General features: G+C 49.6%; 3 protein-coding genes across 4 annotated transcripts; 2 read left to right on the top strand and 1 right to left on the bottom strand.

Moving 5' to 3' along the window:
* Window positions 1-10,451: 10,451 nt before the first annotated feature.
* On the bottom strand, window positions 10,452-18,839 carry LOC144724689 (ATP synthase F(0) complex subunit C3, mitochondrial-like). Of its 2 annotated transcripts, none has more exons than XM_078604011.1 (4): window positions 18,807-18,839; window positions 12,626-12,685; window positions 11,827-12,089; window positions 10,452-10,838 (listed from the first exon to the last, which is right to left on the bottom strand). In XM_078604011.1, the coding sequence occupies exons 1-4, from the start codon at window positions 18,822-18,824 to the stop codon at window positions 10,724-10,726; spliced, it is 456 nt and encodes a 151-aa protein (XP_078460137.1). In that variant the 5' UTR covers window positions 18,825-18,839; the 3' UTR covers window positions 10,452-10,723. The 2 variants fall into 2 exon arrangements, with proteins under 2 accessions (XP_078460137.1, XP_078460138.1); XM_078604012.1 differs by lacking the exon at window positions 18,807-18,839 and adding an exon at window positions 13,684-13,825 and having other exon boundaries at window positions 10,453-10,838.
* Window positions 18,840-24,772: 5,933 nt separating this feature from the next.
* On the top strand, window positions 24,773-33,013 carry LOC144724771 (uncharacterized). The gene is given in 4 exon segments (XM_078604158.1): window positions 24,773-24,958; window positions 24,961-25,702; window positions 30,255-30,466; window positions 32,556-33,013. Coding segments are annotated over 4 exon segments (1,251 nt in total). The 3' UTR covers window positions 32,667-33,013.
* Window positions 33,014-40,755: 7,742 nt separating this feature from the next.
* On the top strand, window positions 40,756-52,075 carry LOC144724770 (homeobox protein Hox-A9-like). The gene is made up of 2 exons (XM_078604157.1): window positions 40,756-41,356; window positions 51,837-52,075. The coding sequence occupies exons 1-2, from the start codon at window positions 40,756-40,758 to the stop codon at window positions 52,073-52,075; spliced, it is 840 nt and encodes a 279-aa protein (XP_078460283.1).
* Window positions 52,076-66,023: the final 13,948 nt, after the last annotated feature.

The following is a 66,023-nucleotide window of genomic DNA, read 5'->3' as shown; positions in this document are numbered from 1 at the left end:
GTTGTGGGACCCGGGGGTTAAGTGAACATTAATAACACTTTTGATTGAAAGCTTTCGTGACTGCAGGGATTCATCTTCTTGGTTCTTTCGGTAAAGTCACGTAGAAGGGAAATAATAAAATTATATAACTATAAAACAATTAAAAATTATCACGACGTTTCGACTGCAACACAAGCAATCAAATTTTTCTGTGAAATCCACAGCAAGAATATTTTCTTGCTGTGGATTTCACACCTGATGATGATTGCTTGTGTTGCAGTCGAAACGTGAGAATTTGTATTGTTTTATATTTATATAATTGTATTATTTCCCTTCTACGTGACTTTACCGAAAGAACCGAGAATATTAATAACACTGCCTTAAAAAGTGTATCAAACGCGACGTGTATGGTAATGCACATTGCCCCTTCATATTGAATATATATTGTCCAGAACGTTTTTTCTTTTAAGGCCACATAATTGTTGACGCCTGTGTTGGCAGTTGTACTTCACGTTTGTCGCTGGCGAGTGAAGGCAAGGGAGTCAACAGCAGCAGAGCACACACCGGCCTCGTTCTGCTGAACTGCGCAACCCCCCCCCCCCCGAAGCAGCCCCATTCCACCTCTATGGTGATGGTTTTGGTAGTACATGTTGTTTATGCCATTTATTGTGAAAATTCCATCACAGTTCCTATGATTGCTTTTTCATTGTTTTCATGGCTTTATTTTGGTGATTTCGAAAAGTGTATTGGTTTAGCCATGTTTGTTGTAGTACAGAGTTAGACTGATGGCCTTAATCTAAGTTGTCTTGTGGTTGTTGCTGTTGTTGTTTGACTTGCATCCCACTGGGATTGTTGCACACAGTGTTGGTGTACGGTGTTTTTTTCTGCAATATTTTGCTGTCTTTTCTTGGATTTTCTGTTTGCACTTAGTCACATTCACTTTAAGATGTTTTTTGTTCATGTCTTTGTTTTCTGTTTGTTGCGGTTGCACCCGATTCAAGAGCCGAATGGCTCACAGGGCTACACCTAATACATGAACTTGAACTTGATCGCGCGTCATCGGAGCGCGATCCCAAACTCGAAAGACCCCGCTTCGATTCTCGCGTCGAACGGCATCGGGCGCATTCTGGGTGCTTTTGTCAGGTACGGTTGCCAACTCTGACTGAAGCACTTGTTTCTGGGAGATGTGTTTTCCGAACATGACTTAATGTCATTAATTGTACTGTTCAAACGGTACACACGGTGCGAAATAAGTTCACACATCAAGCCAGCATATTGTGTGCAGATGTAAGAAGTGGCATTGTTTAAAATTAACTTATTGCACTAATTGTGTATTAGATTAACTTTTTTATTTAAATATCATTTTAAAATCTGTGGGTTTCCATTCAAAAAGTCACGGGGAGATCGATGTAAATTCCGGGAGAGAAGTTCGCCTGCCCAATCCGGGAGGTTTGGCAACCCTGGTCGTAGGCGAAGTGGCCTTCATGGGGGTTAAATACAGGGACACACAATTTTAATCTTTTTACCTACGTGACTTTACCGAAAAAACCTAAGAATAGGGACACACAAACCAAAGATCTCTTGCAGATACACGGCTAAGGCTGTGGCTGTCACGGAGAAGTATACCACGAATTTCAAATTAACTTACAAATATTGGGGTTTAAAAGGATATCTTTTGAAAGCAGACTCGAATAAAAAACATCAGTGGAAACAGATTGGAGTGCTTTTAGGAAAACTTAGCTTCGCAATGAAAAGCAACATCCTAAATAAAGTGTTCATTGATGTCAAAAGTATGGTATATTCACCGAGACGACGCGGTTCACAAACTTGGAGGAAGAAAATGGAACAAACGCTGAATGAAAGGTGCGCCCAGACACATGGAATGATGCGCGCGTGGAGCGATACTGCCGGCAAAGAGGAGGCCTGCATCCATCGGGCGGATTAATTTTATTTGTTGTCGCGGATAAGAAACATTCAGCCTCAAGCCGTTAAACAAGAATTTACCCGCGAAGGAAGCTTGGTGAAATATACATCGAGAAAGTTACAGCCAAAAAAATAATAATTAACATTGCAGAGTCTGAGTTGCCAAAGAAAGGCATTGGATGGAAAACACCATTCGGGTCGTGCACGGATCGAGTGACACTGATGCACCGTGTCGCACCACGTGTCCGCTCACCACGTGTTCAGGGTTGCAGCGCGGTTATCAAACGACGTCCACTCCCGCGTTATTCGTTAACCACGTGTGCAATGGGGAATTGTTCCACAGTTGTCAACCCGCGCGGCTTACCCCGTATTCTTTATGCAGGGGGGTTGCGTTTTGAGGTCCATACGGCATACGACCGTTTCAATAAGGGCAAAAAAAACACAATTTGTGACGTTGTGTTTCTCTCTTGTGATGGGACTTTATAGGATGAACGTTGAGATTTATAAGGGGCACGGGATGAGCAATACGGTCTAAATTGGTCTTTAATAAGGTAGGCACAGGTATGCTATTGCCACCGTACACAAGTATGCAGGTATTGTAGGCAACACTTTTTCGGGGCAGCGATCGAAACGGTGGCGCTGGAACGAGGTTGGAAACGACCGAAACAATAACATCAGAGTCCAACGTACATGCGCGCGCCTGCACAGCCACACGCAAGGAGATTAATCAAGTCGTGACGATCCCCCTTGCCGTGGGGTATTCAATCCGCTGCTGGATGAAAGCCTCGTTGAGCTGTCGCCGTCCCTTGATCCTGCGATGTAGCAATCTGACAATCACCTGGACTCGAGACGATGCCACCGTGCCCTGCATTAGTCTCGACCGCGGGTCGTGATGGCTTCTGGCCACGTGGCCTGCTCAAGACCGCTTTCTATCGACAGTGCGACGCCTGTGTCATTCAAAACGTTCATCCTCTGCACGCTTCTTTTGCACGCTTTTTATATTGTTCGCGTTCTTCACTTTGAATGACAAACCCTGCTCCTTTGGGCCTTCGTGGCTTCCCCTCTCGACGGCACGGATCTCAGAGGTATCTTGAGATCTCGTGACCTCTGGTGACCTCTGGCCCACATCGTAGGGTTCAGCACTTTCCAACCCGCCCTGCTAAAGCGAGTGATGGTCGTCGCATGCCAGCAACACAGATGTTTCATTCTCAGAGCTGGAATTTAGCCAGTAATTGGTGACCGGGCAGAGAGCATAAAGTCACTACACTTGAAAACCAAGTTTCACCTCAACGCGATCTGGGTCTCTGTGTGAGTCAGTGGCTCTCTATCTAAGTGTGAAATTCAATGGGTTCCTATTTGCTGTCACTGGAGAACCGTATGAAACCATCAACTCTCTGCACACGGGAAGCGTCGTGGATCCAAAACCCAGGATCCCAGCGGTGCAAAGCTCAGTGCTCTGACCTCGGAGTCACTCGGCCACCTTCCCGAACAAAAAAAAATTCACCACCTCTGATGGCGTGCCCTCTCCCCGTTGTCCGTGGCAGAGACATGCCACGTTGTCGCCTAAATATTACGAATGGAAAGGACAATTCTCCTGCAACAACAACAACACGTGGAGTGGCTTCCGTTGTTCACAATCGCATGTCGAGACCCCCCCCCCCCTCCCCAGCCAGGGTCGGTTTGATGTTAATTAGTAACCGATAATGAGGGGCTAAAGGGACTCGTTGATGAGAAATAACACACCTGGGCACCTCACAGGTGCAAGTGACGTGCGTGCAAACACAACAGAGGCCCTGAGATGGCAATGACCTCCAAGTGGAGGGGTGTGTTGATGGTGCTTGGGTTGTTCAACAGTTGTTCACAAGGCCCTTTGCACACGTGTGTTGGCGACGTTCCACGCACTCTCCTGCCTATCCCCTCTCATCTCACTCCACTCCCCTCCACGCAATCTTCTACCACTCCCCTCTGATCTCACCCTACTCCCCTCCACGCAATCTCCTACTTCTCTCCTCTCATCTCACTCCACTCCCCTCCACGCACTCTCCTACCTCTCTCTCTACTCCCCTCCACCCACTCTCCTACCTCTCCCCTCTTATCTCACTCCACTCCCTCAATTTCCTATCTCTCCCCTCTCAATCTCATTCCACTCCCTCCACGCACTCCCCGCTCCAACAAGCATTCTGTCGAAGCCCCTACTCAACCTTCGCTCAGCGAGAGGTCTCTCATTCCTCGTTGCTTCTTCCCCCGTAATCTGGATAGGAGCTTTCCCTGCCCCCGTTCAAATCCAGGCTCAAGCACTTTCTCTTTTATCTATGTGAATAGCTGATTGTCCCTGGAACAATCATAATCTCATCATCTCTGCACAGCATCTGTATGTATGTTGAACTTCTTTCGCACTGCACGTAGCCACCAACCGTGCGTGCAAACCGGAAGTGTGGTCACCTTTCAAGGAGAGATGACGTGTTTTTTTAATATTCACACTGCCGTGAAAATCGCCACCTCCAGTGTCAACAGGGATCGTCAAAGTGAACGCATGACATACGGTGAACTGTACACGAATCTAGAAATACCGCACCAGGTACTCATTTGAGGCTGAGTCGACCTAGGGGAAGCCCGGGATCAGTTCAGATAACCGTCACTGGTGTTGGTCCTGAGCGGCAATCGAAATCTGGTGGCCGGCTTCGTAGCGCAGTGTGCTAACCACTACACTACCGCTCCCCATAATGCACACGCACACACGATACACAATATGGAAGATAATTGTAGATTTTTGCCACTTTAATCCGCACCGTTTAAACCTGAATTATAAAACAATTTAAATAACCACCGTGCAACGCTTCGCTTGTGTGTTCATGACACACTCAAGCAAATTTAATCCGCCGACGTTTCAGCTATTTCCATGCGACCTATCGTATACACGCAGGGCAGGGATGCAAATTGGACCCCATAGCTCTGTGGGAATTACCCAAAGCCTTCAGATAGAACCAGAGGCGAATACCTTGGACCCCCTAAGACACAGAGCCCGCTTACAGGGCTCACAGACACGGTGGGGTTACGTGTCCTGTACCACTTTGGCAGAACATGAATCACCAGTTTGGATGTCTCCGTATCCCCTTGCCTAGTACAGGTACACGTGTACCCCGATGGCCAGGTGTCCTGTACCCACACGGCTAATATAGGTGTCATGTACCCCCTTGAAGAGTGCACCTGGAGCCGTACCCCCTTGGCTAGTAGAGGTGTCCTGTACCCCCTTGACCAGCATGGGGGGTCCCATACCCATATCACCAGGTTTCTCATACCTCCCTTGGTTCACACAAGTATGCAGTGTCCCTATAACCAGAGGTATCTCGTACCCCCTTGAATCAACACAGGTATCTCGGTATCCCCCTCGACCAACACAAACCACCGTCACCATGTGCCCTGTATCTCCTTGCCCGACGTCGGTTGTCTTGTAACCCTTCGGTAATAAGAGTACATACATTGCGAACCGCTTCCACGATCATTGGGGGGGGGGGGTCCTGTACCCCCTTGATTCAACACGGGTGCCCTGTATCCCCTTGATGAGCAGGGGTAGGAGGGTCGCGCGCATGTGCGAGAGGCGTAAGCATTCGCGGCCATGCAAGAAGCCAGCGAGACGCGGGGAGAGCGCAGCAGAGATCCACGGAAGGTCCGCCGAATTGAAGGAATCCCCAATTCCGGCGGCGAGTCGTGGTGGCGTTATACCACGTGATGTGTTTGGCAGAAAAGATCACGAGATAGCGCGTCTCTGGCCAGTGTGGTGAAGTATGGTGAGATGTCTTCTTGGTTCTTTCAGTAAAGTCACGTAGAAGGGAAGTAATAAAATTATTTGAAAAAACATATTTTTTATTTTATTACTTCCCTTCTACGTGACTTTACCGATAGAATCAAGAAGATGAATCCCTGCAGTCACGAAAGCTTTAAATCGAAATATGGTGAGATGCTAACTTGCACTACAATAGACCTTCAAATGTTCACATTGACGGGTCAGGGTCCGGTTGTCATGTTTACTGGGGTGTGTGCAAATTACTTGAGTTGGTTAGGATTGGCGCAATAGTGGGCTTACAATTGTGGGAGAACCGACTGCACTATTTAATTTTTATTCCATGATTATGTTTTTCTTCTCTCATTAACTGCATCATAAACACGAATTGACATACTGATCGATATCTAAGGAGGATTGCAGTCTCAACGCCCGCTTAGCTTGCGAGGTGGCCAGATGGCAGCGCAGAAACAATGGATTCCTAAATCCGTCTGTGCAGCACGGTCCTGGGTTTTCTCTCGGCTCTCCGGTTTCCTCCCAAACATGCAGCCAGTGGATTTGGCCGAACCTCCCAATGTAGCATGACCCTCCTGCAAACAAGTCTTGAGATTCCGTGACGATTTTCCTGGATAAACAAAGGACCAACATCATTATTGTCGTCTGCAATTCGTGGATTAAAGCGCACGGTCGAGACCAGCTACGGAGTGGCAGCCAAAGGAGGGGAGGCGCGCGTGCGCACACACACACGCTGAGAGAACAATCATCCGCGGAGACGGAGCGATGAAAATCGGACTCGCGTGCACGGTGGTGCCAGGAGGGGGGTGGATCGCCGCCGTGTCGGCTTGGGGGAGGGAGGCCTTCATCCAGCAGCGGATAGATGACGACCGCCGCCGTTGGCGATGAAGATGATTGTGATGTAAGAAGCCATGCTCGGGGCAGCCAGGGTCAAGTTCTGTCATGCACTGACTGCAAGCAACGAGAAGAGTCCGGAGCGAATGACAGAACCTCGCCCTGAGCGCCAGTGTCCAGGGGGGGGGGCACAGCTCACCTGATGTACCGCATTCTCCCCGATTGTAAAGACGCTTCGGCAAAAAAATAAGACGTGCGCCAAGCGTACGGACCCGGTCGTTAATGCAGTTATATCTTTCTGGATTCTCACACGCGCGCACACAACGCACCTCCGATTAGCACGGTCGGCTACGTACGGTGCGAAAGAAGTTCAACATATATACAAACCTACCGGATTATAAGAAGCGCACACAACTCTTGCTTTTAAACACTAGGGTGAAAAAGTGCGTCCTATAATCCGAGAAATGGGGTGGCTCGCGCCTGATATAACTCAGTTGGGTGATGTAGTTCGCCTGGACGTGACACGGCTTACCTGGACACCCACACTTACCTGGGTTGGCCACCCTCTCACCTGAGTGCGGGCACGGCTCCTCCACGCACCTTATAACCGGCGCGCCGAGCAGCTGCGAGCCCATGGGTTTACACCCCCTTCCAGGAGCAGGTAAGGACCATGCCCCCCCCACCACCAGCCCCTTCCCACTGGACAGGTGAGAGGCATGCCCCGCCCCTGCACAGGTGCACGGAGCCACGGGGACGCGGCACACGTGCTAAATAAAAATCCAGGTGCGAGAAACGGACGGGGTCGTGTCGGGTAAGATCGCCCGGTCGAACAGCTCTGGGTCGGCACAGTTTCGGTCCGGTGTTAAGTTTGGTCAGGGTACGGTCACGTTCCGTTCGGGTATGGTCCAAAGAGGGATCTGTCAGCAAAGGGCAACCCACCAGTTCTCGTCTGGGTCGGGTCAAGCGAGGCTGGGTCCTGGTCAGCTTTGATCCTGGCTCGTGTCACGCACGGGCCCTGTACTGGTTGACAAACTGGGTTCGGTTCGAGTTGAGTCCCTGGCTCCTCGGATCGAGTCCGGCACATGACTCGTCTGGACCGTTTCCGATTCTGAGCCGATCCTGAGTCGGACACTGGTCCGGGTCGTTTTTTTTTTTATCCAGTCGGATAATTTCTCCTGCCCAGGTCCAGCCAGTCCTGATGAGGTCGATGCTAGTTCAGACCAGCTCTGGTCAAGGTCCGAGTCGAGGTCTGGTCCAGGTCAGGTCAAAACCCGTAGCGGATCAGTTCTTATCCTGTCCGGGGGCAGCTCAGGTGGGATCATATCCAGCACCAGATGTGGATCGGGTTCCTCGTCCTGCTCCGTCCAGTGACAGGTCAGGTCGAGTCGTATACCCGAGGGTCGGTCCACATCTTGAAGCTTGTCAGGGTCGAGTTCTGGTCCTGTCCAGGTCAGGTTTAAGTTAGGTCAAATCCGGAGTGGGTCAGTTGATGCCTTGTCCGGCAGTCAGTCGGGTCGGGTCATACCCTGGTTCCTAGTCCGCATCCTGATGCCGACCCTGGTCCAGGTTCGACTCCCGGCCCGGGCCACGTTTGAGTCTCCGCGCTGCTCCGGTGTCGACGTGGATTGAGGCTGAGAGGGGAGGGGGGAGGGGCTGTGGGGGATGCGGGGGGTGCGGGGGGTGGGTGGGGGGGAATCCGCCCCCTTGCTCCCATTGGTCCGCGCCCTCGAAAGCCGCGTGGACTTCCCGCCCCCTTCTGTTTGTCGAGCGCGGCCTCCACGTGGCGCTCCACGCAGCCCTGGCTGGGACACGCACACAACAGCACCTCGCGGTGTGCTTGGCCTTGAAGGGCCGTCCATAAATGACGTCACGCACCTAGGGAGGGGGGTGGTGAGAAATGTGACGTCACATCAAAATGCGCAACTTTAAATATAGAATTGTTATAGCAACACTAATTGTTATAACAACACTCCTACAACATCAGAGTGCAGCGCCACATTAAATACGCACTACAATGACAATAGTTTAAAGCGATTTGAAGCATGTTTTATTTTCAAAATGGAGATATGTTTTTGGGGGGGGGGGGGGGGGCAGAGCTTTGTGACGTCATATTTAAGGGGGGGTCTGACTTTTTGTGACGCCGTGTGACGAGGGGTGGGGGGTCAAAAATCGTCCAAAATCGCGCGACGTCATTTATGGACGGTCCCTAACATTCATAGATATATATACATTACTACATATATTGGTATGTATAATAGGCGACGTTTCGGCCAGTGGCCCTTCTTAAGGTCACGTCTGGGTCAGATCAATGACAATTTTTTTGTTTCGTTTCGAGCGCCACCGCAATGTACGTTACATTGTTGTTGCCTCCCCGACAGCAGCGAAGGATTGGGAGAGCCATTACCAAAAATGTAGACGTGATTATTGTGTCCGTCCGTCGTGCAGGGAGGGGCTGGATGGGCAGGGGCTGGGTGGGGAGGGTGGGGCTGGGTGGTGGGTGGGGCTGGGTGGGGAGGGGCTGGTAACCCCGTGGTGCCCTTATAAAACTCAACGTTTAACCTACTCACGCCGGCTTGTGCCCGCCCTCACAGTCGGGCATATTTGCGGAATACACCACGCCGCCGTTGACCCTGGCCATTGACCGAGCAACCCAACGTTCCTACCAGCTCGATCATATGGGGGTTGACCATACTTCACCACACTGGTGTTGCTACAAAATAACCACAATACACTTTTCCCATATTTGCGATCGCTCTCTTTACCACAAACCAGTGGGGCAGCCCGCCATATAGAAGAGGCGTCACTCCGCTCACCTGACAGCCCGGACCAGTCTATGTATATTGGACTTCTTTCGCACCGTACGTAGCCAACCGTGCTAAACCTTTCGAGATTCAACGCTCCTGCCACCACTCCCCCCAAACATGGCACACGCCTATCCGATGGTACGATCTTGCGAACGGGAGAGAGGATATGCCGGATCATTGGGTCAAAGGGTTTCCAAACACATTCGCCGTACATCACAAGCTGTCGTCCTTCCCCCACACCTTCGATTATCACGGTTGGCTACGTACGGTGCAAAGGAAGTTCAATATACAGCAGATAAACCTAATTGAACCGAGCTGTCAATTAGTCACGGATTAAATAGACGCGCGCGATATTTTAGAAGCCGATGGAAATTATCTTTGGAATGCGTGCACACATTTAGAACGCACATTACACTCATCATCAGCAGCCGTGATCCACTGCTGGATGAAGAATCCGCAAGCCGTCGGCACCTCTCCATCCCAGGATGACCCACGTGGCTCCTGCCACGCGGGTCGATCTCACCCCTCGTCTCCGATGTCCTCACGGGCCTGCGTTCCCCTTTGGCTGCCGCTCCACCATCAGTCTCACGATGTGCTTTAACCAACCCTATTAGCAGCAATGTCGTCATGTACCCACGAAAGCCTGGCCGATAATCCACTTTGTTGAGCTGTCATTTGTGGTCAGATCGCTTCTGATAAAGCTTACAGATTAATGGACCTTACCTGGTAAGATAAAACGTTTTATTTGTATATATTTGTATTTACCTTTCCTATACTTTGCACTCCTATTATGTTTCTGTATCGTGGTAACGTTGAGCTGCACCTACTGGACATGTGAAAAAGTGCTTTATAGCTCAAAGGATTTCTTCTCCTGCAGTATATTCTGATTCTGAGTCTCAAGGCTTGTTTACAGGAGGATCCTGCTACATTCTGCTCTTTGCCCAAATCTATTAATGAGCATTTGTCTTCGATGCAGAAATCCACATTTCCTGCATACGAGCCGATCTCGTCGCTCCATCTCCTTCGCAAATGCAACACGCGCCGCACATAGTCGACAATCGCGATTAAACCCACGACACGCAACATGCCTCCATTTTACTTCAAGGACACACTCAGTATCAAATGCACATTTTTTGAATTGTATTTTATTAGTGGGACCTTTACGGAGGCGCATATCTTACAAACTGCTGGACACACCCCCACGACGGCGACGGACATCACTACACAAGCGGGGGGGCTGTGGGCGGTGAAACCAAAACCCCAAACATCGGAGTCGCGAGGACCCCTGGAACTGTCGAAAGGTCACGACCCCCCCGCAGCAGCCGTGAGGGGAGCACCAATGACGAACGTCGCACGGGGACCGGGGGGTTGTGGGGCCCCAGGGTCTTCACATGGCGAAGAGGATGAGGAAGGCCACCATGAGGCAGAAGAGCCCCATGGCCTCGGACAGCGCGAAGCCCAGGATGGCGTAGGAGAAGAGCTGCTGCTTGAGAGACGGGTTCCTGGCACAGAGACGCGACCGGTATCGCTCCATCACATGATCGATATCGCTCCATCACATGATCGATATCGCTCCATCACATGGTCGATATTGCTCCATCACATAATCGATATCGCTCCATCACATGATCGATTGCCAAACTTTGGTGCAAAGGTACTAGATAAATGCGATAAGAGTTCTACGATTTGGATTACCTAGTGTCTGGGGGGTAGGGGGGAGGTTATACAAACAAGTTGTAAAAGCTAAACGTGTAGATAAACAATGAGCAGCATGATGATGGTGCAGGTAAAATGTGCAGCCCTGCAATTGCGTGTGCATGCAAAGTCTTGTGGAAGGGCCGCCACTAGAGGGAGTTTGTGTGCGACATGCGGACTTGAGAGCCCCTCTCGAGGATATTTGTCCTACCCTTTTACGCTGTTACGATGACATTCAAATTGCAGTCATTGTTGGATCATCTGTTAAACTACTGGCGGACATCTGCGAACGAGCCTTATAGCTCATCGGATTTCTCCGGCACAAATAAATATTCTGATTATGACGAGACTGAGATTAACAACTTACTACACTTGAGAATTCTGTTAAGAATCAAGGGCAGAAGCAATATTCATTTACACTGGAGATGAACAATGTCACCCTAATAATACAGGTTTTTTGGGATAGCATAAATAAATATGTCGTTAAACCCGCCACCACCTGACACATCCAACTAGTAAGGTTTGTCACGTAACAGAACATGCCAATTCGTTACTAGTCCAGTCAAGCCACAACATTTAAAATCTGAGCATGACGTTTCGCCAGTAATTCCAACTAGCTTCATCAGGCAACAGCCAGATTTGTGGAGAAGTCCACCTGTTTCGTTCCTTAAAGAGGCATAGTAGATGTGATGACAATACTTGTGTGCTCTTCTTGCGCGAAGTTGGGGGGGTTAATGAATCAACGCACATTATGCATGCGCATTATGCGAGCCCACACTACACCCTCCTCCTTGCCTGGCATAGCCGATGATGAGGCTTCCGAACACCGTGCCGATACCCGCGCCCGACCCAGCCACGCCGACCGTGGCGGCGCCGGCGCCGATGAACTTGGCGGCCGTGTCGATGTCACGAGAGACGGCGCTAGTCTGGAAGTCGCGGCGCGCCGTCTCCACCTTCCCCGTGGCGGACGGTGCAGTCACGAGGGCACGGCTCTCGGGGCGGCCCAGGGCGTACGCGGAGAGCGGCCGCGCCAGCGAGAGGCGAACGCCGCTCCGGACCTGCGAGGGGAGGAAGAAACGACACGGCGGAGATGGAGCGACGGAATTTTGCAACGCGAGACCGTCAAGTGATGGTGACTGCTTGGGGAGATCTCTCCATCGTTGATGACCAATCCACCGCTTAAGTGCCCTTGCATCACGTCCCCAAGTACCGTAAGTAAATACCAAGAATTGAGGACCATGCATGAACATGAAGCAAAGGGGACCCGAGTCTTGAAACTCAGCGAGGTTTTTCCACAGTAAATCAACTCCACTAATGACATTGGGCAAACAGAAACAAGAACAAGTAACGTGCACAATTATCGAGTTGCATGCATGAGTATTAGTTCCTACGGATCCTAATAACAAGTACTACCCACAATTACCCAACACCACTAAACCATGCGCTATACAATCCACGGAAAGTACAAAATCGTAACCATGAGTATGAGCATTGAGAACCACACACACACACGTATTAAGCGGCACAAACGCGGAGTGCAAAATACTGTTCCACACACACAAACACCAATTCCCTCCACTCCACCACCACTCACCAGCGCAGACGCAGTCATGATATTGGCGCAGGGGAACATGGCGAACAGAGATCTTGAGACCTGCGGGGGGAACACGGAAAGGGGGTAGAGGTCAATTGGTCACGGGGGTCCCGAGCCCCAGTCCCCATCCAGGGGACTCAAGCGGCAGCAGTAGCAGTGGGTCGTGGTCTTGGTCCACCGCGTTTCGCTAGTTCATCAGCCTGGCTGCTGAGCGGTGCTCGATGGGGCCCCTCTAGACTGTGGTTCATGTTGGACGAGTCCTCTAGATCCCTGGAGCGCATCGGCTCGGTTCTCTTTGGCACCTGGGACACCTCGATCCCGAGTTCCCCTGTTTGGTCTTCGCGCCTATTCTCGTTCGAGCGCCGGGTCCCCTTGGCGCTCCTGGTCTACCTTGGTCCCCATAGTTGCTCTGTCCACCGAGTACGGGGACCCGGGTCTGCGCAACAGACCTGGGGTCAATCGCTTGATCATCTCCCCCCCCCCCCCAGACACTGATCCCCTTGCTCCCTGGACCCTCGAGGTCCCCTTAGGCAGCTCCGTCTCCTAAGTCTGGATCCCCTTGGTTGCCGACTCCACTTCGTAGTTCCTATAACCCGTAAGACTCTCTTAGACCCTATGTCTCATAGGTTAGTTCCCCTTGGTACCCAAATCCGATTTATCCGCTTGGTTCCCGCGTCCCCTTTAACCCCTGAGTCCCCTTGATCCCTGAATCCCCTTGATCCCCTGGGTCCCCTTGGTACCCAAGTCCGATTAATCCCCTTCATCCCTAGCTCCCCTTGATCCCTGTGAATCCCCTTGGTTCCCCTTGAGCCCCAGGTCCCATTGATCTCTAGGTCCCCTTGATCTCTGAATCCCCTTGGTTCCCCTTGATCCCTAGGTCCCCTTGGCTCCCGTGTCCCCTTGATCCCTGAATCCCCTTGGTTCCCCTTGATCTCTAGCTCCCCTTGAGCCCCAGGTCCTCTTGGTTCCCCTTGATCCCTGAATCCCCTTGGTTCCCTGAATCCCCTTGATCTCTAGGTCCCCTTGGCTCCCGTGTCACCCGTGGGCGCGGCCATTACCGGCGGCGAGCAGAAGACGGTAACGCGGGGACTTCCAAACGTTGCTCTCGTTGGTCGAAACGCGCGCCCACGTGCACACGCCCTTCCCCCAATCAGCGACGAACGCCAACGCGGCAGTATCTCTCGCGCTCATTGGCTACAAATGTCGAACACGTGACGCGTCTCTCCCTGTTACGCCCCGCCCCCCTCCCGTGCGGTGCGTTTCTTGAGTTTCGTGGCAGTACCACCCACGTGGTGGCCACGTGGAGGCGCTGTCCGAGTGAAAGCGTCACCGGACTTTGGCCAATCCACTGCTGGATGATGATCGTATTAATATACAAAATGAAGCTAATAGAGACCGTGACGGTTGATCGATTAATGTGATTTATATCCTTAATCTCACGATACGTGCGTCAATGTCGCGTTGTGTAATAATCTCACCCAGGTGAGAACTCAAGAGACCAGGAGAGGTTTAATTTGCAAGAGTGATCTGGGTCACTGAAATGTCAAAAGCAAAGAACGAATACAATGAAGTACAGCAATTCAGCAAATAGAAATCAGCGCAAAAACAACCACAACGTTGCATGAGAAATCGAAAATATCGCACGATCATAAATCAATGTGAAATAAAACATTGCGTCACATAAGTCGGTTCGGGCAGACATGTTCAGACTGAGAGTACAATTAACTTGGTGCTTGTTTACATAAAACACATCGAACCGCCGTCTCCAGCCACTCAAGAGGCAGCTACATTATCCACCGTAAAGTCTTGAACCGTATCGGCGAACTCAAAACACAAATTTAAAAAATGAAATAACGAAGCTTTCAATATGTCAATTCCCGTGCGCGTACAAAGTGAATATGAATTACTGTACAATTAATTTCTCAGCATTTTCTGAGAATGTATTCGTTGGAGAGACGGACGAACAAACCGAATAATTATGCCTCCGTTTAAAAAAATAATTACGCTTAAAAAAACATTAAACGGAAAATAGGAGCCCTAATGTTTCCCGGTTTACCATAAACCTCAGCCGAGATCTGCCCTTGGGGTTTGGGGGTGGTTCGCCCGGTGCGTGGTTCGCCTCGGGCGCCAGTTGCTGGCAGCAGCGAGCCTGGGGCCGCCCCAGTACACCACTCAATTAATGCTCCTTATTTACCCAGAAAAGGAGCACTGCTGTGTGTCAAGACTTTTTTTGGATGAGTTGCTTCAGCTCTTCGTCCGGGAGAAAACCAGACACGGGAGCTCACCTGGGCTATGAGGTCCAAACGCTCAAAGATCCGCAAAGATGGGTTCACGAACCCACCTGCTGTACTGCATCTCCTGGCCACATCGCAACACCTCGGCGTGTTTGGGAGTTTCACACAGATCTCTGCGTGATCCACCAACCCTTGCATCCAGGGCGTTGAATCACCAGGCACTGACGCCAAGATATTCTGGTGCCATTGAAATCAGATGTCTTCGTCACAACCCCACAAGTCTCATTCACTGCATCTGGTTTCATTAAAAAACACACATGGGGATTTAATCTGCTTTAATATATTTTATATATACAAAGACAAAGATTTCACGTATATCCGTAATATACGTTTAGGGCAAGTGCTGTTAGCGAGGACCTATGGAGGCCAGCACGGCACAAAGACATACAAACATTACGTTACATTTGTCATGATCTTTAATTACATGTTATCAAATCATTATAATTTTAAATCCATCTAATCGATTGTCGAACCCAATTTTAAGCGGACAGGTAATACTTATATTTCATACAATACTTATGTTAATGTTTTTCTTATTTAGTATTTGTAACATTTATTTACGAAACTATTTTGGAAACCCTCGTCGTCTCTCGGACCGCAATGCCAATTAAGTAGTGTTAGTAATTAGCGCGGTGCCGACGGTTCAAGCCAATAATTTGGGAATTCATCACCCCCCACCACATGTACTCACACACTCACACATCGTACCCCACAGGTGCGCTCACTCACACTCACGTAAACCCACTCATCACATCCGCGCAAGTGCAATCACACGTTCAGTATCATCAGAATATCAGAATCAGAATATGTATTTGTCCTGGAGGAATCCGGTGTGCCATCAAGATCTTTTTCACAGGCGTCCAGTAGGGGCGGATAAGAACGTTACAACAATAAACAATAAAAAAACATGATAGAAAGGTAAAACAATCACCCAAACACATACAAATAAAACTAAAAATCAACGGGGACAAGCCCATAACGTCATCACCACCAGGTGCACTCACTCGCCCTTCACAGTCAGCCTGCTGGTGATTAGAGGGTGCGTGTGTCTGGTTTAGTGGCGATGGGAGTGAATACAAGCCACGCGCTTCCGAATATATCTTCCCACGAGTTAATAAAGGAACGACTGGGACTGCGAAGTGTGGGTAGCGTACGGATCAACGTGGCTCTCGCATCTCACCCCCCGACTGCCCGCGGATGAACGCTACGTTCAGGCGCCTCGGGCCGCGCAGGTCCGGGTGGAGATACGAGGCGAGACTTGTGAGATTTCTCAGCGCCGTGGCACAGCCGTGACCGCGGGCGGCGTGGGGAGCGGACCTCGAGGGGTCGGCTTTCTCCATCTCCCCTCCCCCTCGTAGGGACGAGGCAGGGCAGTGCCCGGGCGTCGGGCAGGAATTCTCGTTTCCCTACTCCACTACGACAAAACCTGCACCGCCTGCGTTAGCCGCAGCCCTTCATTTCTAACTCGCTGCTATAGACTGGTTTTGGACTGCGAGGATGATCGCATGCAGGAAGGTCGTGGGTTCGATCCCGGCCCCTGACGATGCCTGTTGTATATTTTGAGTCCACGTATTCTCTCTCCACGTAGTCGCGAGAATTTTTCTCCGGATGCTCCGGACCGCCCTCCCCCCGCCCCACATTGAGTCTCGTGCGCTTATTTGGCTGCTACTAAATTCCCATGATGATATCGGCAAACTGCGATGAGCTATTGTGTATGGACATGTCCCCTGGGAAAAGAGCTCTTATGACTCATGGGCTTTACCTGGTAAAGTAAAAGGTGTAGTATTCAGTCTCCTTGCTTGGCTACCGCGATCGGGACGAGATGGGGCGCGTTCGAGGCGGTTGGCTGGCTGGGAGATGCCGCCGATTCGTGGTGGCCAAACCAGATTTGTCACGAACTGCTTGGTAAGAAGGCTCGTAAAGTTCATCGGGCAAATCGTCTGACATTCTTCCGCTAGTTGTAGTCATGGCCAGGGATTAATGTATCGAACAAATGTTTCTCCCGGTTCTCATCAACCACTGCCCCCCTCGGGGTGATATTATTTGTATGTTTTCCGAAGCTCTGTCCCGATTTGGATAAAGAGGTCGATGTAACGACTCGCAATGAATGTTCACCACGGTGGCTCGCCTTTCGGAAATGGTAATTGAGTCGGGGGTGTAATCTGCGTGTGCTTTGTGTGTACAGGATATTAGGTTAGAGCTGGCAGTGATGGTAAACCTTGAATCCATTACAGCTATGACAATGGTGCAACAGCACAAACACTCAACGTCTTCGTCAATAACGCGTTCTTCTTTATGGTAAATTATATTAGGAGAGTTTGTTTTAGCAAAGGCGCTTCATAGAGCGTAAATCGTTTTCTGTAAAGGGCCATTGTCCGAAACGTCGCCGACTTTTATACACATTTAAATGCCCGTGTTTTTGACTTTATGAATCTCTATTGGCGGAGGGTGTGAACAGTTTGCACAGCAATTCGCGTTCTGCGCTCCGAGTCCAGCTGCCCGAGTTCGATCCCCGGCCACGGCCAACGAGAGTGACGCGCGTGATGTCGGAGCCGGAACCGATCTCCCACCCCACCAACCCGCATTGGTGAAGTATGGTCAAACGACCTCCGTGACCGATACGGGAAGGCCGTCATTAGCAGTGGATAAACAGGCTTGCAAATTAATATTACGCCTGCTATATAATTAGCAAATTGCGTACTTGTTTGGGGAGCTTGAAATTAATGTTTATATCCAAACTGCATGACCAGTGTCTAGGATGTGTCGTGTTCCTGTGCCTGAACGATGCCATCACCGAAACACCCATCGTCCGTGGTACATCCACTGCTGGATGATGGCGTTTCTAAGCCGCGGCCACCTCGCACGCTCTCCGGAAATCGAACCTCCCGGTCGCAGAGTTCCCAGTGCAGAGTAGTGCGCCCACCACTGCGCCACCGCTCGCCGCCCCCGATATTTGTTTAAAATAAAAGGAAACGGGGAGGCGAGAGGAGAGCGAGAGCCCTCGGAGCGGTGGGAAGAGCCGGCCCGATGAGACAATGAGGCTCGTAAAGATGAAGCGATTGGAGGAAAAGCGACGCGGGGGGGCGGGTGGGGGGGAATTGCGTTTGGAAACAAAAACAAAAGGGACAGATCTGTGGACGGGAACATCGGGTCTCTCGTAAATCAACTCCGCGGTCCCCCCCGACAACTCTCACACCCACCCACCCACCCTCTCATCCCTCCCTCGGTGTCTCTCGCTCCAGTCTCGGCTCGCCTGCTCGCTTCTCTCTCACCTTCAGCCTCCCCATCGTGTCATCTTTGTAACATCTCTCTCTCTCTGCTTGGTTCTTTCGGTAAAGTCGCGTAGAAGGGAAACAATAAAATATTGTTTTATATTTTTTATTCTTTTATTGTTTCCCTTCTACGTGACTTTACCGAAAGAACCAATAATATATCTCTGTTTATATTCACTCCCGACAGCTCCTCGCTCGTATCTCTTTACATATCTCCCTTTCTCGTTTTTTCCATCCTCCTATCATGTCCTTCACCCCCTCGCCACCTTTCCTTCGTAATCTTCTTCAACTCGCCTCTCTCCCTAAATAATCACTTAACGTTTACCATCATGATTATAACCATCACGAATCCTCATAACCCTCGTTTAACGTTGAACATCACCATCATCAGAAGCATCGCGCATCGCTTTGTGACCGGTGCAGATGAGAAAACCCATTTTCGAATCTTGGTTTCAGGCGCTCCGCGATGTTAAACCGGGTTTAACCCGAATTAAATCGGGTTGAACGAGCCGATGTCCTTCGCCCGGACACCCGCCAGTGCTACACATTGACTCATAAACCGCAGAGAGAGCCATCGACTTGCGTAGACTTCTAGACGTGCGCAGTGGCGCCTACCTCCGTGGGCGGCTGCATCGCCCGGAGAGGACACGGGGGAGCCGCGGAGGACTCGAGATGATGATGAGGAGGGAGGGAGGAGCGGGGGGGGGTGACGAAGAGTGGGAGAGGCAGCTTGGGGAGTTCCCCCATTGAATCATCTCCCAGAGGCGTGAGACGATGTCGACGAAATCCGCGAAAGGACCGCACTGCCAGGCGCGCCTCGCCTGTGCCGCGAGGGGAGCGAGGGGGGAGGAGGTTTCCGAGGATTTTTGTCTGTGGACTCTTTCCAATATTCGCTTCCCCCCCACCACCGCGCGCGTCAGACCTCTGGCGTGAGAGCCGTGAGAGTCGCACACCCACGACCTCGACCCAATTACCTCTGGGAATGACACGTGACCATTACACCTGGCATTTGACGAGGCAATTAACGGCGCGTGACCAGGCGATGGCTGCTCGGCGCCACGGATCTATAGAAGTCCCCCCCCCCTCCGCGTTTGATGTCGCCGCTAATCTATTCATCCGTTCATTGATTCGCTCTCTCGTGTCCATGGACTCAATCGCTCAATCTGTGACGCACCAAGTCCCTCGCCTGCTCACGGACTTGAATACTCTCCGACTCGTTCTTCTCAGCCAATCACTGTCATTCAATCGATTACATTTTTTTAAATTTCACTCACCGACTCGCTCACTCGGTGTATTAACTCGTTCACTCGCACAGGACTTCGTTTCCCTCGTGTAGCCTTGATGGATTATTTGGGGGCAAGTGCTGCTAGCGAGCACGGCACACGAGGTGGTGGCTATCCAGCACCACGCCCGGTCGCCTTTGTCTCCCCAGTGGCGATGTTGCGCCCGAAGGGAGGTCCAGGACCGGTCAGATAACACTGGTCAACAAAAAAACATTTTTTTCTGGCCTGGACTTTAGACTAATTTCAGGGTGCTGATTCCAAATCTGATCTCAGATTTTCTCTATCACATCTCATTTTTATGCTATCTGCATACCCCATTTTCATTGATTTTACCCAAAATTAACTGTCACTTATGATTGCAAGTTGTTGCGAGTCAGTGACTGCTTTAGTGTTAAAATATGGTGCTGTATTTTTAGGATGGTGTGTTTATAATAGCATTTTATGTAGATATCCACATTTATTTAATATTTTTCTTCTGCAGTTTTTTATTGAAAATTCAATATTTTATATCTCAAAAACCTGATGTGATAGAAAAAAACTGATGCCAGATTTGGAATCGGCACCCCAAAATTACATTAAACCCGTTGGAATACCTTATGCCAGAAAAAGTGTGACCAGTGTAATTGATCAATGGTGTGGCCGTGAGCGGGAATTTAACTCGAGTCGCCGGGTGTGTAGCGCGGCGCGCTAACCGATGCGCCACCGCTCGCCACAACCACTCATTTCGCTCGCCCACTCACCCACTTACTCGCTCAATCACTCAACTACTCACTCACCCGTAGGGAGACTGCCCACGCTGAGGAACTTCCTCGTCGGAACCTCCGCGTCCGGTCTCTCGGCCCCGCCGGCGCCGCCTCCTCGCTCCCTTCACAGCCCGGCCCACCCAGGTTCAACCCCGGGCCCCATGGCCCTCGAGGGGGCTGCCCACGGGGTTCGCCCCCACCAGCCCCCACCCGCCCCCACCCGCCCCCACCCGCCCCCACCAGCCCCCACCCGCCCCCACTCGCCCCCACCAGCCCCCACCCGCCCCCACCCGCCCCCACCCGCCCCCACCAGCCCCCACCCGCCCCCACCAGCCCCCAACAGCCCCCACCCGACCCCACCCGCCCCCACCAGCCCCCACCCGCCCCCACCAGCCCCCACCAGCCCCCACCCGCCCCCACCCGCCCCCACCCGCCCCCCGTTGTGCCGGCGGTCATTGACGGGATACGCGAATGAACGCATAACATTAGAAATTATTGTTTTAATAATATATCGATTAATGAATACATTAAATGCCAGACTGTTTATTGCTCATTTAGTGACCGAGTGAATGATCCAATAACCGAATTGATACATTACTGACCAAATTAATTACATAATTAAGAAACCACTCGTATTGTTTGACATGTTTTTAAATGAATTAATGAGCCGTCGAATGGATTATTGAACACAGGATGATAATATGCTATTGGGTTATGCAATACCAATTTAATTAACGCTTTAATGGGTCCATGAATGAGTCTAGCCATGAATGAGTGACCCATTGGCGGCTGATCATAGCCTCTCGGTTTACAAGAGAGAAGGAAGACGGCTCTTGAGTGCTTTCTGCTATAAAAATGTCAATCGTCTTTCTGATCAAACGAGTTTGGGTGGGGCGGCGGTCATTACCTTCGGCGGTGGAAATTCCACATTCCTATGGCAAGGGCGGGGGAGTGGGATGGGGGGGGGTAATATATCAATATGAAAATTACAACTGTTCACGTTTCAAGTTGATTTTGTGTAACCAGGTAGGAACTCGAGGGACCGGGGCGAGTCGCATTTGTGGCGTTCGTCTGCTAGGAGGGGGGTGAAGATCGCCACGCTTAGTCCCCATTAAATATTTCGCGTTGGGCAAATGTGTACCCTACCTTCGGCACGCAACGATGTCACGGGGTCTTTAACGTCACACTCGGTGAACCGGGCACCTGCCGACGAGCACGATTGGCCGTTGTACGGCGCGAAAGAAGTTCAACATACGCACGGTGTGTGTAGCACCCGCAGTGCCAATGGGGCTGTCGACTGGCACGATGTGACACTCAAAGACGATCAACCCGCTGCTGGATGAAGCCCTGCTGGGGAGAGCTCGCGAGAGAGAGAGAGAGTGGCAGATGACGGGGAGCTCTGCATGCTGATATGAGCTACCCGTCGGAGGCCGTCGGACTGCGAGAAGGGCTGCGTGCAGAACGAGAGAGTGAGCGAGAGAGTGAGCGAGAGAGTGAGCGAGAGAGTGAGCGAGAGAGTGAGCGAGAGAGTGAGCGAGAGAGTGAGCGAGAGAGTGAGCGAGAGAGTGAGCGAGAGAGTGAGCGAGAGAGTGAGCGAGAGAGTGAACGAGAGAGTGAACGAGAGGTGGGGGTTACATAAAGCAAAGTAAAAAAAAAATACGAAATGATGAACGAAGCAAAGTGCCGACTACACCGAGCATCTTCTTGTTTCCACTGATCGTAAAAAAAGAAAGAGAGAGAGACACGCGGTGAGGTCGCGTTGGGGTCGAGGCAGCGGCTCGGCAAGCAGGTGGGGGCGGTGTCGGCTGAGCGCTACTCACCTGTGGCAGGTGAGGAATCTCGCCGCCCGCTGATTTACGCCCCCCCCTCCCCCCCTGTCTGGCTCTGTGCCCGAATAGCGGCCTCCAGCGGCTGCGAATCGACGCACGGCGACGACTTCCCACTCCGGGGCGTCAGACGTGAGCAGACATCGCCACGCGCTGACGTCACGGTCACGAACAAAAGACAAAGGTGCCCCCCCCCCGTGTGTAGCCTTTAACAGACTGTTGGGGCAAGTGCTGTTACGGGTGGGTAACCCAGAACCGCGCCCGCCCGCCTTTGTCTCCCCAATGGCGATGCTTATACACCGCACTGGGTTTCCATGCTACTCAGTTGAAGCGGAGTCGACCTAGGGGAGGCCCCAGGACCGGTTCAGATATTCGCCACTGTTATTGAGCGGGAATCGAACTCGGGTGGCCGGGTTCGTAGCGCAGTGCGCTAACCGCTGCGCCACCGCTCCCCACGTCGACGCCGTCACACGCACCGCGCTGCGGTCTGGTCTGATTAAAGGAATGGATGCTCGTGTGTGTCTCTGTACACACACATCCTTGAAAGATCTGGACAAAGTCCCATCGGTGAGCTCCTCCGGCGGGCAAGGCTGCGTTGCCTGGGTCATGTAGCCCGCATGCCCAGCCACCGCATGCCTAAACAGCTTTTGTTCGGCCGGATCGAGGAGGCTAAACGGGCGCGGCACGGGCTAGAGAAGAGATGGAGTGATGTGGTACAGGAGGACGTGGAGCTGAGTGGACTTGCCGATGACTGGTACCAGCGGTGTCAAGATCGGCCTCGGTGGAGGAGGCTCGTGAAGGACGCTACTGGGCAGTTGGAGGCAGTCGCCCTCCAGCAACAACGGAGGGTGGAGGAGCGACGCTCACAACAACGATCGGGGCGCCGGGTGGCTAAAGCACAGCAAGTTGGCACAGTAGGGGGCACAGGTGGTGCATCAGCCAGTCCTCTCGGTCATCTCAGTCAGTCGACCCGTGGCACCTGCTGGGTCTGCCCCGTGACCTCTTGCCAGCGGGCGTTCGACACTTCACGTGGCCTCAAGGTGCACATGGCCTGGCACAAGCGTCGTGGTGATGTCACCGCCACTTAGTGGTGAATGGCGGTTGTTGTTGTTGTGTACACACAGATGTAAAGTGTAAGCAAACACGTGTGCAAACACGTGCACGTGTACACATACGTTGTGTGTAAACATAGACTGTGTGTGTACATATAGACACGCGCGTGTGAGTAAACAGGTACACAAGTGTCTGTTTACGCGTAGGTACAGGTGTGTGTGTGTCTGCGGAGCGGTAGTTGTGGTATAGTTGCCTTTATGTGTCTTCGTGTACACACACAGTACGTGTGTTACACAGACACATTTATGTACACAAACAAACACACATTTGTGTGTACACATAGGCACATTGTCATACATATAAGCGTATTTGTGCGTGTCTGTACGTCTCCGTATATATTATGTCGCTGTATATTTGTGTGTGGCTGTATTTATGTTCCACTGATCATTTTCCATTATTTAATATTTTTAATCAGACTCACGGACTCGCAAACTTGTGTAGACCATCCTGGAAGGCAATTCCGATTAAAGGCGCAGCCCTGCAATTGCTCGCTCGCGCCACTGTCGGCCGATAGGCGCCTCGGCAAGACAGAGCTCGAGATAACACCCCATCTATGGTGCGTTTGGCCTACTCTTCCACCCCTGGCCAGTGCGTCTCAGAGGAGGTCTGGGGATCGAGTAGCCACCGTGTGGGGCGCCCGCTTCTCTGCGTATTTGTGTGTGAACCGCTGGGCGAGACGAGAGGCGACGGAGAGAAGTGAGAAGCTGGGTGGAGAGTGCGGTGCGCTTGCCCCGTTACACCACCACGGTCACTTGCGCAAATCTACCAGGCAGTTAAAGACCCGTGTTGTTGTTGTTACGTTGTATAACACGGCGAAATATTACATACATAGGCTTTCGCGACCAATATTATTCACGATAAAGGTGCTTTGGTTAGATCGCGTAAGTATAAATGTGTCGTAACCCTCCACCACCCGACACAGCCAATTAGTAAGGGATTTGTCACGTAAACAAACGCTAATTAGTTACGACCTCAGCCCGCCGGTGTGTTGCAGAGTAAATCCACAACATTTACAATTTGACTGCGACGTTTCGCCGGTCGCCCGATGATGCTGGATGTAATTACCGGCGAAACGACACATTTATACTTGCGCGATCTAACCCAATAACCTTTATTATGAATTACATCCTCTTCCTGATTCTTTCGGGAAAGTCACGTAGATGGGAAATAATAAAATAATGAAAATAAAACATAATAAAATAAAAAATTATGCTTTTTTATTATTATTGTATTATACGTGACTTTACCGAAAGAACCAAGAAGATGAATCCCTGCAGTCACGAAAGATTTAAATCTAAATTGAATTACATCCTGTAGTGTGTGCACCACTTAAAGGTTTGCTTGCTGGAGGGACTGACGGACGCGTCCAAGGAGATGTGAGTGCTGCGAGATTTCGCTTTAAAAGATGAACCACTGTCCGAGATCCAACCCCTTAAACTCCAACTCCGCGGCTTCTCCAAATCCACGAATTTCATCATCGAAGTGGGCGGTTGGGGTGGGGGCTGAGTTTGAGGAGGGGGGGGTATCCCCCACAACACCCCCCGCGCCCCCCCCCGCATCGTCACGTGGCGGCGCGGAGCCAATGGGGACGCGGTGCGTCGGCGGCTCGCGCCGATATGAAGCGGCGCTGCGATAGGCACGCACGCGCTCGCACGCACGCGCGCCCGGCACCACGTGACCACCGGCACGACGCGCGCGCACAGGTGTACACGCGCGTGTCCGTGTGGCTTCTGTGTCCACGTGTGTACATCGGGTCGCCCAGGGTTCACGTTGGCCACTTGCCACCTTCCATTCCCCCCCTCCCCCTCCCGCACTTATACCTGTGGGATCCAGGTGTACGCGGGCGTGCGTACGCGAATGTGCACAGGTGCACCCACGTGTACCTCGGTGTATACCGGGGGCTGCTGTGTCCACACGCTCCCCTCCCTCCCAGGTTCTGCGTAAACGCTGTCCACGATTTCCACGCGTGTATATAAGTTGCAAACGCGCATTAGCACGCGGGTCTACACGGGGGGAGTTGCTCCTCCGTCCGCTGGAGACGATGTTCCTGCACGGCTCTGGCGGTGGCGGCTGTGGTGTTGGTGGCGTCCTCTGGGACGAGTCGCGGAGGCTCGGCGAGCACGATCAGGGAGTTCCTGACCCCAGTCGCAACCCCTGGACGTCCCCGTTCGCCGAGGCCCCTACCCCGAGCTCGCCAGGAAGGCGCTGCATTGCGGGTCACATGTGCAGCTGCTATATAGCTCATCAAAGTCATCAGAATCATCAGCATCAACAGCAGGACGGAGCACTGAGCAGATGTGCGGATGTCCAGGCGGTTCAACCACGCGGATACATGGGGTTTGATGTGGATGTTGTGTCCGAACAACAACAACATCCTCATCAGGTGCAACAGCAGCCGCAGCAGCATCCGCAGATCGGCACCACTCCTGCCCGACAGCTACCGCCCTGGGCTATGTACGCGCCGGGTACCTGGTCGGCCCAGGTGTGTGGTGGGTACAGGGAGCGCGCTCAGCCGTCTCACCTGTGGAAGGCCGCCTTCACCACAGGTACACACACACACACAACCTGTACGTGCGCCCATCGGCAACCCACAATGTGTGCTCCGTTTCTGTTCACAACTCCATGCACGGCCAGTCGTGGAAATTCCACATTCCTATGGCAGGGAGCGAGTATCTCGGTTTGACGACCGCTGCTGATTTCTCACCCACAATGCATTCACGTATTTTATCGACCTTGGCGGGGTGGCGTATTTGATTGTGAGCCGCTCGCCCTACCGCTCACCTCGTGTCCCGGCAACCACGACACAAGTTCCTTGCGCAGCGCGCGTGCCGGCTTAAACACGTGCCGCTGCATGGATAATACTGCACTACCGTGTCGATATTGTATCGGTGGCGAGATGTTAACTCCCTCGCCCGGTATACAAAATCTGAATATTTATAGTGGAGTAATCCCATGAGCTGTCAAGCTCCGTTTCACAGATGTCCAGTTGCGGCGGGTAAGAACGTTACGACAACAAACAAATTACAGAAAGGTAAACATCAACCAAAGACATACACATAAAGTCACGTAGATAGGTTCAAAGAAAATAACAACTACGACGTCCCCCCCCTATCCTGATGACGACCACTTGTGTTGCGGTCGAAACGTCGTAGTTTTTTGTTATTTTCTTTGAACCTATCTACGTGACTTTACCGAAAGACCCAAGTAATATTAATTCCTGCAGTCACGAAAACTTGAAGTCAAGATTCATACACATAAAACGAAACCATCCCCATCCTACCAGGAGGTCGTTGGCTAGATCCAGGCCCTGACGCCTGTGTAAGTGGAGTTTGCGTGTCTCTCTCCACGTGGTCGCTTAGAGTATTTGGCTGCTATAAATTTCGACACGGCAAGCCACTTCTTTGAGCTGTCATTTGTGATAGCAAGGTCGCTTCTGAAGAATAGATCTGGCGCTAAGTGGGTCTTTCTTACCTGGTAAAATAGAAAATAGTTTCTAGTTTAGTATTACAGTTCTTACCACCGCAGTATTAATCAGGGCGGCCGTTGGAAATAGAACCGCGAACTTCTGTCACGTCACTACACAGTTATCGCTTTACAGTAGATAACACATTCAATACTTTAAGTAAAGTTCTGTACTGTACAATTGTTATACTGCAGTACAGTATTGCGTGTGTGTGTATATATCGTATATTTTTGGCGAAAGTCTACGTGTTCAACCTATGAATGTATCGTATATATGAGGAGTGTTTACGAAGTGCGTTACCAGTCCACTCCCAAATATATAATTTCCACAAAAAATTACAATCATTATTAAAAGCGCAGTAAACTCAAAAAAATTACAAACGTAAACTTAAAAAAACGTAATCATTCGTTATTGGTTTTATTTTGGGTTAGGTTGCGGTAGTAAAAAAATAAATGTCGTGTAATAAACCCTCCACCACCCGACACAGCTAATTAATAAAATCTCACTCGCGATCTGAGCTCCTGTTCGCAGCCTGACGATGCTGGCTGTAATCTCCAGCGAAACTTCGTTACCCTTTTAAACGTTGCGAGATGCCTCCAAGAGCGCCATCGATTGTGCTGAAACCGATATTTAAATTGGCCACGGTTTTATGCGCGTGGCCAATCTTTTACGAATTGGCTGCGTCGGGTCGAGGAGGCTTTTTAACGATGCGCCTTTATTTTACACGACCTCCGATTAGCCCCGTACCGCCGATTTTAAACGGTTGGCTACGTACGATGCAAAATAAGTTCTACACACGTACGAAACAAACCAATTGCGAATCGTAATATTGGTAGTGAAATCCTACGCGTAAAATAAAATGTTAAAACACTTTACATGCGAGCAGACTGTTTACTTGATGGTCCAGCATAGTCTTCTTGGTTATTTCGGTAAAGTCACGTAGAAGGGAAGTAATAAAATAATAAAAATAAAACATAACTCCCTAGTGGTAATGATTACATACCACACAAGGTACTCAATTAAGGCTGAGTCGACCTAGGGGAAGGCCCAGGAACCATTAAGATAATCGTCACTGTTGGTGGTCGTGAGTGGGAATCGAACTCGGGTTGCCGGATTTGTAGCGCAGCGTGCTAACCACTACACACACACACACATATATGTATACACACAGAGATACAGATACTGTGTATAACACACACGTCAACTTGTAACAGTGAATCAAATACAGTATCTTTATGAAATATATTCAGGAAAAACAACCTTTTCTGCTTATATTATGGCTTTGCTGCATCTGATCTATTTTTAATGTAGATCCTTATATTGATAGTTACACATCCTTTGGATCTGCGTCACCGTTACGGTGTGGTTACTATTCATATTTTTATTCAAAAATATTCTCATTCTCCCTCTTGCTGTCTCCCGTGTTGCAATCCCCACCACGTGCATCTCTCTCCCTCTCTCTGTGCGTGTTTCTTTGCGCACTCGTTCAGCTCTCGATCCGGCCTCTCTCGTCCAGTGCTCGCGCGCCTTCTGACCCGTGTCAAAGCGAAAAGCGAAAAGCGACAACGCGATTCGTAATTTACTATCGAGGGTCGGATCGCCGTCCAGGTAGAAATGTGTGTCGTGCACCCCTCCTTCACCCGACACAGCCCATTGTCACGTAAAGGTTTCGGCTTGATAAAATACAAATATTAACTTTTATCAGCATTGTCCACTCCACTCGGTCCCCTGACATGCCAAATTAATGAACTAAAACTAAACTTTGAATTTTACCAGCTAAGGCCCACTGAGCTATGGAGAGCTCCTTTTCAGAAGCGATCTGGCTATCACAAATGATAGCTCAACAAAGTGGCTTATCGCGTGGAAATGTCTCGCAGCCAAATAATCTAAACGCGTGTTTCTAAGTAGACTGGGCTCTGCCATGGGAAGGTGGAATGGCTCTGCGCAAACGAGCGTGGAATGGCGCTCAACCCCGTTGACATCTCTGAGTCGGTTGTGGGCATTCCACGTTCCCACGGCAGGGCCCAGTATATTAATTAGACGAATAAAGTGACCGAGTGGAGCGGAAAATGATGATGACACTTTTTTTAAAGCTCTAGAGTCATATATATACATGTGTGTGTGTTGAACTTCTTTCGCGCCGTACGTAGCCAACCGTGCTAATTGGAGTGCGCAGAGAAGGGCAGATAGATGCCCGCTTGGACTTGGTTTGAGAGGCCCAACTGGGAACATAGAAACACCGTACAATAAATGGAATAATAATATCGTATCCTCCAGATTATAAGACGCACCTCAAACGTGTGCCCCGTGTCAATAAAGTTATGCAAATCTGATCACGCCCACCCACGCATTTACAGCTACCGGATTAAAAGATGCTTTAAACACACATGGTGAAAACAATGGGTTTTAATAATAATTGAGAATATGATAACGGTATTTCAGTTTCTAATAATAATAATATTAATCCCAAATAGTAATCTCCCGAGGAATAATATCAGTTGTAAGATTCGTCTTGGTGTTTATGATCCAAATTGTATTCCGAATGCGCCATCGGCGTCCATTTGGAACTCCCATGGCCATAAAAGGGCCGCGGAAGATGAGATCACAGAACTGCCTTTGAAGTTCCATCTCAATGGACCTCTTTATCGGCCATTATGGGGACACTCCCTTAAATGTCCTTCGCAGAAGAGTGCTCATTGCCTGTCAATCAACCCCTAATGTTTCCCCATCAGAGCTGGAATAACCAGAAACTTTTACCCAAATTTACTTAGACCATCAACTCGCTACACTTGAGAATTTGGTTTCATGTCAACTCGGTGTGTTTAAGTCTATGGATCTCTATCTAAGTCTGGGTTTCTACGTAAATCTGTGGGTCTCTAATGCAAGTCATGTGTGACTGCGCTCAGACCAACTCGCTACGCTTGATAACTCTATCCAATCATACTCTTTGGTTCTTTCGGTAAAGTCACGGAGGTAGAAAAATAATAGATCACGACGTTTCGAACCCAGGTCCTCGGCCATGCCGGCTCAGCGTCTCTGACATGGCCATCATGAACACGACTCCTGAGAGAGAGAGGAACCCAGAACTAGGGCTTGGACCTAGGTTCTCAGCCGTTTCGGATCTGCGTCTCTTACCCGTTCGTTAAGGACCTTGAAACACGTCCATTGTGAACCTGACACTGCCATTGTTAACCTCCCCAGAGAGACCCAGCTGAGGGATTTGAACCCAGGTTTCAATCGCGGCGGCTTCGCGTCTTGGACACGCCCATTATGACCCCCCCCCCTCTTGAACCCACGTGGAGTCGTGCATGGTGATGATCAGCAGAGTGCAGTGAAAACCAACTCCACTGTTGTACTGCACTCCTGTGCCCCCCTTCGCCAGCACGCACGGACCAGCGCGTTTGTAATGTGGAGGATCCAACCCCGTTGGGTGGAGCGGTGGCGCAGTGGTTAGCGCACTGCGCTATTATGTTTTATTTTTATTATTTTATTATTTCCATTCTACGTGACTTTACCGAAAGAACCAAGAAGATGAATCCCTGCAGTCACGAAAGAAGCTTTAATCGAAATTTAACAAGTTTGTAGTTCCCCTCCTAACGACTCCCCCCCCGCCCCTTCCCGTACGTTATTCTCAGGGGACGAAGGGTTCCCTCTGTTCGCGGGGGTCCAGCAGGAAGAGGGTCTCCCGTACCCCGCGGACCCCGTGCCGCGGCGTTCCCGCAAGAGGCGGGTCCCCTACAGCAAGGCGCAGCTGCGGGAGCTCGAGGCGGAGTTCGGGGCGAGCCGCTTCGTGAGCCGCGAGAGGCGGCGCGGAGTGGCGGCCAGCACCCAGCTCGAGGAGAGGCAGGTGCGGAGTGGCTCCACGGTCTGTAGGGGCGACTGACAGCCGGTCGTGGCGATGGTTTATCACTGGTCAACAACAACAACAACATTTCTGGCCTGGACTTTTGCAGCTGTTTTTTATTTTTCATTTTGATGAATGTGTTGAGTTTTCTTATCCGAGTCCCTATTACATTGGTCAACAAAAAAAAAGCATTTTTTTCTGGCCTGGACTTTTGCAGCTGTTTTAGACTAATTTCAGGGTGCCGATTCCAAGTGTGATCTCAGATTTGCTCTATCACATCTCATTTTTATGCTATCGGCATACCCCATTTTCATTGATTTTACCCGAAATTAACTCTGTCACTTATGATTGCAAGTTGTTGCGAGTCAGTGACTGCTTTATTGTTAAAATATGGTGCTGTATTTTTAGGATAGTGTGTTTTTAATATCATTTTACGTAGATATCCACATTTATTTAATATTTTTCTTCTGCAGTTTTTATTGAAAATGCAATATTTGATATCTCAAAAACCTGATGTGATAGACAAAAACTGATGCCAGATTTGAAATCAGCACCCTAATGCCAGAAAAAGTGTGTTGACCAGTGTTATAGTTCATATAGTCCGTAGGGGCCAGGGTCTATAGCAGGAGTAGCTAAACTCCGTTTCCATATTACCAAAAATATTCACATGGTCGAGAGTCGGGATGAGTTAAGGATTTTATAACATCGAATTTTTAAGGGATATTTTTGGACCGCATCTCGTTGTGCGGTAACTCAACGCGTTTCCGTGCTCGCAAAACGTGACGCCGAGAACAGTCGAGCGCGTGACGTCATAAGAGTGGTCTTCAGGCAATGACACATTTTATTGGTTCAATCAGAAACAAACGCAAAAGAAACGTCATCATCCCCAACCCGAACTGCTCGAGGCACGCGTGGGGTGGTCACGCGGCCGGTGGGTTCGCGCTGCAGCCAGCTGGGCAGTGACACATTCAGAAATCTGCGGCAGCGCCCCCGAGGCTACTCGTGTGCGGCTACGCTGCCAGGAGCAAGTGTCAGAGGTCGCAAACGGGTTTTGATTCCTTACCCGTACCCGGCCGCACCAGGGTCGCAAACGGGTACCCGTACCCGGCTGTACCCGGCCGTACCCATACCCTACCCGTACCCGGCCGGGTACGGGTAGGGTACGGGTATCGGGCACCTGATTGCGACCTCTGGGATGAAGCCATGTTGCAGGCGTGGGTGGGTTGATTCTAGGAACTTGAATTGTGAGAAGAGACAAGACGTTGGGAAATGAGTGACAAACGGTTACTCACCAGTGACTCACGGCCTACCCGTACCCGTACCCGGCCGCACCAGGGTCGCAAACGGGTACCCGTACCCGGCCGGGTACGGGTAGCCGGGTATCGGGTAGGGTACGGGTATCGGGTACCCGGTTGAGACCTCTGGCGAGTGTCCCCGTTGGTGCTTCAGGGTCCGCAGATTATTCCCGCGTCAGATAGCGTTATGTTGAAGTTTGCTGCGACAGTGTTTGCTTTTTTTGAGGGTATCGTTGCAGATGCAATTAGGAGGTGGAGGAGGTTGTGATGGATGGAACGTGTTATTTCTAGATTTGAAGCTTTCGTGACTGCAAGGATTCATATTCTTAGGTTTTTTCGGTAAAGTCACGTAGGTAAAAAAATAAAATCAATAAAAGCAAAATAAAATAAAAATCACGACGTTTCGGAGGCAACACAAGCTTCCGTCTTCAGGTGGAACCGTCACAGCCACGACAGCTGTATCAAGTAAATGTGTCAAGTAATTATTTTGCTTTTATTGATTTAAATTTTTTACCTACGTGACTTTACCGAAAAAAACCTAAGAATAGGAACGTGTTATGCTGGATGGGAGAGAGGCCGGTTTACAGAGGCAGGCATTGGAGTGGTCTCCACGAGTCTGGCCACCACGGGGAAAGAACGAGGTCGCTGGGTGTGGGGTCATCTGGCCAAGGGTCGGCAGTGTAGGCGAGAAGTAGTAGCATCAACGGATTTGACCACGATGACACCTTGATTGACGTGTGGTGATCATAATGCGATAAGAATTAACGCTCACATTTTAATCGATGATATTCCGACAGGTCACCATCTGGTTCCAGAACCGGCGCGTCAAGGAGAAGAAGGTTGCGGCGCGGCGTGCGGGGTCCACTTCCGGGGTCAAATCGAGGTCCCAGGGAATCGGGTCCCCGTGAAACGGGGGTCAAGCAGTCAAGCCCACCATTCAACTACCTTGACGTTGTGTGCCACGTGGTCTCTCACCTGTGTGCCACGTGGTCTCTCACCTGTGTGCCACGTGGTCTCTCACCTGTGTGCCACGTGGTCTCTCACCTGTGTGCCACGTGATCTCACCTGGCATGTCGTCACACCTGTGCGTGACGTGTTCACACGTGTGCCACGCGACCTGTCTCACCGATGTGTCACGTGGTCTCTCACCTGTGTGCCACGTGACTCGTCTCGCCTGTGTAACACGGCAATCTCACCTGGGCGATGGTCACGTGACGCTGCAAGGGAAGGCCGTTGTTGCCAATGGTTGTCTGGATGGGAGCTGTTTTGCATATATCATTCATATTTATTTCAGGTATATCACAAACATTAGTCCGCTTAACAACATCTGCATAGGCTTTTTATGTTTTCTTTTTAAACGTACAATGTTTAAAAAAATGACACCGCACATTACTGAATTGGGATCACACAGCAGCAGCAACAACATCATCGCCTTCTACTGCAAAAACTCGGCAGGACCCTCCTGAAAACCAGACTTGAGACTCAGCGAGGGCTTTCCTGGGGTAAACGGGCATCACAGTAATTTTGATAATTTTATATTTGTATGTAACTATGTACGTATATATTTTATTTACCATATATTCTTCCTATATGCGGCGGTTATGCCGGTTCATTGATTAATCGATTCTTCCTCTGATGTTACGCGCGTGGTACTGCGTGTGCGAGTACCTATTGTTATCGATTATCATCCTTCAGGATAATAACAAAAATCTAACAAGTAACACTGCGTTTTAAAAGTTAGACAAATACACAATAGGCGATTTTACGGGCAATGACCCTGGTGTGAAGGGCCATCGATGGCACTTATGGAGAAGAACTATTGCCCGAAACGACGCCGCTTTGTTTAATTCCATTCGCTGCAGGCTAATGATCAGAACGAAGGAAAACAACAGCAAAGAGACGGCCGAAACAAGCGAGTCGCTAGATATCGAATCGTGACGACCACGTCGCCTGCGCGGTGAATGAGAGACTGGGCCGTCCTCCCGGGGCGCATTGCCGATCGTTTGACTGCCACTCTGCGCTTAGCCTCGACCACGGGGCCATCCCTCAACTTCCACAAGCCGCGGGTGTCTTGCGTGTCGTGGTGGCGAGGTGAAGTCGGTGAAACGTCGCCAGTCCAAGGGATGATGACCGGCGGTGGTCTCGGGCGGCGGTTCTCGGTAGCGCGTGCCCGCCACCACCAGGGGCTCCGCGACGCTCCTCCTTCTCCACGTGGCCCGCGGTGGCTGTGATGCAAACAAAGTTCAAAGTTCATTTCTTAGGTATAGCCCTGTGAGCCATTCGGCTCTTGAATCGGGTGCAACCGCAAGAAACAAAAAAACATGAACAAGAAAGCATCTTAAAGTGACTAAGTGCAAACAGAAAATCCAAGAAAAGACTGCAAAATATTGCAGAAAAATCACCGTACACCAACCCTGTGTACAAAAATCCCAGTGGGATGCAAGTCAAACAACAACAACCACAAGACAACTTAGATTAAGGCCATCAGTCTAACTCTGTACTACAACAAACAAACATGGCCAAACCAAAATTTTTTTCGAAAATCACCAAAATAAAGCCATAAAAGCAATGAAACAGTGCAGGTCATAGGATCTGTGACCGAATTTTCACAATAAACTACGTAAACAACATGTACTACCAAACTCTGCAGCCATAGCTGGCTGCATGAGTCACTCCACGCGGCTTGATCCGGACATTAATGACAATGCCAGTGCCTTTTTGTGTCGAGCATGGATTCATATTTAACTTACTATATTTTGATAATTGTTTTTTTACTCTTTTATCTGGCAACAAAACTGACACCTTTTTTTACAAGGAGTCATGTTTGCATAGACCACAATACCTGCAGTCGGAATGCAAACAAAAAACATAACTGATAATGTATGCACTGTCCTTGAAGTTGATATTTGTATTCTTACTATATTTTTATTCTTGGTTCTTTCGCTAAAGGCAAAGAGAAAAGAAATAATAATAACATTATACAAATAAAACAATAAAATTCTCACGACGTTTCGATTGCAACACAAGCAATCATCATCATGTGTGAAAACCACAGCAAGATGATTGCTAGTGTTGCAATCGAAACGTCGTGAGAATTTTATTGTTTATTTTTATTATTGTATTATTTCCCTTCTACGTGACTTTACGGAAAGAACAAAGAATATGAATCCCTGCAGTCACGAAAGCTTTACATCGAAATTTACGATATTTATTTAAAAAAAATTTAGTTGGGTAAACTACTCTGATGAAACTACCCGAACCGTAAGTTCTAAATGCCACCCGTAAAACAACTTATAGCTGCGTAAATATAACAATGATGTTCCGGTAATGTGAATACTTTTATATTGGTGGTATTTAGAGAGAGAAGTGAATGATGGATGATGACTTTGTGGATATTGAAGGTCACGTTGAGGGAGGCCAATGTCGTGCGGTAGTAACCCCGTTGTCTCTTTAAAAAAGGTTTTGTTTTGGAGTTAGGTCGCGTAAATATATAAATGTGTCGTTAAACCCGCCACCACCCAACCGCAGCCAATTAGTAAGGTTTGCCACGTAAACAGAACACGCCAATCAGTTACGAGGGCAGCACACCGGTGCGTTAGAGGGTAAACCCACAACGTGTATATGTATCATTTACTTTTACGTGATCTAACCCAATAACTAATATACAAATACACACGGTAGGAGTGCAAAGTATACATAAGGTAAACAAATCACTTAAACAAAAATATCCAAATAAAACTCAACTTTTCTTTAATTTACCAAGTAAAATCCCACTGAGCTTAATAGCTTCGTTTTTCAGAAGCGACCTGGCCACAAATGAGAGCTCAACGAACATGTATAGCAGCGAAATATTGTAAATAAAACGGGGGGATCCGCTTTGATATCTTATCCGAATAAGTGCCGCTTACTTGATCACACAAATAGTTTGGTGATGCTGCTGCGTTGGCAGCGGTGAACAAACAACAATAGGCACTCCACTTTCATCAATAACAACACTGCCTCGAGACGCTTGGTACGTTTAATGGTAATAATTACTTTAAAGTGTTGAGTTTTACAGCCAGCATTGTCGGCGTCGTTCACGGAGAGCGTCGAGGAAAGGCGGCGGCAGCAGCTGCAGCCAGGCTGTGAGGAACTGGCACCACCAACAATTGTCCGAGTTCTGCTATCCTCTACATATGTTATGATAATTTTCAGCCAATTAATACAGCGTTCAAATATGTTGGAGGAACCCGGAGCACGCGGGGAGGGGGGGTAAATCCTCACTTAGACTCGGCGCCACGGTGGCTAGGAGATGTTAACTACCTCGCCTGGTATGCCGGAGTTTGTGGGTTCGATCCCGACCCTGACGCCTGCTGCTGTATATTTGGAGTTTGCGTGTCTCTCTCTCATCATCACCACGGTGGCTAGGAGATATTAACTACCTCGTTGGGTATACAGGAGGACGTGGATTCGATCCTGACCCTGACACCTGCTGTATATTAGGAGTATGCGTGTCTCTCTCTCTCCCCGTGGTCGCGTGGATTTTTCTCCGGGTCCTCCGGTTTTTTCCCCCTCCACATTTAAAATCAAAGTCATCGCGTTCACAGTATTTGGCTGCTGGACATTTCCACGTGATGATGAAAAGCCACTTCGTTGAGCTATTATTTGTGATAACCAGGTCGCTTCTGAAAAATAACTCTGTAGCTCAGTGGCTATCTTACCTGGTAACATAAAAAAATTGTTGTCATAGTTTATAGACTCACACAGAGATTTAGACAATCACAGTCGCGACGATTCACCACTCCGCCATCTGGGACTCGGCCATCTGAATGTCGAATGACATCTGTTGCTCTATACATCAACATCAGCCGCACTGAGAAGAACGTGGAAAGGCATAATTATTATTGTTTACTTGTGTATTTGTTTGTTGTTGTTGTTTTATGACCCGCTAGACACGAGCTCCTCCCCGCGCTCCGAGTAAACAAAAGAGAGCCAGGAAGCGTCGCTTGGCTGCGCACGTGATTAGGGGGCCCTAAAACAGCAGCCAGAGTGGAGAGGGCTCCATAAAGCAGGGGAGGGGCTGGGGAGGTGCTGGGGGGGGGGGGTGTGGTGGTCATCACGGAGCAAGGGGCGGAATGTGGGTGGTGGGGGGGACAAATACAAAGATCCCCCGTATAGCCTTAACAGACTGTAGGGACAAGTGCTGTTACCAGTCCTTCCATGCACCTCTGATTAGCACGATTGACCTCGTACGGCATAATACATTCAAGGCCGACACGGCACACGAGGGGGTGATTGGTCAGCACCTACGCCCGCACGGCCGCCTTTGTCCCCCAAGTGGCGATGCTCACGCACCGCTCCAGGTACTCATCTGAGAATGAGTCGACGTAGGGTCGGGGGCCAGATATGATCGTCTCCGTTGTTGGTGGCCGTGAGCGGGAATGGCACGCTGGTCACCAGCGAGCGATTCCACATGGGCACGAGGAGACAGAGAGGGGGGGGGCATCATTACCGAAAGGGGGGGGGCAGGTAGAGCCTTACAGAGCATGAATGGGGGGAGAGAGGGGAGAGCACGTTCTGTTTACGTGACAACCCTTACTGGTTGGCTGTGTCGGATGGTGGAAGGTTTTAACGACACATTTATATATTTACGCCATCGAACCCAAACAAACCTCTACTATTGATGATATTTGTCGCGAAAGCCCCCCACGTGTTAAAGAGAGGGGAGGGTGGAGGAGAGGGGAGGGGCTGGAGGAGTGGGTGGGGGCTGTTTGGGGGATGCAACTGGGACCACTGCTGCACAAAGACGTGCGGTGGGAGGGGAGGGAGGGAAGTTGGGGGGCGGGGGGTGGGGGCGGGGGTGGGGAGGGGGTTGCGAGGGGAGGGGGGGTGACCGTACGGACCTGGCAGACAACACAGCAGGCGGGTAGGGTGCGCGCGGCGCTGCGAGGTGTAGTCATCATCAGGCTGGTCGAGCGGGGCGGAGAGACGATTGATCAATCTCATGCCAAGATTCGCTCTTCTCCTCCGTCCATACCCACCATGGCTTCAAATGACTCGCGATTGTAATTCGATGTCACCCCGGGGTCGAACCTCACTTTAAAAAAACACAACAACAACCACCAAGAGGCGAGGTCGCTTCGCGTGTCTCAGCGGGCCGCGTTGACTCCGTCCCCACGGCGAAGGAGGAAGCGAGAAGCCGCCGGTAGCAGCGGAGACGGCGACCCCGCGCGCACCTGCACGCACCTGGACAGCAGAGCGGATTGGACGACTGAGCGCGGGGGGGGGCGGGTGGGGAGGTTTGGGGACGGGTGACGTGGGTCGAGGGGGGGGGGCAGTCGCCCCTGGCTCTGGGGTGGCCACTCGAGATTGCCCACGGGGCCTGAAGCGACCCGCGGCTTCGTTTGATTTGCCCCGCGACTCGCACGGAACCCACGTGACTTGGAATCGGCCCGCAAATGAGTTTTAGAGCACGCAGCTTTAGCCGCGCCTTGTCGGGTATGAGAGAAGGGGCACATTTCCCGATAGTAAACATTGTTTTTGGATTAAATTGCGTAAATGCAATCAAACGGACGCGATCTAACCCCCCAAAAAAAATTTATTGTGGAAAATATTTGGTCGGGAAGCCCACGACGTGTTAAACATATTTTCGACCTGATAGCAACGCTGTGTTTACAATTAAAGCGAGCTCAGCCACTTCCGCCACGGGCTGACGAGGTGTATCTTGCGGTGACTCGAGTCGCTGAGGTCTCGCGTGTTCTTGTGTGGTGCTTACCCGCACACTCCGAGTGCCGTGCCGGCCTTCGTAGATGCTCGCGCTCAGAGCGCTCGCCCGCACGGCGTGTTAGGGCTTCTACGGGGATCTCGGTCTTTGGTTTGCCAGTCACACCGCTTTGTTGCTTTTCAAAAATCATCATCATCATCGTCGTCGTGGGCCCGTCAAGAGCGCTCCAACCTGCTCTCGTTCGCCGCTCCATTCCATCGACGAGTGGAATTTTAAAAAGTGCGCGCTGACGCTTGGATGAGATGCGCGTTGCTTCGCAGTGGCGTTAAGAGGCGCACTGGGGAACGCGGCGGGCCTGGGGCAGGAGGAGAGATGATGCCACGTGGTGGTGGAGAGACGGAGTCCGCGTAGCGATGGTGCGAGTTTCTAGCGTGCGGCGGCTGGATGGAGTTCGTGACCATCGCAGGCTCGTGAAGATGCGGCCGTCGGATTGGGGAGGAAATCATCCAGCAGTGGATATCGGCCACGACAGACGAGAATGTTGATGATGATGATGAGTGGGTCCGAACCGAAATCAAGCCACGTGCAATCCTCGTGGCCCTTTGGAGAAACCAAAGGGGTACACAGTTAGCGAGCGCCTATTGATGCCCCCCCCCACTATTGAAAAACACTCACCCACAGCGTGTGCCCCCCCTGTGCCCCCCACACTCGTGTTTTATCGCCACTGTCGGTGATCAAATTCCAGTTGAATTAATTTAGCGCGGCCTTTGCTGGGGACGCAACTACTTTGCATATATGCAAATGGTGACCTTATATGGGACATCTCCGCTGATTTAGCGACGCGCTTAACGAGCGCCACGTGACCTCGGTGGGTGGGGGGTGGGAGAGTGGGACGGGAGAGGGGGGGGGTAACCAATTCCCCCCCCCTCCCCCATCCCCCAACCCCCCCACCCTCCTCCCCCTCTTCCACCGCCTCCGCCCCTCGGTCCCATAAAAAATAATGGGCGCATTGTGGTCGGGAACGAGACGCGCGAACGGGAGACGGGACGCACACGGGCAGAGTGAGTGGGATTAGTGTTTGACACATTTCGCATCGTATCCATTGATCCTCGTACACACGGCAGACATCTACATGCAGCGTTAGAGACACATGAACAGCAAAGCAGGCGAATGAGTTCAGATTCAACGTGTGCGTGCGTGCGTGTGTCTATAAGTGTGTTTGTGTGTATAATACACGGGCAGGTTTCTAACCGAGTGAGAACGCAGCCAGGTAAGTTAGTGATGTATGCACAAGAACTAAGAAAAAATAATCGATATTTTCCGGAACGCTGCTCAGGCTGACCTGGCTTGGAGTATGGATTTTGCCGGCGTAAGGCACTACCACGAGAGTACAAAGTGCACCTATGCATAATAACTCACACACCATTATACCCCCCCCCCCTAGTCTTACAATTAAATTCACGCGTTTTACATGCATCCCAAAACAAATAAACAATTTGTAATCGCGAGATAAGGCCTGGCAGGAGATGGGTTACGCGCTGGGTGTCAAACGACTTCCCGACTGAAATTAAGCATGGAGTAAGTAAATAAATAAATACATCCCTGTAACCACCCCCATCCCCTAGACCCCCCCCCACTCCACCGCACCCACCCCTGCACTGGGGTGTAAACGAGCGGCTGGGAGCGTCCGCGTCTTAGTTGGGCGAGGCGCGTGGAGCTTGGGGCGGAATCGTCGGGTTCAGAGTCGCGTGCGTGGAGCTCGCGAGTGGCGTCCGTTCCATTGCCGGGGAGGGGAGTGAATGAGTGGTGGCGCTTCGCTGCCGTCGTTGCAGAAGCGCTCGGCTCGGGCAGTGTTTGTGCATCGGAGAAGAAGTGTTTCGGCGGCGCTTCGACGAAGGGGAGGGAGGGGGGGGGCGTCGTTTATGCATCGGGCAGCAGCGTTTTCTTGAGACGGCGCCAGTGGCGGGCGGGGGTGTTAAACGCGAGCCCGGGGCTCGTGCGAGTGACGGGGCAGGCGCGAGGGTGACGAGGCAGGAGTGAGGGTGACGAGCACAATTGGGAGCGAGTGACGAGCACAATTGGGAGCGAGTGATCGTGAGCACAGAGCGGCCGTCGTCATCAGAAGGGGGCTCGCTCCAAAACACTCCACCACGCTCCTCTCGGATTAGTGGGTCCGACCTGAGCCCCCCCCCCCTCCTCATCCACGGCCACATCCCCCCCTTTGCCCCCCACCCAAACCCAGACCCCCCCCCCCCACTTACTCGTGACGGCGGTGTCACACGAGTCCCGCGATCATGTCCGGACCCCTAAAGGGGGTCGGCCCCCCTCTCCACGCTCGCTTCTACGCGGACGCTGCACCCCGCGGGGACCCCTCGGACAGCATTTCCCTCCCGGCGCTCCTCCAGTCGAGCGAGAGCCGCCGCATCGCCGCCTTCCAGCTGCCAGACTTCGAACCGCCCCCTCCTCCTCCCCACGCGGCGTGCGGCTTCCAGCAGCACAAGATGGGGGGGGGCCCCCCCTGGACTCAGCCGGGGCTCTACGGACCCCCGGGAGGAGGTCAGGACCCCCCGGGGTCGTCGTGGCTCGAATCTCTCACGGGCGGCGGCGGCGGCGGCCTCTACCCCGGGATGGGGATGGGGTCCCCGCAGGGGTCCCTGGCTCCATACGGGCTGGCGTGCCGGCCGGGGGGGTGCGGACCGGCGCCGGGACTCCTGCAGGTCGGCTCTGACGGAATGAGCGTGGCCCGCTTCGACGCGGAGTCGCTGCTCTTCCGAGGGGTCGTCGCCGAGACCCCGGACCCCGTGCTGGGGTCTCACGGGGACCCCTACCCCGAGCACAAGGGGGACCTGGCGGGCACGGACCCCGGAGAGGAGAGCCGGGCGCGGCTACAAGCGAGTACGTCAAGCGGCACGGGCGGGGGTGGTGGTGGTGGTGGTCGTGGTGGTGATTATGGTGGCGGTGGTGATTATGGTGGTGGTGGTGGTGGTAGTGATGATGATGGTGGTGGTGGTGGTCGTGGTGGTGATGATGATGGTGGTGGTGGTCGTGGTGGTGATGATGATGGTGGTGGTGGTGATGATGATGGTGGTGGTGGTGATGGTGGTGGTGGTGGTGATTATGATAGTGGTGATGGTGGTAGTGATGATGATGGTGGTGATGATGCTGGTGGTGGTGGTGGTGATTATGGTAGTGGTGATGGTGGTAGTGATGATGATGGTGGTGGTGATGATGATGCTGGTGGTGATGATGATGCTGGTGATGATGGTGGTGGTGATGATGATAGTTGTGATGATGATGGTGGTGATGATAATGGGCGACGGGCCGTGGTGGAGTGTTGTGTGTGTCCTTTGTGTGTCTCTTATGTAGGCCGTGTGTCTGCGGTGCAAGTCGATCACGCATCTGTTTGTGTGTCTGGGACGTGTTGCCATGGTGTGTGTGTGTGTGGGGTGTGTGTGTGTGGTGTGTGTGGTGTGTGTGTGTGGTGTGTGTGTGTGGTGTGTGTCTCACTGGCGTGTGTATGATGTCGTCTGTGTTGCGTGTGGTTTCTGCTGCATGTCTGTTGTGTGTGTGTGTTACGTGCCTTGTGTGACTATTGTTTATATATTATGAGTGTGGTGTCCATTGTGTACATTGACATATATATCATGTAGCCATGTGTAGTATGTATGTGCATGTCTCCTTTGTGTATATGTAACTATTGCACATATTCGTTATATCATGTGTCTATATGATTGGTGTGCGTATTGTGTACTGTTATGTGTTTGGTATTATTATGATAGACATATTATGTGTATCTGATTTGTGTTTGATATGCGCCTGCGGTGTGTGAATCATGCCTCTATTATGTATGTGTCGGTGATCAATCCATCATAAATCTCGCATGTGTCTGGTACACGTCTGCTGTGTGTCTATTAAGTATTTGATGTGTTATGTTATACATGTGTGTGTGTGTGTGTGTCCGTTACGTGTGTTTGCTATGTCTCTGTTATGTAAGTATGTGTCTGATACGTGTCTGGGTATTTTCTATTGTGTTTATGGTGTGTCTCTGTTGGTCTCATTACAGAACTCGGATGTATGTTACGTGCCTTCGATGTGTACGTTATGTCTTTATATGTGTTAATTGTGTACATACCATCTGTTTTCTATCTGGTTTGTGTCCGGATTATCCATCCGTATCTGTGTGCGGATGTTGTGTGCCTTCCACTTCTCATGCCGTGCATGTGTATAGTATGTATCGGGTGTGTGTATGTTTAGAATCCGATGTGTATCATCTATCAGCTGTTCGTCGATGATGCTTCTGGAATTGCCCGTTGTGTATCATGTTTCGGTGTTTATAATCCATGCGTTACGTAACGAGCATGGGTCTGGTATAGGCTATGCACCTGGAATGGTTTATGTATCAGTTGCTGTGTGTGTGTGGTATGTATACCCAGTGTGGCTAATGATGATCTGGTGCGTTTCTGCTGCGTTCTTGTTCTGTGCGAGTTGTTGGTCGATCTATGTACGTCTATTGTGTACGCTTCTCTGATTGTCGAGTATATATTATGCACTTGTTATGTATTCCATGTATATATATAGTAGTGCGTGCCTGTTAATTAATGTTGCATGTATTGTGATATGTATATCTGTTGTTTTGTCAAATATTAGCATGGCATTCGGTTGCGTCGATTTCATGCACCGAATATATTGATTGCAGTACAGTATTTACCTTATTTGTATTGCTTATATATGTTACGTGTCTAGAAGGTGGCTTGTGCATACTATGTTCCTTTATAGAATATTTGTCTTTCATGTACTTCGTATCGATCGGGTATTTGTCGTGTATTTGGTCTGATTATTGCCCCTGCGGTACATGCTTGCTGTATTATGTTGGTACTGTACTCAGTAGCTACTATCATACTATAGTCAGAATAATTAGTTTTTATCCTGGAGGAATCCGATGAGCTGTGAAGCTCTTTTTCACGAATGTCTAGTATGAGTAGCTACTTGCACGTGCATTAGAAATAAGGCAGATGGGTAGAAAGGGAACACGTGGATGAGAGAAAGAACACGCGCGCGAGTTAAAGATGCGAGATTAATCGATCGGAAAAGTGTAGCGAGTCGGTGCAGAGCACGTTGCCCGAATAGATAATGATGGTGGTGGTGATTATGGTAGTGGTGATGATGATGATGGTGATGATGATGGTAGTGGTGATTATGGTAGTGGTGATGATGATGATGGTGGTGGTGGTGGTGATGATGGTGGTGGTGATGATGATGGTGATGATGATGGTAGTGGTGATTATGGTAGTGGTGATGATGATGATGGTGGTGGTGGTGGTGATGATGGTGGTGATTATGGTAGTGGTGATTATGGTAGTGGTGATTATGGTAGTGGTGATGATGATGATGGTGGTGGTGGTGGTGATGATGGTGGTGATTATGGTAGTGGTGATTATGGTAGTGGTGATGATGGTGATGGTGGTGGTGGTGATGATGATGATGATGGTGGTAGTGATGATGATGGTGGTGTTGATGATGATGCTGGTGTTGATAATGATGGTGGTGGTGTTGATGATGATGGTGGTGTAGATGATGGTGGTGATGATGGTGGTGATGGTGACGGCGGCATCAGTGATGATGATGATGGTGATGATGATGCTGCTGGTGGTGGTGGTGATGATGGTGGTGATGGTGACGGCGGCATCAGTGACAATGATGGTGATGATGATGGTGGTGATGGTGACGGCGGCGCGAGTGATGATGATGATGAGGGCAAGCGGCCGAGACTCACAACGGCCACGACAATGGCGGTGGGGTAGAGAGGGGGGGGTCATCCAACAGTGGATAGAGTACAGCGGCTGTTGTTGTTGCTGTTGATGACGGCGACGTGTCTATTAAGCATGTGCTCGTGAACTACTATTTGGCGTGTCCGCTACTCGTCATGCACATGCCACGTGTACACGTTGTGTATCCACGATCTGATACGCGGCTTTTGTGCCCTTCGTGTATCCGTTACATACCAGCTATTTGAATTGCGTCTATTTCTCACGTCTCTTGTGTTCCGTTTGGTGCTTGCGACGCGTCTGTTGTGTATTTGTCACGTGTGTCTCGTGTACTTTATGTATTCGTTGTGCAATCACGAATATACATACGTCTATTTGTTATGCTTCTGTTTCCGTGCGCTGTTTGCGAAGTGTCTGTTATGTAATGGAGTGTTAACTACCTCGCCTGGTATGCAGGAGGTCGTGGGTTCGATCCAGACCCTGATGCCTGCTACTGCTGTGTATTCGGAGTTTGCGTGTCTCCCTCTCTCATCATCATCACGGTGGCTAGGAGATGTTAACTACCTCGCCTGGTATGCAGGAGGTCGTGGGTTTGATCCCGACCCTGATGCCTGCTGCTGTATATTTGGAGTTTGTGTGTCTCTCTCATCATCATCACGGTGGCGAGGAGATGTTAACTACCTCGCCTGGTATGCAGGAGGTCGTGGGTTCGATCCTGACCCTGATGCCTGCTGCTGCCGTTGTGTATTTGGAGTTCGCGGCGTCTCTCTTGCCGTGGTCGCGTGATTTCGGTTTCCTCCACATTTAGGATGAACACGCGTTTAGAGTGTTTGGATGTTGTCCACTTCACTTCTGAAAAAGAGCGGGTCTTACCTGCTTTAAAAAAGAGGTTTAAATAGTTAATTTACATGTTACATGTCCTGAAATGTGTCCATTATATAATTGCAATTGTTATGTATCTGGTATTTGCGATACGTGTGTATAGTGTATGTTGTAGAATGCTTGTATGCCTAATACGTGTCCTCTATGTATCTGTTGTGTACATGTTGCGTATATATGGCGTATATGTTGCGTATATGTTGTGTGTGCTATTTGAAGGAGAGATATGGAATGCGCTCACAAGTAAAATGACCACCATCACTGACCTGGACTTACAGGGGGACTAATCATTGCTATTATTATTATGATTAAATATCGGTAATGTTAAGAGTGAAGTCGGCTATATTGGTACTCGCCGTTAGAACTATAACTACAGCCGTGTGGGAGTAGCGGCTAAATATAAACAGAAGTGAAAGCGAGTCCGCTGGTCAATCTCCATCAACTTTGGGTGAATCTCCATCAACTTTGGGTGAATCTCCATCGACTTTGGGTGAATTTCCATCAACTTTGGGTGAATCTCCATCGACTTTGGGTGAATTTCCATCAACTTTGGGTGAATCTCCATCGACTTTGGGTGAATCTCCATCAACTTTGGGTGAATCTCCATCAACTTTGGGTGAATCTCCATCGACTTTGGGTGAATTTCCATCAACTTTGGGTGAATCTCCATCAACTTTGGGTGAATCTCCATCAACTTTGGGTGAATCTCCATCAACGTGGAAGTTCCACACATTGGTTCCCCTGCCCGTGTTGCGAACTTGGTCAAGCAAACTCTGTTACGTCTCATCCACCACTCTGTGTGTTCAACCACCACCACACTGAAGCTCACAACACAATCACTCACCCCAATTCACTCACCCCTACTCACTCACTCCTACTCACTCACCCCTACCTCACTCACCCCTACCTCACTCACTCACCACACTGCGGGTCACAACAACATGCTTGCTCACCCACACACTTAACCCCTACTCACTCACTCCTACTCACCCCTACTCACTCACCACACCAACACGATCAGCACCACGCCCGGCCGCCTTTGTCTCCCGAGTGGGGATGTTTGCACACCGCACTAGATACTGTACTCATTTGAGGATGAGTCAACCTAGGGGAGGTCCAGGACCGGTTTAGATAATAGTCGCCGGTGTTAGCCGTGAGCGGGAATCGAACTCGCGTCGCCGGGTTCGTAGCGCGCTCAGCGCTACACCACCGACAACACATTCACTCACACACGCACATTTTCACCTACTCACCACACTTCCGGTCGCAACAACACACTCACTCACTCACTTACCCACACACTTACGCACTCACCCACTCACTCACCTGCACACTCACCCACACACTCACCCACTCACTCACCCGCACTCACCCACACTCCAACCCACTCACCCACGCACTCACTCACCCACGCACTCACCCACACACTCACGCACTCACCCACACTTACGCACTCACTCACCCGCACAGTCACCCACACACTCACCCACTCACTCACCCGCACACTCACCCACACACTCATCCACTCACTCACCCACTCACTCACCCACACACTCAGCCACTCACTCACCCACTCACTCACCCACTCACTCACCCACTCACTCACCCACTCACTCACCCACACACTCAGCCACTCACTCACCCACTCACTCACCCACACACTCAGCCACTCACTCACCCACTCACTCACCCACACACTCAGCCACTCACTCACCCACTCACTCACCCACACACTCACCCACACACTCAGCCACTCATTCACCCACTCACTCACCCACACACTCACCCACACACTCAGCCACACACTCACCCACTCACTCACCCACACACTCACCCACTCACTCACCCACTCACTCACTCACCCACTCACTCACTCACTCACCCACACACTCACCCACTCACTCACTCACCATCCACCCCGCCGGTCACCTCACTTCTCTCTCTTTCTGCTTCTTCCCTTCCACCGCTGCACTCTGGAAATTCATCTTGCCACCATCGTGTCGTCGTTTCCCCCAAATTATTGTAGTAATCATAATAGGAAACTTTCCCTATTCAAGAAACCTATTAACGCGTATATACCAACTTTGATAGCGCTGCTTGTTACTGGTCGCTTAGTGGTAAGTTTTTTTTAAATAAATGAATCAAAAAAATACTTGGGAATGTTTGGAAACTCAATTGTTCTGTCAAATACTCAGTGCAAGGAACCCTTAACCCTGAAAAGGAACATGTAGGGACATAATCATTGACGATAATGTACATGTATTAGTAAGGCGCCTTCCACCAATGTCTCCATGCGCCTTGTAAGATCAAGGATAAGGAAACATCACAGAGAGCCAGAGAGGCGAAGGAGATAAATCGACTTGAGAAGATGCAGTCTGAAGACGAGACAGCATGTTGCCCTGTGACAGATTTTAGTTGACAGATCGCACGCATGACTCTTGGTTTAAATAGAGCACGCAAGTAAACACACAACTAGACACACAACTAGACACACAAGTAGACACACAACTAAACACACAACTAAACACACAAGTAAACACACAAGTAGACACACAACTAGACACACAAACACACATGTAAACACACAACTAAACACACAAGTAGACAACTAAACACACAACTAGACACACAACTAGACACACAACTAGACACAACTAGACACACAACTAAACACACATGTAAACACACAACTAAACACACAAGTAGACACACAACTAAACACACAACTATACACACAAGTAGACACACAACTAAACACACAAGTAGACACACAAGTAGACACACATGTTAACCCACACAAGTAAACACACATGTAAACACACAACTAGACACACAAGTAGACAACTAAACACACAACTAGACACACAAGTAAACACACATGTAAACACACAACTAGACACACAAGTAGACAACTAAACACACAACTAGACACACAAGTAGACACACATGTAAACACACAAGTAGACACACAACTAGACACAACTATACACAAACACACATGTAAACACACAAGTAAACACACAAGTAGGCAACTAAACACACAACTAGACACACAAGTAGACACACATGTAAACACACAAGTAGACACACAACTAGACACACAACTAGACACACAAACACACAACTAAACACACAACTAAACACACAAGTAGACACACAACTAAACACACAAGTAGACACACAAGTAGACAACTAAACACACACGTAGACACACAACTAAACACACAAGTAGACGCAGCTACAAGTTTGCCCAGGATCTATGTGACCGAGTTAGTTCTTCGCCGTGGTCAATTTCCAGTCGGAACAGTCCAGGACGCTGCTCCGGCAATGATGCATCCATCTCCTCACCTACAGAGCGGCGAGATGCCAACTACCTCGCCTGGTATGTAGGTGGTGGTGGGTTCCATCCAGACCCTGACGCCTGCTGCTGTACATTTAGAGTTTGCGTGTCTCTCATCATCATCATCATCGTGGCTAAGAGATGTTGACTACCTCGCTTGGTATGTAGGTGGTGGTGGGTTCCATCCAGACCCTGACGCCTGCTGCTGTACATTTAGAGTTTGCGTGTCTCTCATCATCATCATCATCGTGGCTAAGAGATGTTGACTACCTCGCTTGGTATGTAGGTGGTGGTGGGTTCCATCCAGACCCTGACGCCTGCTGCTGTACATTTAGAGTTTGCGTGTCTCTCATCATCATCATCATCGTGGCTAAGAGATGTTGACTACCTCGCTTGGTATGTAGGTGGTGGTGGGTTCCATCCAGACCCTGACGCCTGCTGCTGTACATTTAGAGTTTGCGTGTCTCTCATCATCATCATCATCGTGGCTAAGAGATGTTGACTACCTCGCTTGGTATGTAGGTGGTGGTGGGTTCCATCCAGACCCTGACGCCTGCTGCTGTAGATTTGGAGTTTGCGTGTCTCTCATCATCATCATCATCGTGGCTAAGAGATGTTGACTACCTCGCTTGGTATGAAGGAGGTGGTGGGTTCCATCCAGACCCTGACGCCTGCTGCTGTACATTTGGAGTTTGCGTGTCTCTCTCTCTCCCCCGTGGTCGCGTGGATTTGCTCCGGGTCCTCCGGGTTTTTCCCTCCACATTTACAAACACGCGCTTCTTAGAGTATTTGGCTGCTATATATGTACACGCGATAAGCACACTTCGTTGAGTTATCATTTGTGATAGCCAGGTCGTCTATGAAAAATATATGCATAGCTCAGTGGGGCCTTACCCGATTAAATGAAAAATTGTTTCGTTGAAAGTTTCGTTCTCATTGCACCAAATATTCCTGTAAACCTGTTCGTATCATGACGATGATGATACACGTATGTGTATATGTACACGCATATAGGATCATTATGTTTAACACGTAGGCTTTCGCGACCAATATAATCCATAAGAGGTGTTTGTGGATTATATCGCGTAAATATAAATGTGTCGTTATACCCGCCACCACCCGACACAGCCAACTAGTAAGGTTTGTCACGTAAACAGAACGTGGCCAATTCGTCACTAGTGCAGCACTAGTGTATAGTGTAGTGTATAGTAATGATGTGTATAGTAGTGTAGTGTATAATAGTGTATAGTGTAGTATACTAGTACAGCACACCGGTGTGTTGGAGAGCCAAGCCACAACATTTACAATCTGAGCACGACGTTTCTCCCAGTAATTACAACCGGCATCACCAGGCGACAGCCAGATGTGTGGAGAAACCCTCCTGTTAGGATTATGTTACGGATAGACGTACCTTGTGCTGTAGGTTGAGTTTCAGTTTATTTGATTTGTTACTCAGATAATTATGATCCCGTTGCCGCCACAGTTTCCCGACTCTTTGAAACGTGAGTGCAGCAGACGCAGCAACACAAACGAAGGCATCGACCTCGCACAGAACGAAGACACAGAATCCTCGATAAATATTGTGCAGCGAACAAACGAGGTGTTTTTTGATCCATGAGAGAGTTTTTTTTGGGTTAGAACTAACCCAAAAAAGAACTAACCCAAAAAAAACCTCTATTATGGATGATATTTGTCGCGAAAGCCTACGTGTTAAACCCAGGTGCTTTTGACATTCCTAAGTGAAACACGCGCGAATCTAAAACGAAGAGTGGCAACATAACTACGGGAGCGAGGGGAGCAAGATCAACAAGGTTAGGTGCATGTGTAAGTAAGCGCTGCGTCGGTCTCAGAGGGACGTAAACAATGGGAATTGAATGGAGGGAACGAAGCTGTAGTGGTAGTAGTAGTAGTGCCTTACGCCGATTATATCTTACTCCGCGGCAGCCTAGCAGCAGCGTCAACGTGCAAAAAATGTCGAGTGAGAAAGTAATCCCTTGTCCAGGAATAAATCGAATGCACGGGTTAAGGAACGAATGCGTTTGGATTTTGAGGACAGGGGGGAGGGGGGGTGATCTCCGATGCTGCTGGTAAAGCGATGAACACAGTGAACGGTACCTCCCATTGCGCACGGCTGGCTACGTACGGTGCGAAGGAAGTTCAACATAACATGCGAACCCTTAATGTTCGCGGACATCGGTGCAACGCGAGACGTCGCGAATATTAAGGGGTGGGGTGTTCGCGCTCAGCGTGTTCGCGGATAACTCGTGCGTCGCTCTCCGTAGGGCGTGAGAACAAACGAACTTGCCAGATTCGTCAACACGACGGTGGCTTTATTTGATGGGCAATGCTATGAAGAAGGGCCATCGCCCGAAACGTCACCCTGTTACATTCGTTTGCATGTTAAGCCCCCCCCCCCCCCCCAATACGCACGCACACGGTAGTGGCATCGACACGGAGCGTGCTGGGCTTAATGTCGTCGTCGTTGTTGTAGTTAGTCCGTGCTTTGTGCACCACCACGGCCATCGCAGCAGCGTCATTAAATATGTTTGTGTACTCGGGTTAGTGGAGTATTGCAAGGACGAAGATCTCCCCTATAGCCTGTAACAGACTGTTGGGGCAAGTTCTGTTGGCGAGTAGCACCTATGAAGGCCGGCACGGCACACGAGGGGTGGGTGGCCAGCATCACGCTCGGCCGCCTTTGTCTCCCCAGTGGCGATGTTTACACAACGCACCGGGTACTCATTTACGGCTGAAACGACCTAGGGGAGTCCCAGGACTGATTCATAATATCGTCACTCGGATAATGAGTCAACAACACACTACTACTGCCTTCACGTGGTTGTCTGGCCACTGAAATCGCCAAGTGTTTTGTACACATCCCTTACTTAGAATGTCAGCAGCATTGGTTCAACACGAGCACACTCGGCACCGGTTTTGACTTTCAGCGTCTCATCAGCAGCGTTAGGGCTTGCTTGAACCAATGCCGTGTATGGTGAACTACCACACGGATTGACAGAGGCTCATCTCTGTTAGATGTAGGTCTCATAGCGTGACAAACGCACACACACACAGAACCCACGCACTCACAGAAGTTCCGTGTGGCTGATGTGATGCGTAAAGAAGATACGCTTGTTTGTGTCGAGGGACAGGTATGTGAAGGCAGTGCATTGCCTATTTATTTCATAGTATCAGCAGGCGATACTCCAGTCCGCACGGTATCCATCTCGCCATAGAGTCGGTAGTACAATTACCATCAGCACCGCCGGTGGTACATCAGTGCGGCTCGTGATGTACCACCGGTGGTACATCACGAGCTTGCGAGGGTAAGGCGATGCTCCCGGTCCTCATCACGGTGCCCACCTGCCCTGCCCCCTCCTCCTCCTCCCCGCAGGCGACCCTTCTGCCCACTGGCTGCACGCGCGCGCGGGCCGCAAGAAGCGCTGCCCCTACTCCAAGCAGCAGACGCTGGAGCTGGAGAAGGAGTTCCTCTTCAACATGTACCTGACGCGGGACCGCCGCTACGAGGTGGCGCGCGGTCTCAACCTCACCGAGAGGCAGGTGAAGATCTGGTTCCAGAACCGGCGCATGAAGCTCAAGAAGATGAAGAGAGATAAGAGCGATGATCCGTAAACAACAACAAACAAACAAAGGGGCTCACGCGCCCTCGTACGGCGCTCACTCCGCACTCACTCTCCACTGCTGCCCTCGATGATGATGATGGTGGTGGTGATGGCGAGGAGGAGGAGGGCAAAGGCGCGGCTCTGCAATTTCCGGGCTCGAGCCGCTGCTGGTGGAAGGGCCTACCACTCGCGTCAGCAGCTCTAAGCGAGCGAGAGAGAGAGAGAGACCCGCCAGAGAGGGTATGTGCGCGTGTTTTGGCCTAGGCTTCCACATCTTGTAAGCGGTGGGAGTTACCCACACGTTACCCCACCACATGCGAACTGCCGATCGACTAACTATGGCGACCCCGTTTGTAGAAGACTGCTGGATGGAGATGGTGGGGGGTGGGGTTAAGAAACTCCCTTTAACTGCCGCGCCCGGAGATAGAACCGCACCGAAGCGCACTGGATTTGCAAGTCCACACTTCGCTACAACCAACCATTACACCGCACAGCAGCGCCACGGTATGATCCTCGTTATTTATACCGTAATGACACGGAATTAGTACGACCGTTATCAACTGCCATTGCAATGAGCGATACGGCCAATTGCATTCTCATGGAGGCCCTTCTAAGAGCAGCGCGTGAGCCAGGCAATTGCAGGTGCTGCTCCTTTGCCACGCGCTTGTAATTGATATTAATAGTTGTAGTTTTGTTGTTGTGGTTGCCGCTGTTGTTGTTGTTGTTGACGAGTAGAGTGTTGAAACTACTGTCGTTGTTTTGTTTACCCGATATCGACTAACTTATTCCGGCGTGTCTACGAGTGGCCTGTGCGAATCGTCTGTGCGCGGGGAGCGGTGGCGCAGTGGTTAGCGCACTGCGTTCCCACCAGCCCGCGGCGACGCGCGTTCCCCTTTCCTCCCCGGTAACGATTCAAGCGAGTGGCGCGACTGATGTTTGAACCGGGCGTGGGCCACCCCTACGTCGACTCAGCCTTAAACGAGTAGGTGTGTGTGTGAATCTGTATGTATATGTTTGAGTCTGTGTGTGCGTGAGTCTGTAAGTGCATAAATCTCCGTGTTTGAATGTGTTAGTACAAGTGTGAGTCTCTGTGTGCGTGAGTTTCTATGTAAGTGTGCAAGTCTGTGTAAGTGTGCGAGTCTGCGTGTGTGCGAGTCTGTGTGTAAATGCAAGAGTGAGTCTGTGTGCGCGTAAGTTTGTGTGCAGGTGCACGAGTCTGCGTGTGAGTATGTGTAAGTGCATGCGTGGGTCTGTGTGGGTCTATGTGTGCATTGCGTGCGTGTGTGTGAGTATCGACTGAGTCTTCTATCGCTGCTGCCAAGCGCTGCGCAGAACCGTGACAGCTCTCGGCCCCTAACGACTCCACCACCCACCTCCCTACCCCTCACGTTCTCAGAATTACCACGATTCGGAGATCGATATTCGATTTTTACTTTGAAAAAAAATGTCCGTCTCATTTATACCATCGGTATGGTTGTTTTATGTGTTTCCGTCTCGTTTACATCGTTTCTTTGTATTGTTCGTCTCGTTCGAACCGCCTCGTTTGCCTCCTCGATCCTTTGTCTGTTGTCTGCCTCGTTCGCACCCCGTCTCGTGTGCATCGTTCGCTTCGCGAGCGACGTCTCTTTCGTTTCTTGTGTCACCGCTCCGTCTCTCGGTCTCTCTCTTTCCCGTGCGCTGCGCGTCTCCCGGCTCGTCGACGCCTTCATTCGTTCCACCAGCCTCGCCGTAGCTTCATAAGCGCGCACAACAACCCCACGTCTATACATCGGCTGCAATACGTCGCAATATTCGATTAATTCTAGATTTGAAGCTTTCGTGACTGCAAGGAATCATATTCTTAGGTTTTTTCGGTAAAGTCACGTAGGTAAAACATCAAAATTAATGAAAATAAAATAAAATAAAAACAAAAATCAGGACGTTTCGGAGGCAACACAAGTCTCCGTCATCAGGTGGGATGTTTTTATTTTATTTTCATTAATTTTGATGTTTTACCTACGTGACTTTACCGAAAAAACCTAAGAATAATATTCGATTACCCTCGCGATTGTACCACGAGCGTAAGAAAGCGTTCGAAGAGGAATGCTCGTCACGTGCCTACCGACAACCCCAAGGCCTCTGCGCCTCCAACTCCACGTGGCCGCTCTGTGGTTCATTGCACGGAGCCGGTGTTTGTTTCCATCGCGAACCGGGCGCGACCCGGGCTCCGTTTACATGCGGCGCGATGGCTGTTGTTTGTAGCGACGCTGCAGTCCTCGACTCAAGCGCTTGAATGATTCACAAACGCCAAGCAGTGGTGGTGGCTCCAGGATCCAGGTTGAGGAGGCTTTAAAACTAAAAGAAAAACTCCACCCCGGGTTTTCCACGGTCTCGGTTGATAATCAGGCGGGCAGGTGGATTCAATTGAGAAACTCCAAATGCGCTTTGGCATCGTGGATTCGTCATTGGCGCGTGCACGATAGCATCAGCACATACGTGTGCACACAAAGAGAAAGGCAAAGATCTCCCCTGTATAGCCTTAACAAACTGTTGGGGCAAGTGCTGTTAGCGAGTAAGTAACCTTTGAAGGGGGGGCACCACCACGCCCGGTCGCCTTTGTCTCCCCAGAGCTGATGTTTTTACACACCCCAACAGGTAGTCATTTAAGGCTGAGTCGACCTCAGGGAGAGCCCAGGGACCGGTTCAGATATTCGTCACCAATGTTGGATGTGAGCGGGAATCCGTTCGCCGTGTTTAGTAGCGCAGTGCGCTAACCACTGCCCCACCGCTCCCTATAATATACAAAGATCCTCTTATAGCCTTACGTACACACACGCACACTGTATACATAAAGAGACATATACCTATATACACGTACACACACATACACGTAGGCACTCAACTACATACATTACTATATATAAACTAGGGTTGTTAAAATCTATGTTTTTGTTGTTGCATTAGCGGTAACCGTATGAAAAACCGGTAAAAATCGGTTACCGGTTTTCCGCATATATAGAGTACAGACGCCGGGCAATAAATATAACATTTGTACCTTTTGAACGTAAAAAAAAAACTAATAGGAAAAAAAATGTTTTACCACTCGGTGACTTCGGCCGCCGTGCGGTTTGTCCGTGCCGTTCGGTGCACTCGCTACTAACATTCCACTGGGAACGGTTACCGGTTCCTGACTTTATGAAAAACCGGTTTGCCGGTTTACCGGTTATCTGATAACAACCCTCAAATAAACCAGGTCATGGCCATTGAGACAAGCATCTCAGTGTTTTAAACGTCTAACTTTCCATATGTGTGCTCTGAAGAAGAGCCATTGCTCGGAACGTCGCCTATTATATATTTTATATAATTTAAAGCCACACAGTGTTATTGATGGATGCGTTGACTTTTGTTTAGGTCGACTGCGCTTTTGCGACACTGCTATCGCAAGCATCTGCAGCAATCATCGCCAGATAATTTGTTTACAAGTTCAAAGGGCAAATCTCCAGCGAGTTGCTCGCTGGAGCCCTGCGTGACACACCGATAGGCGCGTGCTGACGCAAACGATGCATCGATCGGCTTCGATTTAGTTTGTTTTGCTCACGATTAGCCACATCCATTTGTTCGTGCGGGAATCGATTGGTTGCGGTTATAGGAGAAACGTATACTTATTCGATTACTGTGATGATGATATTACACAGAACACATGCGAAGCATTACAAACGACGAGACGGAGGGGGCATAAACGATAACGATTAAGTAATCGATTCTTCCAACCAATCGCTCGCCTGCGATGACTTGTGCTCAGCTCAATCTCTATCCTTCGATGTGACAGCGTCGATAACACTGATCCCTGAAGAAGCTCCTCCTTGTACACACGGATGCTCCATTTATAATCACGTGACAGCTTTTTCTAAGAAGTGATGACATCACATCGCACTTATTGCACACAAAGTGCTTGCCACAAAAATGAACCCACAATGCCTTGCGGAACTCGTCGAGGGACATAAACCATCAATCACGCGAACTCCGGTGGTCAACTCCGGTGGTCATCCTCGCAGTGGCTTTTTGACGGTCAGCACATCGCGCGCTTTCAGATGCGCTTCTGCGGCCGTCTGGAACGCTCTTCCTTCCGATATTAGGAGCGATGCACTTTTAAATCATTTACATTGAAAACTAATTTCTTTACAACTGCTTTTTGTGTTTAGTTTGTTGTCCTTCCCCGCACCTCCGATTAGCACTGTTGGCTAGTTACGACGCTCAAGAAGTTCAACATACATACATCACGGCGCCTGCCCCTGGAGCTCACTGATGGGTTACAGCAGGGCAGTACTGTGGCAAAGGTCATACTGGCTGGCCACGATGATGATGATGGTGGTAATGATAATGATTAAGATGATTTATATCATGAGTTTTTATGAAAAGGTCTCTGTGTGAAAACGAAAGCAATACTGGCTTTTAGCTGTCACTTCGCGTTCCAATGTGGTATAGCCTACAGCACATTGTCGTGTTTGTGTTGCCGTCACGTGTCTTTTACGTGTTGCCGCACGTGGATAATGGCGGTGTGTTCGTTGCGGTGTGGTTGGTGAGCGGCTGGTTTGTCGTGTTCTATCTAACACCAGCTCTTGTTGTGTTACTGTGTTGCTGTTGTTGTTAGTGTTGTTATTGTCGCTGTTGTTTGTATTGTCGAGTTTTGTGGTTGGTACCGCGAGGACTGTAGTTTGGGAAACTCTTGAGTTTAAAGGGAGACACCAGAGGTGGGACAAAGTCATTGTTATGCAAGTCCAAGTCGAGTCGCAAGTCATCAAATTCATGACTCGAGTCTGACTCGAGTCCAAGTCACATGACTCGAGTCCACACCTCTGGGAGACACAACCCAATGCATTAAAACAGGTCTTCTCTAGGAGCTACACACTTAGACTGCGTGTCATAATATCAAGACAAATAATTTGAAGTCACAATCAGCTGTGCCTCCACATCACGCTGTGGCGTTGCCGTCACTACAGTGAGACTGCCGTACACTTTAAAACAATGCATTGTGGGAGGCAGCTCTAACATGGCTCACATATGCAGATTCGTGATATTCTTTTCACAGAATCAACTTTAATCTGTTTCGCTGCCATAGAACAAAGTTAAAGTTGAATTTATTTTATATATTTCCATATTAATCTTGATTTAAAGCTTTCGTGACTGCAGTAATTCATACTCTTTGGGTCTTTCGGTAAAGTCACGTAATTAGCAATAATAGATCACGACGTTTCAATCGTTTCGATCGCAACACAAGCAATCGACGATCGCAACACAGGCAATCGACGATTGCCTGTGTTGCGATCGAAACGTCGTGATATATTATTGCTATTTACGTGCCTTGACCGGAAGCACCAAAGAGTATATATTTCCATATGGTTCAAGAATCAATGCTATGTTGTATTGCCTATACTATCCGGGTCGCCGATTTCAATATATATTTTAAATATTGTTGCAACCCAATATATTTTATGTATTTTAAATATGTATTGGGTTGCAACAATATTGGGTGTCGCGGTTGTGTTGTTTAGTCAATCGGTGTGTTTTTGGGTTGTACTGCGCTAATCTTTGGCATGATGTCCGACGTTTCGATCGAGAGGAGGTGAGCTGCTTGGGTCAGCTAACGAAAGAGCGTCCCATCACCTGCCGAGAGCGAAACGTCGAGCACCGCGCCGCTGAATACCACGCGGCACAACCCGCAAGCACGAGGGGGAGCGCCATTTTGAGTTGCGCCTCTGACTCGCATGGACCAATGGGAGCGCGTTTCACTGCGAGCAAAAATGGCGGCCGCCACAGCCCCTCATTGCGTGGCAACAAAGCGATTTCTTTAAGACCCTTTATCAATCCACTGCTGGATGAACGTCTCCCCACGACTGTATATACATCTACACACATATATCACAAAATAATCATTAGCGTCGATGTGAAGATCATTTTGTTACTCATATTCTCTCCACAACGACGCTCATGATTATTGTACGTGTTGTGTTTTGTCGAGTGTTGTGTCCAACTTCGGACCCGTGTCTAACAGTGCCCTTGCCTACAAACATCCGGTAGTTCGTGAACATTGGTTTAAGCAAGGGTTCACTCTGCTTCCGCTGATTTACACGAGACACTGAATTTCGAAACCAATCGAGTGGTTGATTGCATTAATCCGTGCAAATGCTGTTGAAAAAATGTGACTCGCAGAATACCGTGTGCTCGATGAGATGGGTAAAAACACACACACTTGCCATTGTTACAACTGTGGGATGGAGACCTATTGTAGTCGTATTGTTATTTATTTGTTCTGATATATGTGTACGTGTGATCGCTTTGATGCTGAGCAGTCAGCTGAGAACGTCGGCTGTATCGTGCATGACCACCCAGTTGATAATTATTGAGCCTCGCCCAATGAAATGGTGCCTGGCGATAATTGTTTTTTGAGTCGCCATGTGGATTTGAACGGGTGACCAAAATTAGGTCCGGAACCGCTCTCTACAAATGGATTCGGAAGCTGTAACCCTGACCCCATAAAGCCAGTGCTGTGTGTTTTGTACTGCTGTTTGTCTACGTGTTTGTCTCGTGCTAAGTGTTGTTGTTGTCTCCTTTATGTTAACCAGGAGATGAAATAAACCCATTGAGCACACGTGGAACAACATTGCCTTCTTTTGCAAAGGGCGACCTGAGTTGTCACCAACAACTATTTGAGGGCCCAATATTTATAAAATGTGTAAGTCTAACACACGTAGGCTAAAGTCAACAATAAAGTCATACCGTGACAATGTGTGTGTGTTTGTTAAAACTGTGTTCATGCCTCGGTGTTTGTTTAATAATGATGTGCGTGTCGGTTATTGAACCCATGTTTTATGTATCATGCCTTATATATTAGTGTTTTTGCTGTTACTGTATGCGTTTGTTTACATGCCTTTGTTTGTCTTCAGTTGTTTGTGTTTATTTGCTAACCTTTCTATTGTTATGTGTTTGTGTGTTTAAAATTGTAATTTCTTGGTATGTTTCAATATTCATTTGTGTTTGGACTCGCGTGCCTCTTTGTTTACGTGTTAGTTTTGTTTACATCTATATTTTGTTTACATATTTGTGTACGCGTGTATACCCGTGTTTGTTTCTTTGCCTCTGTTTTGTTGACTTGTTTATCTTCCTACGTGTTTATTCCATATTTACTCCTTTCATTCCTTCGTGTTCGTGTGTGTTTATATATTTTTGTTTGCATTTTGACTGCTTGTGTTGTGGTTATTGCAAATATGATGCCTTGCATAAAGGTGTCAGTTTTTGTACCAGTTGAAAGGGTAAAACCCTATTACTACTGTGTTTATATCTGTTTGTGCATTTATTTATGAATGTGTTTATTGACGTGTTTACTCGATCATTCCACGAACCCTGCGGTCTTGCCAACGCCGTCGCTCCAGACACCCAGTGGGGTCCTAAATTGGGTCTGCAGGGGTCTGAATGCGATCTGTATCTGGGGTGTCGGGGTCTGTTAATAAGATCCCTGTCGGGGGGAGGGGGTTGTATGGGGTTGTCATGGGATATGTGAACGTGTCTGTAGGAGTGAGTGGGTCTCACGCATTGAGAGGGCACTATAGAACTTTACGTGAAGTCTGTAGGGGATATTTGTAGGAGTCTGTATGGGTTTAAGGGGTAGCCCCTACAGACACATATAGCCTATGCTCACGTGTACGTGTATACATGCGTGCGTGTGTGCGTGTACGACATCGTAATATGTACCTCCAGTGTTACGTATATGGCAGTATATATACAATATATGCATTGTGTGGTATTTATAACCGCGGAGCTGATGAAGGGAGAGCCACCACTGGTCCAGATGTCACTCGCTACTCTCTTGTTATATCCGTGATCGGTAATCCAACTCAGGTTGCCGGGTTCGAAGCGTAGTGTGCCAACTACTTTACCACCGCTCCACCCCACAGTTACTCGACGGATATACACACCAGTAATCTTGGTTCCTTCGGTAAAGTCACGTAGGTAAAGAAAATAATAAATCAAATACAAAATAAAAGATAAAAATAAATAAAATTAAATCTAGAATATACACCAGTATCTTATTATTTGAGCGTATGGCATTACAGTACAGTGTATATATATACAGAGTATACAAAAGACAAACATCCCATGTATATAGCCATCAAGGCTGCTGGGGTAATTGCTGTTAGCGAGCACCTATTAAGGCCGGGACGGCACACGATGGACGGAGTGGTGTGGCGAACACAACGTACGTACAAAGACACCCCGTATAGCCTTTACCGGACTGTTGGGGCAAGTGCTGTTTGCGAGCACCTATTATAGGACCGGCACGCTACACGAAGGGGTGCGTGGCGAGCACCACACCCGGCCGCCTTTGTCTCCCCAGTGGCGATGTTTACACACAGGCGAGAGAGTGACAGTCATAGAGGAATCGGGTCGGCCTTCCAGTTCACATTTCTATCCGAATTCGACAAAGATGTCATTCGACCACGAACTATTTTGTACAAAAATCAATAATTACAACAACAATAAAAACTAATCACACGCACGTATTTCTATAAGTCTTTCTTTAAAAAATAATCTTTGATCAAAGTGTCGATCAGAATAAATATTATTGACGTTCTTTATAACACAGCGGCGAGTAATAACTGCGTGAAGGGACGCAGTAAAGTGACATAACAATGGCGATACGCAACGACACGTGACCAAGTCCATCCAATCACAGCCACGTATCATTGGCCAACTCCGCTGCGGTTACCTACTGGATTCCATCCAACGGTGGATAGAGATTGCGTCTTTATTTATTTCAGCAGGAAGGGCCCAAATGAAGATCTATTGTTTCATGGGTGCCCTGCAACGGTACACATCTTAGTTACACAATCGAGGTTCAAATAGGTGGCGATACAGAGATCGGAGAGTATCGGTACAAAGATCGAGTATCGGTTCGTGTGTTTTACAGGTTTTAGAAGTAGGGGACCGCTCGAAAACGTAAACAACAACAACAACAAAAATACACAAAGCATGACGAGAGTGCACTTTTTTACGAACAAAACTACATTAACAGAAACAACGTCATTTCACAAATTAAAACACTGAATCGGTAAACATGAAACTTTAAGTGCGATCCACACACAAGAGACACGGGCTCACTATTCTCTTGCCCAGGGGTTGGAAACCAAAGTAACAAGAGGATCCATTATTTTCTAATTCGGTAAAAAAACCTCGATATTTCAACAGCCGCAATGCCACGGCGGTGAATACGAGATGGTGGTCCTTAATAAATAACTGTCACGAAGCAGTTCTTAATGAGCCGCATGCGGTTCCAGAGCCGTAGGTTGTCGACCCCTACCCATGGTAAACTGGACTTTCATGGTGAACTGGACTTACATGGTGAACTGGACTTTCATGGTGAACTGGACTTACATGATAATTGGTTTTTTACCCTTTTATCTGGCAACAAAACTGACACCTTTTTTTACGAGGAGTCATGTTTGCATGGACCACAATACCTGCAGTCATAATGCAAACAAAAAACATAACTCTGATAATGTATGGTGTAAATTTTGTTGCCAGATAAAAGGGTAAAAATCCAATTATCATATTTTTTACTGGCAAATGAGGTACCAATGGTGGACTTACATGGTGAACTGGACTTATATGGTGAACTGGACTTCCATGGTGAACTGGACTTCCATGGTAAACTGGACTTCCATTGTGAACTGGACTTACATGGTGAACTGGACTTCCATGGTGAACTGCACTTACATGGTGAACTGGACTTCCATGGTGAACTGGACTTCCATGGTGAACTGGATTTCCATGATGAACTGGATTTCCATGGTGAACTGGACTTCCATGGTGAACTGGATTTCCATGATGAACTGGATTTCCATGGTAAACTGGATTTCCATGATGAACTGGATTTCCATGATGAACTGGATTTCCATGGTGAACTGGATTTCCATGGTGAACTGGATTTCCATGGTGAACTGGACTGCCATGGTGAACTGGACTTCCATGGTAAACTGGATTTCCATGATGAACTGGATTTCCATGATGAACTGGATTTCCATGGTGAACTGGACTCACATAGTGAACTGGACTCCCATGGTGAACTGGACTGCCATGGTGAACTGGACTCCCATGGTGAACTGGACTCCCATGGTGAACTGGACTGCCATGGTGAACTGGACTTCCATGGTCAGGAGTTGGCAACCAAAATAACAAGAAGAGCCATTTTTGTTTTGTTTTGGTCCTCAAAGAGCCACGGCATGCGGCTTCGGAGTCGCAGTTGTCCGACCCTCTTTCTCCTCCCCGATGGCCTACGAGGGCTACGTCTTGCAAGGACGCTGAGTTTGAGGAGTGAACGTGGCTATGGGGGTTTTATTGCCCTCCTCTCGGGGGGGGGCGGGGTGGAGAACGATTTCGTTGCGAGAAAGCGCAGCCCCAACAGAAAAGGCGTCGTACGCGATCTTCCCAACAGACCGAATCAGACGCGGGGAGTTTAAAGAGGCATTCTCTCCCGCATCTCCGACGAGCACGGCTGGCTACGTGCGGTGCGAAAGAAGTTTAACACACAGCACATACATCCAGCCAAATGACTGGAGTTGCATTATTGGCATCGTTATTACGATGATCATCACCATGATAATCATCACCATCATCACCATGATTATCATCGGCGATTTCCGAACAAATGTTTTTCAGCATCAGCAGCCGTTTTGAACCGGTTTCGACTCATCGGGGTCTCGTCAGCAGAGTCGGTGGACCTGGTGGCAGCCTGTGTGGCGGTCAGCGTGATGTGGATATCGGTGCCCTCCGGTTGAACACGCATGTCAGCACCCCGTATCACTTGCACAGCATATACTGGGCCGTATGCGTGTGTTTTTGTTACACGTGTGTCTATTCACGATACTTTAACGTTCGTACGATATATATGATGTGTATACGCAGTACGTAAACGTGTACCCACTACTGACGTGTGTACATTGTAGTTCTATATGTATACACCAGTTATACGACAATAACCTTGCACAACAACGGCGCGTGTGCATGTACAGTGCGTGCGTTTTCCCGATGAGCACATCACGTCGGACGCTCGGTTCGCACTCGGGCTAGAGACGGCCTCGCGTCGTGGAGATACCGCGCTGGTGCGAGGTGGTCCCAGGATGGCGGCACGGCAATGTATTCTCGAATCCATCTGTGCGGAGCGTTGAGTGTTATCCCCCCCCCCCCTCCACGTGGTCACAGCAGTGCGGGTTTTCTTCCCGCGTGAAGCTAAAACTGTCGATCGTGCCATTTGTGTTTTTGCCAAACGGCCCCAATGTGTAACACATTCACGACCAGTATCATCCATAATACAAGGTTTTTTTTGGGTTAGATCGTGTAACGCCTTTTGGCGTCCTCTGGTCTAACACCGTTTGAGACGAGGCTCAAAAAAAATCTGTCTCTGGTGTGGACCAATAAGTTTCAAAGACAATGCATATATTATCAGAGTTTGTTTTTTGTTTGCATTCTGACCACAAGCATTGTGGTTAATGCAGACAAGATTCCTTGTAAAAGGTTTCAGTTAGGTGTTTTAACATCTTAACACCTGTTTTGTTGTCATAAAAAAGGGGAAAAAACCTATTATCATATAAATGTGTCGTGAAACCCGCCACCACCCGACCACAGCCAATTAGTCAGGTTTGTCACGTAAACAGAACGTGCCAATTCGTCACTAGTACAGTTGGAGAGGAAACATTTACAGATTGGCATGTTCTGTTTACGTGACAGACCTTACTAATTGGCTGTGGTCGGGTGGTTGCGGGTGTAACGACACATTTATATATTTACGCGATCTAACACAACAACAACAACAACAAAAACTGCATCACGAGCCCCGATGTAGCGCCACCCCCCCCCCCCGCACAAAAACGAGTTGTGAGTCTCGATGGCCCTTCCCAAGATGAATAAATGGCATTGTTATTGTTAATGATGACTAGTGGTGTTGTTGTCCCGTGCAGTACATATACACATCACTGGACGGTATCTAATACAGGGTACATGTAGACCGCCGAGATTGAGTGAATGATAAACATTGTATGGAATGTTCTAGAACTATTTGAACAAACTTTATTATTTGCCTATAAGAGGAAAATACGAAAACTACAACTTTAGAATGAGGGAATGATAGTGGTGTACGTTTTGCTAGGGTGCAAGAATCCAAATATGGAATTATAATTGAAAGTACATCCACCGTGGAGATGGATCAGCGAAACGAGCTCGCGGTGCAGAAATTAGCCGGGAGGATTTTCCCCATCGGAAGATGCTCAGGAGATGGTGGCGGTTTGGGAAGGCCTTTATCATGCAGCAGTGGATTGACCCTGGCCGATGATGATGATGATGTTATTGTTGTCTATGTGTATGGACCCACCGAAACATTTCAGGAGATATGTGTCCCTTTTGTAACCCCCCCCCTCCCCCCTTTTAGGAAATGTTTGTAAACAAGAGTCGTGAAGTTCGTGTTTTAACGCGAGTGTGACCCTAGAGTCGAGATAAAGCACAAGCCGGTCCCCGCTGTCGATTGCCCCGTGCTATCGGCACGATGTCAGAGACGTTTACGCTCCACGTGGGCGCGATGGAGAGCTCTCTGTTTCATCTCGCGAGGACAACAACACCAACCGCACACCACCCGTCGCCCCCCGTGTGTGTCTGCCACAACCCTGCATCCCTGCATGGGGTTGCTCCTCTGATGAACCCCGAGCCGCGGAGTTCTGTCTTGTTGGTGGTGTACTCGCGCGCGCCCGCGCGCGCCTACAATAAACGCTCTTCCGAATGTTATCCGCACGCTCGACTCAGTTTAAGAGGAGGGGGGTGGTGGTGGTGAATGGTGAAGCGAGAGGGAGGCGAAGAGGCGAACTCTTCGCACGCACAGGGAGAGCGAGAGAGGGAGAGAGACACGGACACTCACATGCACAGTTATAGATCGACACACGAGTGGTAAATACCACTGCAGATCCACAGGGACACATATACACGTGTAAAGATACACACATAGTAGTAACTTTGTCTCGCATTTATATATATACAAATATCAGCTGTATAGCATTAACAGGCTGGAGTGGCAAGTGCTGTTAGCGAGCAATTATGAAGGCCGCCACGGCACACGAAGCGTTGTGGATGGTAAGCCCCACGCCCGACCGCCTTTGTCTCCCTAGTGGCGATGTTTACGCACCGCACCAGCTACTCATTTGAGTGAACAATATGGGATGATGCCCGGGACCGGTTCAGACAATCGTCACTGATGTCGGCCGTGAGCGGGAATCGAACCCTGGTGGGCCGGGTTCGACAATTGCGCCACCGCCCCCCCCTCCTCCTCCACACACACAACACACACAACACACACGGGCTAAGTACCCGAGAGACAGAGACGGAGAGAGAGGGCTGCTCTGGGAGAGTGCGTTCAACCACCTTCATCACGCCGCCGATTCACGGACTGACGGAGCTCAACGCGAGTCGCCAACTCGGACTCTTTGTTTGGACTGCAGGAGGAATCCGATGAGCTCCCAAGCTCTTCGTCAACAGATGTCCCAGTATGGGGCGAGTCAGCAAGGTTACAACTGCAAACAAAGCCAAACAAACGATCGGAGCGCACGATCGAGAAAAATGGTAAGCAAGCCACTAAAATCATACATACGTAATCAATACTTTACTGATATGAGTCCGATTTTTTTTTAAATCAACCTTGGGGCAATGGCAGCAAAACAAGAAGGAAACGGTTCCCAGAGCACTTCAAGATCACGCCACGTAGCAATCACATCGACCTGGAATCTCATCCATACCGACCATACCGCATCGCGCGCGAGAGACGTGGGGGGGTGTGCAGGACTCTATTGTGCCAGCCAGCCCAATACATCATCGGGGTCTATCTCTCATCTCAAAGGGTTCATCTGCCCATTATTATTTACGAGGTTTTTTTTTCTCCCCCCCCC

The sequence above is a fragment of the Lampetra planeri genome, chromosome 21, assembly GCF_965212315.1.
Source record: "Lampetra planeri chromosome 21, kcLamPlan1.2.h2, whole genome shotgun sequence".
NCBI classification, from domain to species: Eukaryota; Metazoa; Chordata; class Hyperoartia; order Petromyzontiformes; family Petromyzontidae; genus Lampetra; species Lampetra planeri.
This window is presented reverse-complemented; position numbering and strand designations above follow the sequence as displayed.

Bases quoted from the DNA above. Each gene is read 5' to 3' on its own strand.
- LOC144724770 (XM_078604157.1), top strand. From the start codon at position 40,756: ATGTCCGGACCCCTAAAGGGGGTCGGCCCCCCTCTCCACGCTCGCTTC. The intron at 41,357-51,836 runs GTACGTCAAGCG...TCCTCCCCGCAG, and splicing joins CCGGGCGCGGCTACAAGCGA to GCGACCCTTCTGCCCACTGG.
- LOC144724689 (XM_078604011.1), bottom strand. The intron at 12,090-12,625 runs GTGAGTGGTGGT...CTCCCCTCGCAG, and splicing joins TCATGACTGCGTCTGCGCTG to GTCCGGAGCGGCGTTCGCCT. The intron at 10,839-11,826 runs GCAAGGAGGAGG...TCTCTGTGCCAG, and splicing joins CTCATCATCGGCTATGCCAG to GAACCCGTCTCTCAAGCAGC.